The sequence below is a fragment of the Pecten maximus genome, chromosome 19, assembly GCF_902652985.1.
Source record: "Pecten maximus chromosome 19, xPecMax1.1, whole genome shotgun sequence".
In the NCBI taxonomy this organism is placed as follows: domain Eukaryota; kingdom Metazoa; phylum Mollusca; class Bivalvia; order Pectinida; family Pectinidae; genus Pecten; species Pecten maximus.
Genome location: NC_047033.1, coordinates 25,230,709 through 25,302,797, shown reverse-complemented (window position 1 = coordinate 25,302,797; position 72,089 = coordinate 25,230,709). Strand labels below are relative to the sequence as shown.

At 38.4% G+C, this 72,089-nt stretch overlaps 2 protein-coding genes and 2 long non-coding RNA genes across 4 annotated transcripts in view; 3 read left to right on the top strand and 1 right to left on the bottom strand.

Moving 5' to 3' along the window:
• The window catches only part of LOC117317483 (keratin-associated protein 16-1-like), a 2,631-nt gene extending 468 nt beyond the window's left edge, over nucleotides 1–2,163 (top strand). The window contains exon 1 of the mRNA XM_033872294.1: nucleotides 1–2,163. This exon is cut by the window's left edge and continues 468 nt beyond it. Coding sequence (XP_033728185.1) covers nucleotides 1–2,163 — 2,163 coding nt within the window.
• A 15,526-nt stretch (nucleotides 2,164–17,689) lies between these two features.
• On the top strand, nucleotides 17,690–58,044 carry LOC117317691. The gene is made up of 3 exons (XM_033872566.1): nucleotides 17,690–17,809; nucleotides 52,338–52,388; nucleotides 53,184–58,044. The coding sequence occupies exon 3, from the start codon at nucleotides 53,229–53,231 to the stop codon at nucleotides 56,109–56,111; it is 2,883 nt and encodes a 960-aa protein (XP_033728457.1). The 5' UTR covers nucleotides 17,690–17,809; nucleotides 52,338–52,388; nucleotides 53,184–53,228; the 3' UTR covers nucleotides 56,112–58,044.
• Nucleotides 58,045–58,817: 773 nt separating this feature from the next.
• On the top strand, nucleotides 58,818–69,902 carry LOC117317401. Its single transcript, XR_004530193.1, has 2 exons — nucleotides 58,818–60,018; nucleotides 60,055–69,902. It is a non-coding gene; the product is annotated as an uncharacterized LOC117317401 (long non-coding RNA).
• On the bottom strand, nucleotides 65,317–67,230 carry LOC117317402. The gene is made up of 2 exons (XR_004530194.1): nucleotides 66,988–67,230; nucleotides 65,317–66,947 (listed from the first exon to the last, which is right to left on the bottom strand). It is a non-coding gene; the product is annotated as an uncharacterized LOC117317402 (long non-coding RNA).
• Nucleotides 69,903–72,089: the final 2,187 nt, after the last annotated feature.

The following is a 72,089-nucleotide window of genomic DNA, read 5'->3' as shown; positions in this document are numbered from 1 at the left end:
CACGGCCAGTGTGTCACAACCAGTGTGTCACAACCAGTGTGTCACAACCAGTATGTCACAACCGGTGTGTCACGGCCAGTGTGTCACAACCAGTGTGTCACAACCAATGTGTCACAACCAGTGTGTCATGGCCAGTGTGTCACAACCAGTGTGTCACAACCGGTGTGTCACGGCCAGTTTGTCACGGCCAGTGTGTCACAACCGGTGTGTCACGGCCAGTGTGTCACAACCGGTGTGTCATGGCCAGTGTGTCACAACAGGTATGTCACAACTGGTGTGTCACAACCGGTGTGTCACAGCCAGTGTGTCACGGCCAGTGTGTCACAACCAGTATGTCACGGCCAGTGTGTCACAACCAGTGTGTCACAACCGGTGTGTCACAGCCAGTGTGTCACAACCAGTGTGTCACAACCAGTGTGTCACGGCCAGTGTGTCACAACCGGTGTGTCACGGCCAGTGTGTCACAACCGGTGTGTCACGGCCAGTGTGTCACAACCGGTGTGTCACGGCCAGTGTGTCACAACCGGTGTGTCATGGCCAGTGTGTCACAACCAGTGTGTCACAACGGTGTGTCACGGCCAGTGTGTCACAACCGGTATGTCACAACTGGTGTGTCACAGCCAGTGTGTCACAGCCAGTGTGTCACGGCCAGTGTGTCACAACCAGCATGTCACAACCAGTATGTCACGGCCAGTGTGTCACAACCAGTATGTCACAACCGCTGTGTCACAGCCAGTGTGTCACAACCAGTGTGTCACAACCAGTGTGTCACGGCCAGTGTGTCACAACCGGTGTGTCATGGCCAGTGTGTCACAACCGGTGTGTCACGGCCAGTGTGTCACAACCGGTATGTCACAACTGGTGTGTCACAGCCAGTGTGTCACAGCCAGTGTGTCACAGCCAGTGTGTCACGGCCAGTTTGTCACAACCAGTATGTCACGGCCAGTGTGTCACAACCAGTATGTCACAACCGGTGTGTCACGGCCAGTGTGTCACAACCAGTATGTCACAACCGGTGTGTCACGGCCAGTGTGTCACGGCCTGTGTGTCACAACCAGTGTGTCACAAACAATGTGTCACAACCGGTGTGTCATGGCCAGTGTGTCACAACCGGTATGTCACAACTGGTGTGTCACAGCCAGTGTGTCACGGCCAGTGTGTCACGGCCAGTGTGTCACAACCAGTATGTCACAACCAGTATGTCACGGCCAGTGTGTCACAACCAGTATGTCACAACCGGTGTGTCACAGCCGGTGTGTCACAACCGGTGTGTCACGGCCAGTGTGTCACAACCGGTGTGTCACGGCCAGTGTGTCACAACCAGTGTGTCACAACCGGTGTGTCACGGCCAGTGTGTCACAACCGGTATGTCACAACTGGTGTGTCACAACCGGTATGTCACAACTGGTGTGTCACAGCCAGTGTGTCACAGCCAGTGTGTCACGGCCAGTGTGTCACAACCAGTATGTCACAACCAGTATGTCACGGCCAGTGTGTCACAACCAGTATGTCACAACCGGTGTGTCACAGCCAGTGTGTCACAACCAGTGTGTCACAACCAGTGTGTCACGGCCAGTGTGTCACAACCGGTGTGTCACGGCCAGTGTGTCACAACCGGTGTGTCACGGCCAGTGTGTCACAACCGGTGTGTCACGGCCAGTGTGTCACAACCGGTGTGTCACGGCCAGTGTGTCACAACCGGTGTGTCACGGCCAGTGTGTCACAACCGGTGTGTCACGGCCAGTGTGTCACAACCAGTGTGTCACAACCGGTGTGTCACGGCCAGTGTGTCACAACCGGTATGTCACAACTGGTGTGTCACAGCCAGTGTGTCACAGCCAGTGTGTCACGGCCAGTTTGTCACAACCAGTATGTCACAACCAGTATGTCACGGCCAGTGTGTCACAACCAGTATGTCACAACCGGTGTGTCACGGCCAGTGTGTCGCAACCAGTATGTCACAACCGGTGTGTCACGGCCAGTGTGTCACGGCCTGTGTGTCACAACCAGTGTGTCACAAACAATGTGCCACAACCATTGTGTCACAAACAGTGTGCCACAACCAATGTGTCACAACATATTGTGTCACAAACAGTGTGTGACGGCCAGTTTGTCACGGCCAGTGTGTCACAACCAGTATGTCACAACCAGTGTGTCATATAACCAATGTGTCACAACCAGTGTGTCATTATAGCCAATGTGTCACGGCCAATGTGTCACAACCAGTGTGTCACAACCGGTGTGTCACGGCCAGTGTGTCACAACCAGTATGTCACAACCAGTGTGTCATATAACCAATGTGTCACAACCAGTGTGTCATTATAGCCAATGTGTCACGGCCAATGTGTCACAACCAGTGTGTCACAACCGGTGTGTCACGGCCAGTGTGTCTCAACCAGTTTGTCACAACCGGTGTGTCCCGGCCAGTGGGTCACGGCCAGTATGTCAGTGTGTCACAACCAGTGTACGTATCACAACAAATCATGACAAAAGTGTTAAAGTCACAGCTGGTAAATTTAAGTTATTGAAGCACAGCATTAATTGATCTTCACTGTTGTATAAGTTGTAGTCTGGAGTAATAGCCAATCTTACAAGAATATTACCGATTTATTGTAAATACTGCCCATCTGTTACAACTGTGTTCAGACATCTTACTGTGAACGGCAAAATTACTTATAAAGGCTAGCTGTTCATACTACTTCATATTAAACTAAACTACAAATATAATGGGTATTCAATTGCCTGATACACAAGGAAGTAATTATGAAATGGCAGCTGAAAAATGAGTACTACGTATTGACTCAGGTAGGTGGTGACTCAAGTGGGTGGTGACTCAAGTGGGTGGTGACTCAAGTGGGTGGTGACTTCTGGCTGGATATTGTAATGAAGACTGTGAATGCAATCAGACTTACCATCAGATTATGTACAGTTGATGACCATGATGTTCAGAGTATATCTAATGGAGTCTAACTCTACAATTATACATCTTGATATATTAACATTAAATTTACACTCGGGATATCAACACAGAGTCCCCAACAACAGAATTAACATTGATGTTTATACTCGGGATATCAACACAGAGTCCCCAACAACAGAATTAACATTGATGTTTATACTCGGGATATCAACACAGAGTCCCCAACAACAGAATTAACATTGATGTTTATACTCGGGATATCAACACACAGTCCCCAACAACAGAATTAACATTGATGTTTACACTCGGGATATCAACACAGAGTCCCCAACAACAGTAACATTGATGTTTACACTCGGGATATCAACACACAGTCCCCAACAACAGAATTAACATTGATGTTTTCACTCGGGATATCAACACACAGTCCCCAACAACAGAATTAACATTGATGCTTACACTCGGGATATCAACACAGAGTCCCCAACAACAGAATTAACATTGATGTTTACACTCGGGATATCAACACAGAGTCCCCAACAACAGAATTAACATTGATGTTTACACTCAGGATGTCAACACAGAGTCGCCAACAACAGAATTAACATTGATGTTTACACTCGGGATATCAACAGAGAGTCCCCAACAACAGAATTAACATTGATGTTTACACTCGGGATATCAACACAGAGTCCCCACCAACAGTAACATTGATGTTTACACTCGGGATATCAACACAGAGTCGCCAACAACAGAATTAACATTGATGTTTACACTCGGGATATCAACACAGAGTCCCCAACAACAGAATTAACATTGATGTTTACACTCGGGATATCAACACACAGTCCCGAACAACAGAATTAACATTGATGTTTACACTCGGGATATCAACACAGACCCCCAACAACAGAATTAACATTGATGTTTACACTCGGGATATCAACACACAGTCCCCAACAACAGAATTAACATTGATGTTTACTCTCGGGATATCAACACACAGTCCCCAACAACAGAATTAACATTGATGTTTACACTCAAGATATCAACACAGAGTCCCCAACAACAGAATTAACATTGATGTTTACACTCGGGATATCAACACAGATCGAGTCCCCAACAACAGAATTAACATTGATGTTTACACTCGGGATATCAACACAGAGTCGCCAACAACAGAATTAACATTGATGTTTACACTCGGGATATCAACACAGAGTCGCCAACAACAGAATTAACATTGATGTTTACACTCGGGATATCAACACAGAGTCCCCACCAACAGAATTAACATTGATGTTTACACTCGGGATATCAACACACAGTCCCGAACAACAGAATTAACATTGATGTTTACACTCGGGATATCAACACAGACCCCCAACAACAGAATTAACATTGATGTTTACACTCGGGATATCAACACACAGTCCCCAACAACAGAATTAACATTGATGTTTACACTTGGGATATCAACACAGAGTCGCCAACAACAGAATTAACATTGATGTTTACACTTGGGATATCAACACAGAGTCCCCACCAACAGTAACATTGATGTTTACACTCGGGATATCAACACACAGTCCCCAACAACAGAATTAACATTGATGTTTACTCTCGGGATATCAACACACAGTCCCCAACAACAGAATTAACATTGATGTTTACACTCGGGATATCAACACAGAGTCCCCAACAACAGAATTAACATTGATGTTTACACTCGGGATATCAACAGAGAGTCCCCAACAACAGAATTTACATTGATGTTTACACTCGGGATATCAACACACAGTCCCCAACAACAGAATTAACATTGATGTTTACACTCAGGATATCAACCCAGTCCCCAACAACAGAATTAACATTGATGTTTACACTCGGGATATCAACACAGAGTCTCCAACAACAGAATTAACATTGATGTTTACACTCGGGATATCAACAGAGAGTCTCCAACAACAGAATTGACATTGATGTTTACACTCGGGATATCAACACAGAGTCTCCAACAACAGAATTAACATTGATGTTTACACTCGGGATATCAACACAGACCCCCAACAACAGAATTAACATTGATGTTTACACTCGGGATATCAACACAGAGTCTCCAACAACAGAATTAACATTGCTGTTTACACTCAGGATATCAACACAGAGTCCCCAACAACAGAATTAACATTGATGTTTACACTCGGGATATCAACACACAGTCCCCAACAACAGAATTAACATTGATGTTTACACTCGGGATATCAACACACAGTCCCCAACAACAGAATTAACATTGATGTTTACACTCGGGATATCAACAAAGACTCCCCAACAACAGAATTAACATTGATGTTTACACTCGGGATATCAACACAGACTCCCCAACAACAGAATTAACATTGATGTTTACACTCGGGATATCAACACAGACCCCCAACAACAGAATTAACATTGATGTTTACACTCGGGATATCAACACAGACTCCCCAACAACAGAATTAACATTGATGTTTACACTCGGGATATCAACACAGACTCCCCAACAACAGAATTAACATTGATGTTTACACTCGGGATATCAACACAGACCCCCAACAACAGAATTAACATTGATGTTTACACTCGGGATATCAACACAGACTCCCCAACAACAGAATTAACATTGATGTTTACACTCGGGATATCAACACAGAGTCCCCAACAACAGAATTAACATTGATGTTTACACTCGGGATATCAACAGAGAGTCCCCAACAACAGAATTAACATTGATGTTTACACTCGGGATATCAACACAGAGTCCCCAACAACAGAATTAACATTGATGTTTACACTCGGGATATCAACACAGAGTCCCCAACAACAGAATTATCATTGATGTTTACATTCGGGATATCAACACACAGTCCCCAACAACAGAATTAACATTGATGTTTACACTCGGGATATCAACACAGAGTCCCCAACAACAGTAACATTGATGTTTTCACTCGGGATATCAACACAGACCCCCAACAACATAATTAACATTGATGTTTATACTCGGGATATCAACACAGAGTCCCCAACAACAGAATTAACATTGATGTTTATACTCGGGATATCAACACAGATCGAGTCCCCAACAGAGTCCCCAACAACAGAATTAACATTGATGTTTACACTCGGGATATCAACAAAGAGTCCCCAACAACAGAATTATCATTGATGTTTACACTCAAGATATCAACACAGAGTCCCCAACAACAGAATTAACATTGATGTTTACACTCGGGATATCAACACAGATCGAGTCCCCAACAACAGAATTAACATTGATGTTTACACTCGGGATATCAACACAGAGTCCCCAACAACAGAATTAACATTGATGTTTACACTCGGGATATCAACACAGAGTCCCCAACAACAGAATTAACATTGATGTTTACACTCGGGATATCAACACGGAGTCCCCAATAACAGAATTAACATTGATGTTTACACTCAGGATATCAACACAGAGTCCCCAACAACAGAATTAACATTGATGTTTACACTCGGGATATCAACACAGAGTCCCCAACAACAGAATTAACATTGATGTTTACACTCGGGATATCAACAAGGAGTCCCCAACAACAGAATTAACATTGATGTTTACACTCGGGATATCAACACAGAGTCCCCAACAACAGAATTAACATTGATGTTTACACTCGGGATATCAACAAGGAGTCCCCAACAACAGAATTAACATTGATGTTTACACTCGGGATATCAACACACAGTCCCCAACAACAGAATTAACATTGATGTTTACACTTGGGATATCAACACAGAGTCGCCAACAACAGAATTAACATTGATGTTTACACTTGGGATATCAACACAGAGTCCCCACCAACAGTAACATTGATGTTTACACTCGGGATATCAACACACAGTCCCCAACAACAGAATTAACATTGATGTTTACTCTCGGGATATCAACACACAGTCCCCAACAACAGAATTAACATTGATGTTTATACTCGGGATATCAACACACAGTCCCGAACAACAGAATTAACATTGATGTTTACACTCGGGATATCAACACAGACCCCCAACAACAGAATTAACATTGATGTTTACACTCGGGATATCAACACAGAGTCCCCAACAACAGAATTAACATTGATGTTTACACTCGGGATATCAACACAGAGTCCCCAACAACAGAATTAACATTGATGTTTACACTCGGGATATCAACACAGTCCCCAACAACAGAATTAACATTGATGTTTACACTCGGGATATAAACACAGAGTCCCCAACAACAGAATTAATATTGATGTTTACACTCGAGATATCAACACAGAGTCCCCAACAACAGAATTAACATTGATGTTTACACTCAGGATATCAACCCAGTCCCCAACAACAGAATTAACATTGATGTTTACACTCGGGATATCAACACAGAGTCTCCAACAACAGAATTAACATTGATGTTTACACTCGGGATATCAACAGAGAGTCTCCAACAACAGAATTAACATTGATGTTTACACTCGGGATATCAACACAGAGTCTCCAACAACAGAATTAACATTGATGTTTACACTCGGGATATCAACACAGACCCCCAACAACAGAATTAACATTGATGTTTACACTCGGGATATCAACACAGAGTCTCCAACAACAGAATTAACATTGATGTTTACACTCAGGATATCAACACAGAGTCCCCGACAACAGAATTAACATTGATGTTTACACTCGGGATATCAACACACAGTCCCCAACAACAGAATTAACATTGATGTTTACACTCGGGATATCAACACACAGTCCCCAACAACAGAATTAACATTGATGTTTACACTCGGGATATCAACAAAGACTCCCCAACAACAGAATTAACATTGATGTTTACACTCGGGATATCAACACAGACTCCCCAACAACAGAATTAACATTGATGTTTACACTCGGGATATCAACACAGACCCCCAACAACAGAATTAACATTGATGTTTACACTCGGGATATCAACACAGACTCCCCAACAACAGAATTAACATTGATGTTTACACTCGGGATATCAACACAGACTCCCCAACAACAGAATTAACATTGATGTTTACACTCGGGATATCAACACAGAGTCCCCAACAACAGAATTAACATTGATGTTTACACTCGGGATATCAACACAGAGTCCCCAACAACAGAATTATCATTGATGTTTACATTCGGGATATCAACACACAGTCCCCAACAACAGAATTAACATTGATGTTTACACTCAGGATATCAACACAGAGTCCCCAACAACAGTAACATTGATGTTTTCACTCGGGATATCAACACAGACCCCCAACAACATAATTAACATTGATGTTTATACTCGGGATATCAACACAGAGTCCCCAACAACAGAATTAACATTGATGTTTATACTCGGGATATCAACACAGATCGAGTCCCCAACAGAGTCCCCAACAACAGAATTAACATTGATGTTTACACTCGGGATATCAACAAAGAGTCCCCAACAACAGAATTATCATTGATGTTTACACTCAAGATATCAACACAGAGTCCCCAACAACAGAATTAACATTGATGTTTACACTCGGGATATCAACACAGATCGAGTCCCCAACAACAGAATTAACATTGATGTTTACACTCGGGATATCAACACAGAGTCCCCAACAACAGAATTAACATTGATGTTTACACTCGGGATATCAACACAGAGTCCCCAACAACAGAATTAACATTGATGTTTACACTCGGGATATCAACACGGAGTCCCCAATAACAGAATTAACATTGATGTTTACACTCAGGATATCAACACAGAGTCCCCAACAACAGAATTAACATTGATGTTTACACTCGGGATATCAACACAGAGTCCCCAACAACAGAATTAACATTGATGTTTACACTCGGGATATCAACAAGGAGTCCCCAACAACAGAATTAACATTGATGTTTACACTCGGGATATCAACACAGAGTCCCCAACAACAGAATTAACATTGATGTTTACACTCGGGATATCAACACAGAGTCCCCAACAACAGAATTAACATTGATGTTTACACTCGGGATATCAACAAGGAGTCCCCAACAACAGAATTAACATTGATGTTTACACACTTGTTTACATATCAAGACAGGTATTAACCCTTAGGGCTGAGATTCCTACATCATACTTTTGACACTAAAGAACATATATTGCTTTTGAATAAATGTATGGATGAAGAGTTCAATAAACAGAAAATTTAATGATTTCTTATTAATATGAATGAAAATTGATTTGTTTTGACCTTCTCAATTATTTTGCCTCTCGTTAAAATGCTTGTTGATCATAACAACGTTAATTGTTATTCAGGGTATAGTGTATGTGTATACATGTAATTAGTGAGGAGTTACCAAAGTAAGTAGATTGATCAGCTAAACCATGTCTTATGTCACTGGAAGGTTTAATTTCAACTGTTTGTAGATCCATTGTGTTTTTATCAGCATGTTGTACTGCTTGGAGAGTCAGCTGTGTACAATATAATCAATGAGTAGCAGATCTGTTGTACTAAAATGTGCAGGCAATGTTTGTTTTTCAACCTGTTTTTGTTGAGTGGGCTGATTGAGTTGGAGGACGTTGGTGAACCAAGCAGTTTACCTCTGATCAATAGTACATTGACCCTCATGAATATTCATTAGGTACACCCATATATAGGTATATAATACCTAGGTCAACTGTATCCTGCCTTGTTTGGCTAAGATCAAAGTGTAGGTCAATTGTTAATGGTATTGACAGCGAACGGGACATTTGTACATATAAATGGAGGTTAACCAGTGTACACTCATCATTATCTCCATGTGTTGGGTCAGGTAGTGTTGTTTGTTAGGTGGTGTAGGTGGGTCAGTAATTAATGATATATACACCTTGTTGTTTGTTAGGTGGTGTATATATGTAGTTGGTCAGTAATTAATGATATACACCTTGTTGTTTGTTAGGTGGTGTAGATGGGTCAGTAATTAATGATATACACCTTGTTGTTTGTTAGGTGGGTCAGTAATTAACGATATATACACCTTGTTGTTTGTTAGGTGGGTCAGTAATTAATGATATACACCTTGTTGTTTGTTAGGTGGTGTAGGTGGGTCAGTAATTAATGATATACACCTTGTTGTTTGTTAGGTGGTGTAGGTGGGTCAGTAATTAATGATATACACCTTGTTGTTTGTTAGGTGGGTCAGTAATTAATGATATACACCTTGTTGTTTGTTAGGTGGGTCAGTAATTAATGATATACACCTTGTTGTTTGTTAGGTGGTGTAGGTAGGTCAGTAATTAATGATATACACCTTGTTGTTTGTTAGGTGGGTCAGTAATTAATGATATACACCTTGTTGTTTGTTAGGTGGTGTAGGTAGGTCAGTAATTAATGATATACACCTTGTTGTTTGTTAGGTGGGTCAGTAATTAATGATATACACCTTGTTGTTTGTAAGGTGGTGTAGGTGGGTCAGTAATTAATGATATACACCTTGTTGTTTGTTAGGTGGTGTAGGTGGGTCAGTAATTAATGATATACACCTTGTTGTTTGTTAGGTGGTGTAGGTGGGTCAGTAATTAATGATATACACCTTGTTGTTTGTTAGGTGGTGTAGGTGGGTCAGTAATTAATGATATACACCTTGTTGTTTGTTAGGTGGTGTAGGTGGGTCAGTAATTAATGATATACACCTTGTTGTTTGTTAGGTTGGTCAGTAATTAATGATATACACCTTGTTGTTTGTTAGGTGGGTCAGTAATTAATGATATACACCTTGTTGTTTGTTAGGTCGGTCAGTAATTAACGATATACACCTACCGTAGTTGTTTGTTAGGTGGTGTAGGTGGGTCAGTAATTAATGATATACACCTTGTTGTTTGTTAGGTGGGTCAGTAATTAATGATATACACCTTGTTGTTTGTTAGGTGGGTCAGTAATTAATGATATACACCTTGTTGTTTGTTAGGTGGGTCAGTAATTAATGATATACACCTTGTTGTTTGTTAGGTCGGTCAGTAATTAACGATATACACCTACCGTAGTTGTTTGTTAGGTGGTGTAGGTGGGTCAGTAATTAATGATATACACCTTGTTGTTTGTTAGGTGGGTCAGTAATTAATGATATACACCTTGTTGTTTGTTAGGTGGGTCAGTAATTAATGATATACACCTTGTTGTTTGTTAGGTGGGTCAGTAATTAATGATATACACCTTGTTGTTTGTTAGGTGGGTCAGTAATTAATGATATACACCTTGTTGTTTGTTAGGTGGGTCAGTAATTAACGATATACACCTTGTTGTTTGTTAGGTGGGTCAGTAATTAATGATATACACCTTGTTGTTTGTTAGGTGGTGTAGGTGGGTCAGTAATTAATGATATACACCTTGTTGTTTGTTAGGTGGTGTAGGTGGGTCAGTAATTAATGATATACACCTTGTTGTTTGTTAGGTGGTGTAGGTAGGTCAGTAATTAATGATATACACCTTGTTGTTTGTTAGGTGGGTCAGTAATTAATGATATACACCTTGTTGTTTGTTAGGTCGGTCAGTAATTAACGATATACACCTACCGTAGTTGTTTGTTAGGTGGTGTAGGTGGGTCAGTAATTAATGATATACACCTTGTTGTTTGTTAGGTGGGTCAGTAATTAATGATATACACCTTGTTGTTTGTTAGGTGGGTCAGTAATTAATGATATACACCTGGTTGTTTGTTAGGTGGGTCAGTAATTAATGATATACACCTTGTTGTTTGTTAGGTGGGTCAGTAATTAATGATATACACCTTGTTGTTTGTTAGGTGGGTCAGTAATTAATGATATACACCTTGTTGTTTGTTAGGTGGGTCAGTAATTAATGATATACACCTTGTTGTTTGTTAGGTGGGTCAGTAATTAATGATATACACCTTGTTGTTTGTTAGGTGGTGTAGGTGGGTCAGTAATTAATGATATACACCTTGTTGTTTGTTAGGTGGTGTAGGTGGGTCAGTAATTAATGATATACACCTTGTTGTTTGTTAGGTGGTGTAGGTAGGTCAGTAATTAATGATATACACCTTGTTGTTTGTTAGGTGGTGTAGGTGGGTCAGTATTTAATGATATACACCTTGTTGTTTGTTAGGTGGTGTAGGTGGGTCAGTAATTAATGATATACACCTTGTTGTTTGTTAGGTGGTGTAGGTGGGTCAGTAATTAATGATATACACCTTGTTGTTTGTTAGGTGGTGTAGGTGGGTCAGTAATTAATGATATACACCTTGTTGTTTGTTAGGTGGTGTAGGTGGGTCAGTAATTAATGATATACACCTTGTTGTTTGTTAGGTGGTGTAGGTGGGTCAGTAATTAATGATATACACCTTGTTGTTTGTTAGGTGGGTCAGTAATTAATGATATACACCTTGTTGTTTGTTAGGTGGGTCAGTAATTAATGATATACACCTTGTTGTTTGTTAGGTGGGTCAGTAATTAATGATATACACCTTGTTGTTTGTTAGGTGGGTCAGTAATTAATGATATACACCTTGTTGTTTGTTAGGTGGTGTAGGTGGGTCAGTAATTAATGATATACACCTTGTTGTTTGTTAGGTGGTGTAGGTGGGTCAGTAATTAATGATATACACCTTGTTGTTTGTTAGGTGGTGTAGGTAGGTCAGTAATTAATGATATACACCTTGTTGTTTGTTAGGTGGTGTAGGTGGGTCAGTATTTAATGATATACACCTTGTTGTTTGTTAGGTGGTGTAGGTGGGTCAGTAATTAATGATATACACCTTGTTGTTTGTTAGGTGGTGTAGGTGGGTCAGTAATTAATGATATACACCTTGTTGTTTGTTAGGTGGTGTAGGTGGGTCAGTAATTAATGATATACACCTTGTTGTTTGTTAGGTGGTGTAGGTGGGTCAGTAATTAATGATATACACCTTGTTGTTTGTTAGGTGGTGTAGGTGGGTCAGTAATTAATGATATACACCTTGTTGTTTGTTAGGTGGGTCAGTAATTAATGATATACACCTTGTTGTTTGTTAGGTGGGTCAGTAATTAACGATATACACCTACCGTAGTTGTTTGTTAGGTGTTAGGTAGTGGTGTATCTTCAGGGTTGTTACGTCAACTTCATTGTTACAAAAATCGTATGTTATAAAGTGTTCTTTAGCACACTTCTTTTGTGAGCTGTAGAAAAATAAAAGCACATATTTTTTGATAAATTTGATATACAAAATGTACTTAAGGTGAAGGTCACAAAGTTATATTAGTAATAGGTAACAATAATGGCCCAATGGACCTTTTGTTAAATACCCCACGCCCCTGCAATGATGTTTAGGGGAGATTACTGGAATCGAGGTGTCAAGTTAAGTCTGTCTGATGGGTACCTAATATAATGTTGTTTTGGGGATACATCTAGAAATATATATGATTTATAATGTTTTAAGACTGAAATCTGTATTAACAAGGTCAGCTTAAGACTGGAGTAGTAATACTGTAGCTGTGGTATCCTAATTCCTTTGATGTGTGTGGCAGGCCATACCAATAAAATGGTAGAAGTAGCAATTATTTAGTGCAGCTACCTAAACTGCAGCAAAGATTACAGAACTCAGGGCTAACGAGGTAGTATAGGAATATGGGTGGGGCATGTTTAATTTGTATTTCTGTATTCGTTCCCATTGTGTACGGCCTGTACCATATAAACTCTGGAAAATTTGGTCAAAGGTCAACCTCATTTGTGTTCACGCAGAGAAATTAAAGTAGATTCCTGTAATTGATTGTTTCAACACCGGTCTTAATTGTTTTATTTCCTAAAAATGTTCCTCAGATATACATAATTGATATATGATACATCTCCAGCTAATGGTTTATGTATAGGATAAGTAGTTACATAAAGTTGCATACTTCTAGTTACATGCTTCTAGTTATATATAGTTACATGCTTCTGTAGTTACATATAGTAACATAATTCTAGTAACATGCTTCTAGTTATGTATAGTTATTTTACATACTTATCGTTACATAAAGTTACATTTAATTACATGATTCAGGGTTACATACTTCTAGTTACATACTTCTAGTTACATAAAGTTAAATATAATTACATGATTCTAGTTACATAATTCTGGTAACATGCTTCTAACATATATATATATATAGTTACATACTTCTAGTAACATATTACATAATTCTAGTTACATAAAGTTACATAATTCTGGTTACATATAGTTACATACTTCTAGTTACATAAAGTTACCTAATTCTGGTTATATATAGTTACATAATTCTAGTTACATAAAGTTACATAATTCTAGTTACATAAAGTTACATAATTCTGGTTATATATAGTTACATAAGTTACATAATTCTAGTTACATATAGTTACATAATTCTAGTTACATATAGTTACATATTTCTAGTTACATATAGTTACATATTTCTAGTTACATATAGTTACCAACTTATAGTACTGAATATCTTCGGGGGAGGGGGGAATAAGGTAACGTAATAAAAATCACTGTATATTAACCCTTCTCATGCCCCTGCGATTTCTCCAACAGATCTATGCTAATAAATGTCATTTCTGACGGAAGTTAGCTGGGTTTATTGAACTGAATAAGTTCTGTTCCCACTGGGTTATTATTGGACTGAATAAGTTCTGTTCCCACTGGGTTATTATTGGACTGAGTAAGTTCTGTTCCCACTGGGTTATTATTGGACTGAATAAGTTCTGTTCCCACTGGGTTATTATTGGACTGAATAAGTTCTGTCCCCACTGGGTTTATTGGACTGAATAAGTTCTGTCCCCACTGGGTTATAATTGGACTGAATAAGTTCTGTTCCCACTGGGTTATAATTGGACTGAATAAGTTCTGTTCCCACTGGGTTATTATTGGACTGAATAAGTTCTGTTCCCACTGGGTTATTATTGGACTGAATAAGTTCTGTTCCCACTGGGTTATTATTGGACTGAATAAGTTCTGTCCCCACTGGGTTTATTGGACTGAATAAGTTCTGTCCCCACTGGGTTATAATTGGACTGAGTAAGTTCTGTTCCCACTGGGTTATAATTGGACTGAATAAGTTCTGTTCCCACTGGGTTATTATTGGACTGAATAAGTTCTGTTCCCACTGGGTTATTATTGGACTGAATAAGTTCTGTTCCCACTGGGTTATTATTGGACTGAATAAGTTCTGTCCCCACTGGGTTTATTGGACTGAATAAGTTCTGTCCCCACTTTGTTATAATTGGACTGAATAAGTTCTGTCCCAACTGGGTTATTATTGGACTAAATAAGTTCTGTTCCCACTGGGTTATTATTGGACTGAATAAGTTCTGTCCCCACTGGGTTATAATTGGACTGAATAAGTTCTGTTCCCACTGGGTTATAATTGGACTGAATAAGTTCTGTCCCCACTGGGTTATTATTGGACTAAATAAGTTCTGTTCCCACTGGGTTATTATTGGACTGAATAAGTTCTGTTCCCACTGAGTTATAATTGGACAGAATAAGTTCTGTTCCCACTGGGTTATTATGGGACTGAATAAGTTCTGTTCCCACTGGGTTATTATTGGAATAAGTTCTGTTCCCACTGGGTTATAATTGGACTGAATAAGTTCTGTTCCCACTGGGTTATAATTGGACTGAATAAGTTCTGTTCCCACTGGGTTATTATTGGACTGAATAAGTTCTGTCCCCACTCGGGTTGGGTTTTGATAATTTTAAAGTACATTTGATTTTTTTTTCGTTAATACCTCAAATTTCACAGCTCTATTATAGAACCTGTTGGAGCATGAATTCATATATGTATAGTATAATTTTATCTTGATTTCTTTCAATGATAGGGATGCTGGTATTGTATGCAATCTTCGCTTGATAAACCAATCTCTTTACACATTTTTTTTTAAACATTGCTACGCTACATTTGTCAACGTTAAAAACCTGTATTGAATTAACGTGGCGTTAAATAACTTGATAAGATGTATGTATGACAGTATAATACACATCTAGGCCTTCAGTGTGATCCTCCCTCTCCCAATAATTATATAAACACATCACTCCTTACTTAGGGACTGATATAGTTTCCTTGCACTGTCTATAAATAGCCCGTGTTGTAGGAGTATGTGTAGGCAGGTGCCCTAGGGTCAGCTGATAACTGTGTACTCTAGCATGGCAGGTCTGTGTACTGCCAGTCCAGGTAGTCTATTGTGTACAACTCCAGGTATTTGGGGCACTGGGACAGGGCATGCTGGAAAATATGGTTGGTATTACATTCAATTTAAAAAGATATGTGTTTAGTGTACATGTTCTTTGCCTTTGTTAAATTTATGCACACATCCAAGTTTTATTGTTTTATATTTACGTATATACATTTCAGGCATATCTATATATATACATTTATACAAATGCACAAAACGTATATATATATACACATATATATATGTGTCTACTGGCTTGACAGCAAGTACTTAAGTGACATATTTATGATACATGGAAATAAAAAAAAGGAAGTATTTGAGAATTTACACATCAGTACAACAGTGATCATATCAAGTAATAAAGAATTGTCTAAAGTTACCGTAAATGTGAGAGGAATAATAAATGTTTTTTTTAACTTAAGAATTTCCACAAGATGTTCTAAATTAATTGATATGGGAGTGGTATTAGTTGTTTCAGATCACAGAATGTACAGTATTTAGGTAGAGCCTGGTTGAATTCATTGATATTAGTAGTAGATACATCTTTGTGAATCAGAAAAGCGTTATTCGGACAAAACCCAACCTGAAATCTGCAGGTAATTTTCTTCCCTTTGCCGATCAAGGCAGCAATTCTTCAGACGTGAATTATTGTGGGGCTGATCTAGGCATTAGAATTGTATTGTGTCTATATGACTAAGCCTCTCAGAATGTACACCAATGTTAACACGTAGTCTAATTATGTGGCTTTTATTTGAACACCGTTTTATTTTACATAATAAGATATATACCTACATGTATATGGTTTTATGTGAGGATATTAACACAGGTTACAGTTTACTCTGTATGGATTGGATATTTTCTTACCAACTTTGCAAGTCAAACTTCGTACAGTAGATAGATAGACGACATTGGTATATATGTAATTTATTTCACAGTTTTATTAAACAAAGGCGATATTATAGTCAGTTAACATGACAGATTCCTATATGTATATCTGACTTATCGCGATTGATTAGAGAATTTCAGCCTACGTATGACATTCGAATGTTCAAAAGCGACTAACGGCTATTTATTCTTGGACAATTCATGGGAATTACTTAGAATCGTGAAGCTTTGCTGACATTATTATTGGTGTATAGCGACATCAACAAAGGTCGAGAACATCGATATAGACAAAATGTTTACTCGTTACGTATTTCACAAGCGAATCTGTCATGTGATGTCATTTATTAAAGACATCACAATACTGATTAACCTCCTAACATCAGAGTCTGTCAAATATGTTGAATCATGATTTTATTCAGTGTTATGAGATCAACTTAAATAGACTAAATTTCTGCATAACCTATTGGTTGTGATCGCCTGTTTGCCCCTTCTCAATCAAAGATGGTGTTTGGTAACATGATTGAGTCACCTTGACCTTTGCACCTACAAACTCTGTGTGAATTAATGGAGCTATATATTTATTGACACATGTTTACTATTTTGACCTCTGATGACCCTTGGTGACCTCTGTTGACCTTTGTATTTCCAGATGGGAAGGACCTACTGATGTTGGTTGCAGAGCTGGATTATGTAGCCTCACCTAGATAATGTGCCTTTTTGTCATCACATGCAATATCCATATTCACCACCAACTGCCTTCTGCTGTATTTTCGTAAGTTGAACATGTAAATATCTCTACAGATGGGGTCAACAAGTAGATACGTCCATAGCTGGGGTCAACATGTAGATACGTCCATAGCAGAGGTTAAACTGTAGATACATCCATAACTGGGGTCAACATGTATAGCTAGGGTCAACATGTAGGTACGTCCATAGCTGGGGTCAACCTGTAGATACGTCCATAGCTATGGTCAACATGTAGATACGTCCATAGCTGGGGTCAACCTGTAGATATATCCATAACTGGGGTCAACCTGTAGATACATCCAAAGCTGGGGTCAACCTGTAGGTACGTCCATAGCTAGGGTCAACATGTAGATACGTCCATAGCTGGGGTCAACCTGTAGATATGTCCATAGCTGGGGTCAACCTGTAGATACTTCCATAGCTGGGGTCAACCTGTAGATATGTCCATAGCTGGGGTCAACCTGTAGATACTTTCATAGCTAGGGTTGACCTGTAGATATGTCTATAGCTGGGGTCAACATGTAGATATGTCCATAGCTGGGGTCAACCTGTATATACATATATAGCTGGGGTCAACCTGTATATACATATATAGCTGGGGTCAACCTGCAGATACATACATTGTTGGTTCAACCTGCCAGGTACTGACCGTAGGCCGGTGGTTTTTCTCCGGGTACTCCGGCTTTCCTCCACTTCCAAAACCTGGCACATCCTTAAATGACCCTGGCTGTTAATACCCCTGCGAAACAATTATGAATAATTCATGAACATTCATGAATAGTTCATGAATTATTCATGAACAAAATTCATGAATATTCTTGATTTATTCATGAATATTTTCATGAAATTCATTAACTTAAAACTTCATGAACATTTTTTTCAAATTATGTTCATGAATATTCATGAATTATGTAAGAAAGTTTTTCATTCATGAAATCATCATAGTTCATGAATGTTCATGAACTTTTTCATTCATGAAATCATATTAGTTCATGAATGTTCATGAACTTTTTCATTCATGACAATTCATGATTAGTTCATGAATATTCATAAACTTAAAACTATGATGAATACTCATGAACTTTTTCATTCATGACAATTCATGATTAGTTCATGAATATTCATGAACTTAAAACTACTGAACATTCATTAATCCTGAAATCAAGATTTTCATTCATAAAATCGTCATTGTTCATGAATATTCATGATAATTCATGATTAATTCATGAGTTATGAACTTATTTAGAAAAATGAATTTGCATGCATTTTACCACTTAATTTCATCAAAGTTTGTCATGAACTGTATCACTATGCATGATTGACAATATCCTTGTAGTCCTTCCATTAAAGATTGCATTCGAATTGATCCATCACTTGTTGGTGATTGGTTTTAAGTTAATTCTTACCTATAAACAGGTTGACATATTTCCAGAGTTGAATATTTCATTTCCTGGTAGTCTTGTATTGATCAATAAGGACGTTAAACAAAAACAAACAAACAAAAAGCAGAAACGTATATAGATGGATCAGAGTCAACCTGCAGATACATACATTATAAACTAGTGTCAACCTGCAGATACGTCCATAGCTAGGATTATCTTGTAATTTAAGGTACATACTAATCTGTAGATACACATATAGCTGGGGTCAACCTGTAGATACTATTATATAGCTGGGGTCAACCTGTATGTACATATATAGCTGGGGTCAACCTGTATATACATATATAGCTGGGGTCAACCTGTAGATACATACATAGCTGGGGTCAACCTGTAGATACATATGTAGCTGGGGTCAACCTGTAGGTACATATATATAGCTGGGGTCAACCTGTAGGTCAACCTGTGTATACATACATAGCTAGGATTAACTTGTCATTTAAGGTACATACTAATCTGTAGATACACATATAGCTGGGGTCAACCTGTATATACTATTATATAGCTGGGGTCAACCTGTATATACATATATAGCTGGGGTCAACCTGTATATACATATATAGCTGGGGTCAACCTGTATATACATATATAGCTGGGGTCAACCTGTAGATACATATAAAGCTGGGGTCAACCTGTATATACATATAAAGCTGGGGTCAACCTGTAGATACATATAAAGCTGGGGTCAACCTGTAGATACATATAAAGCTGGGGTCAACCTGTAGATACTATTATATAGCTGGGGTCAACCTGTAGATACATATAAAGCTGGGGTCAACCTGTAGATACATATAAAGCTGGGGTCAACCTGTAGATACATACATAGCTGGGGTCAACATGTAGATACATATGTAGATGGGGTCAACCTGTATATACATATATAGCTGGGGTCAACCTGTAGGTCAACCTGTGTATACATACATAGCTAGGATCAACATGTAGATAAATATATAGCAAAGGTAAACCTGTAGATACATACATATATAACTAGGGTCAACTTGTATAGCTAAGGTCAACCTGTATAACTAGGGTCAACCTGTAGATACATACATAGCTTATTGGTGATTATTTGTGACCATCAGGGTTTATTGGTGATTATTTGTGACCATATGGGTTTATTGTGATTATTTGTGACCATCAGGGTTTATTGTGATTATTTGTGACCATTATGGTTTATTGTGATTATTTGTGACCATCAGGGATTATTGGTGATTATTTGTGACCATCAGGGATTATTGGTGATTATTTGTGACCATCAGGGATTATTGTGATTATTTGTGACCATCAGGGATTATTGTGATTATTTGTGACCATCATGGTTTATTGTGATTATTTGTGACCATCAGGGATTATTGGTGATTATTTGTGACCATCATGGTTTATTGTGATTATTTGTGACCATCAGGGATTATTGGTGATTATTTGTGACCATCAGGGATTATTGTTGATTATTTGTGACCATCAGGGATTATTGGTGATTATTTGTGACCATCAGGGATTATTGTGATTATTTGTGACTATCAGGGATTATTGGTGATTATTTGTGACCATCAGGGATTATTCAGGATTTTTTTTTTTTTTTTTTGTGACACTAAAATAGATTTGCCTGGTACAGGCAGTATATGTTGAAAGAGTTATTCCCCTTTCATACCATCATTTCAGCATCAAAAATTTCAGGACATCCACAGATTTATATTACTACACTTCAAATACTTAGTGTGACAGAAGGTATACAAGGAGAAAGTAGGGAGTTGATGAAATGACATTTCATTAAATAGGTGAGCCTTTCAATGTTAAGCCAACAAAAGAAAGAAAATGGAAACTTGATTGAGGTTGATGTTGATTGTTATATCGATACGAGTCCTAGTCCTGTATCAATAGTAGAAATGATGGGTGATCACTGATATACTAACTGGCAGTAACGACATTATGATATTAATGTGAATTTGTGGGGCGGGAAGACCTTTGTGATTGCCCGATTAACATTCAGTACATGTTAGCTGTTAAACCACAAGTCGGTGCTTGATTGACACACTGTCATAATATTTATTGTCAATCGTAAATTTATGGGTACTTTTCCATCTCAGAATATTTTTCACCATCAGATTTAGCATGCCTAAGATTTAACTAATTATATGTGATAAGCCCATCCTCAGTTATGATGGAATGATGAAATAGTTACGATGCACTGCTTTCCATCCGTCATCGTATATACAGTAGTTTGTGTACGCAGTAGAGATCACTGTCACACTTGAACAGGGAAAGTTTATTATACTGATTTAAATGTTTGCTTTGTCATAGAACCCAGAAGTGTGAAACCATTATTTTTTACCTACCTGGCCTAAAGGTTCGTTAGTGAGTTTATACTGTGCTGCGGCATCCATCAACTATTCCAGCTCACTTTCACTAATCCCGCGAGTCTTACATCGTCTAAAAGTGTCAACTTTTTTCCATTCAACAACTGCTTCTCAAAAGCTAAAGGGCCTAGAATAATGATATTTGGCAGGTAGGTTACTGGGATGGAATCCCAAAAAAATTGCGAAAATAAATGACCTTGACCCATATTTGAGGTCACAGGGGTCAAATTTTAAAAACATTTAAAAAGCTTTTCCTCATTAAACAAAAGACCTAATAGTCATGATATTTGACTCCCAGGTAGGTAGGTAGGTTCCCAGAATAGAGTCCCACAGACTACGTAGAAAGAAATGACCTAGACACATATTCAAAGTCACTGGGGTCAAATTTGTTAAAAACCAAAAGGTCCTAATTATATACATGGATGAAATTTTGCTGGTAGGTTCCCAGGAAGGAGCCCGCAGAGTTTGCAAATAAAAAAAAAAAAAAAAAAAAAACTTGACCCCATAACACAGGAATCAGATTCGTTAAAAGTTCAAATGACTATTTCTCATAAATCAAAAGGCCTAGAATCATGATATTTAGTTGGTAGGTTCCTGGAATGGAGCCCCACAAAGCTTGCAAAAATATATGACCTTGATCCATGTTCAAGGTCATAGGATTTTTACAAACCCTCAAATATCTTACTGAAAGGCCATGCAGTATATACAAGTTCCTTTGATTAGCGTTGGGTCAGAAGTCATCCCTAGAGTGCCGAGATATGGGGCCAAAAATGTTCACATTCTTGAAAACTTTTCTTCTCAATTTTTATACACCCTTCAGAATTTGATGTGAGTAGAATAGTATGACTTTGTCCACTGATGTACACTTTTGCTTGACCAAAGATCTTTTCCTTATTTTTCAACAGATCTCTTTGAAACTTTGAAGGCTTTATCATCATGTTTTGTAGATGACCTTAACCCTGAATTGTGCTTTGATTCGACTGTTTGCAAAGTTTAAAATACCCATTTGTACATTTCTTTATTTGGATTTTGTCCGTAGATATCTCTGTGAAAACTTTACATGCTTAATAACATTACATGATTGATATTTGGTTTGACTGCATGGTATTACGAAAAGTTATTGCCCTGATAAATTTGATCTTTGTTGATCATGACCACCCTCAGTTTAAAACTTTTGAATTGCTAAATGAAATAAACATTGACATTCTTCTCAATGATGAAGAGGCCCTGAGACCTTAGATTGGGCTTGTAGCATTCTGGGGCGAAGCGATACCTAGTTTGTTAAAAGGAATGACATTGAAAACATTCAGGGTCACAGGGGTCAAATTAATGTCATTAACCAGCATTCAAGGTCACAGGGGTCAAAAATACAAATATCTTTTGAACAACTTCTCAGTAACAAAGACATCCAGAGACCTGATATTGAGCATATAGCTCGTTGGGGCGATTTTAAGAGCTACCAAGTTGGTTAAAATGAATGACCTTGACCTATATTGAAGATCATGGGGTCCAGTTGGTTTATCATATGGGTCAGGAGCATGCTGGAATGAAATGCTTCACTTTGTCAAAATGAATAACACACTTCCCCTACTGTCACATTGAAATGAGAAGGTGTATTTATTAACTAGCAAGTGAGCAATACAGGCTCAATGGGCCTCTTGTGTAAGAGATGTTTTTGCACAATCATTCAAACTGATCTTAATTACGTTGTCCGCTTCATATCAATCACAACAAACCTGGAATAACTTTACAATTAAGATTTAATTTGTGTGATTCTCTTGGATTTCATTTTCATGCCTGTTCTCGTAATTTTATATTTATAAAAATAATAACAAAAATGTAAGCTAATTAACAAACTACAAATTTAGTTTCATTAAAGATATTAAAATTATGTTTATCAGATATTGGTGAAGTTTTCATTTCAATAAATTTTATTGACATTTGATGGTATTATAGTCAAAAGGATTAAATAACAGGCCAAGCCTATATAAATTTTCTCCTGTAGGGTGTAGTTTTGCATGTATAGTTACATATGTATGTATAGTGTACAGAGAGGAGTTATATATGTCACAATGGTAATTATATGTCTCATTCTACTATATATATCCAGCTACTTTCGGGTGGTAATGGAGATATCTTAGGATTTTAACGAGACTCAACTGTTTGGAGAGAAAAACAAAAACATCAGGACTTCCCTATATCTATAAGTAACTGTTCCCAAAAACAGCTTCATTTTTTACATAAATTTTCAAAACATAAGCAACTAGCTGTCTGCCTAAATGGCTTGCTACTATCAAATTCCAACATTAGTAGTCAGTGTCCATCAGTCCATTATTGAGTGTACCAGTACGGAGATGATAATCAGCTGGCGACGTGATGAGAGAGGTGTGATGAAGGTGTGCCCGTAATTGTAGGTTGGTGACACTGAGTGGGTGTTTTATACCTGAGGAGATGTGTACTCCGACAGCAGGTAATAAAATGGTCAGACCCCATTACACACATTACTCGCATGCCTGACCAGTCATTCAAGGGCATATCGCTTGACCTCTGGTCATTGACAGAGCCTCTGGGCTATTGTTTCCTGGCCAAATGAGATGGTCACTTGTTAGGGAGGCCTGGGGCTACCAGTCCCTGACAGAAGGATGCCAGTGTTGGTGAAGCCAGGGGAGGCCAGGCCAAGGCAGGCAGACAGCTTTATGGCCTCGCACATGAATGACAAATCGAGCTCCCCTCGTTAAGTGAGTTCTGCTACCTTTTGCTTGTCTCTGACTATTAAAGCCTGACAATAAAACAAAAGGAAGGTGATGATAGGAGGAGGACTAGTCTTTACTGTAGGTGTTAATTGTATCTAAATAGCTTGGCACAGGTAAAAAAAACTTGTATCGGGATTTAATAGGTATATATCTTACCTGTACACAGCGATGTCGTGAGGGATTCTCGCTGGACGGCCATATCTGATGAGGTAAATGTATCGATATGTACACAAATAGGAAAAACTCAACAAATTTGGCAACTTTAGCAAAGTTTACACAACAGAAGTTTGAAAGGGTTTGGAAATTGTGTTTAAAATTGTAAAATCTTACTGATATTAATAGTGTTAGTTAATGGCTTAGAGGCACCGGATATGGTGTCATTATTTATAGATTAACCTTTGATCTGAGATTAATAGGATGAGACAAAAAGACTTTCTAGGAAAACAACAATATGTGTGATATTGGAAACTTTGAAGACATCTTGCGGATTATGACAAGATCAAGGATTACATGAAAATATTTTTGGGAATAATTGAAAATCTGGCAGTGACCATGGATTTTATTACACATTGTTGCTTATTACTTCAGTTGTGGTGATATTTTACTTCATATTTTGGATTATTGCTATTATTTCAAATTTTGACAATTAAGGCTTTTAATTCCTGGACTGGAACTTTTGCTGTGTGACTTACACATACAGGTATAGTATTGGCACAACTTTACTGTGTTCTAATTATTGTGTGAAATAGTATTGTGAACATATGTATATAAGTCTAACCACTTTATCATTGATCACAGATCAAGGATTGATTAAACTTTCAGGGTTATATATAATCTGGAGACCCACTTGCAAGTGAAATTCGATCTTAGATAATGAATATACAAATTTCTGAGAAACGATCCATGATAATGTTAAGTCTGAATCAGATTTGTGTGGGTGTATATGGGGGCGTACAAAAAAGTAAATCTCCATATTTGTGCCTGATAGCCCAGTCGGTTAATTAGAGCGTTGCATGGCCAGGTTTTCTCAGGTGAAGATCTGAGGTGGGTGGTTCGACTCTTCCAACCGGTGTCGGTTTGTGTTTCTTAGAAAGCTGAGAAATGGGCTGGCTTGTACTGCTGTCATGGTTTTGTCCTTGGGCAAGACATTTTACCCTAATTTCACTGGATGCTATGTTACAGGCCTCCTGTATGTTATTCAGTGAGGTAGTCACCAACTACTACAAGGAGACCCTGCCTGAAAATGACCATGGCTGTCCATAGGGCAATAAACCCAACAAACAAACAAACAAATTATTAACAGAACATCATTTGACATTTAACATGAAGTCACTTAAAAAATTTTTTATTAAAATTTTGTAGCTTGATGTTGGTATTGTTTTATCATGACACAAACTGTTGTTTACATGAAAATATAATTTTTCTTACAATCTTAATTTTTAGGCTTCCTCTAATAATATTTATCAAGGAGAGAGTTGTCTCCCTTCAGATATCCAGAACATTTAATATCCAAAATGTTTTGCAGAGAAGGCAAAATCAATATATCTTAATTAAGATTATATTACTGTATTAGGAAGCAGTACCAAGTAAAATTGTACCTTTAAAGACACTTGTAGGTTTGCATTCAGTTATAATTTTACCTCTTCTTAGAGTTATATACTGCTCTTAAGCTATTATTAGTACATGTGTGAAAATTTAATCCTTTGGCGCGTAGCATTCTCCACCGAAGAAACAGTTACAACTCATTAATGATGTACATGTAAGTTATCCAACACACATCTACATATCCTTAAAGTTGTCAAACAGACCTATGATTTGATGCGGCTGAAGTTGAGAGTATTGAAATATATTCTTCAGAATATTGCATCCATATGCCTAGTAAATTATGAGTTGATCATTATGAATAAAATTTCAATTAGAGACAAATGTTAACAAATGCTGACAAAATTCCTGAGTCTACAACTCCTCTTTGTATTGTTGCTATTGTAGCCGCTGTGTGACAATAGAAATGTAAAAATGTCTTTCTGAAATTTATTATCAGGTGTAACATGTACTGGCATATATTGATTTGGAAAAATATCTATAAAAAAATTAACACTTTTATTAAATTATGTTTGATAGTTAACTATATAGAGAGCATAGTTCAAATTTATCTTTGGATGTTTCAGGAGTATATATAGAGGGCAAAGTTTGAATTTATCTTTGGATATTTCAGGGGTATATGCAGAGGGCAAAGTTTGAATTCTGATTATTCTTTGGATGTTTCAGGGGTATATAGAGGGCATTGTCTGAAGTTTCAATGCGTCTTTGGATGTGGGATATATATATATATATATCGAGGCCAAATTTAAGTTTGAATTCATCTTTGTATGTTTCAAGAGTTATATAGAGGGCAAAGTTTGAATTCGTCTTTGGATGTTTCTGGGGTTAACAGAGAGCAAAGTTTTAATCCATCTCGTTAAGAAGGCAATCAAAACATTCAAGTTTGGATTTTATAATTAAGCACTTGACCTTAACCTGTGAAGATATCATTTCGCATTAAAGGAATGATTTATGTGATGTGGTATAAAATACTCATTCATCAGTTAAACCAGTACAAACAAAAGTGGTTAAAGATTGTGATGGATTCTGACACTATACTGTGTCACCTTAACTAAAGGTAGAGTAAAAATATCGTCTAACGACCACACAAAATGTTAATGGTCAAATTCAAAAGGTCATGAAGTTCATTTTTGTCTCCGAGGCAAAGTTCCGTGTAACGCGAGAAGGATGTACATTTTACAATACTGTAGGTAAAGACTGTCCTACTGATGTGACCTGGCTAAAGAAAATACAATTAAACGGAAACAAGATTGCAGCCTTGTCTCGATCAGGATTACCTTCCTTAGTCCTTATCAGGTCACTAAGGTTACTGGGTTGTTCTGACGTGTTATACAGCCATTTAGAATTGTACCAAACCTTTATACCAAGTTATACTACATATGGCAATCTGGTACAGCCATTTAATGGTCATCAGACAATGGATTCTACCTTATAGTAACTTATATGAATATATATATTCAAATTTTTTCTGACAAAATTTCAACTGTAATTATATAATCAAAAAGGTGATTACCTTTCATTCTGCCAGTCTTGTTCATTGTTATTTTGTTCTTAAGTAAAAAAAAAATGAAAATTTGTAAAATTTCAAACCTTTGTCATGTTTTGAATTTTAACTGTTATATTGATGATTTGAGTCCAATTTCCAAGTTTCAGAATCCTTTTCTAGTTTTCTTGTCAACAGGCTAGGGCTGTATATCATATAATAAACTGCTAGCTTTAATTATTTGATGATAAGTGTGAAAAAAGTTAAATCAATTTATATTAATCATGCGTGTTAATTAGCCCAGATAGAAGAGTGTAAAGGGGTCGTGCTGTCGGAGGATATCGGAGTACCAGCTGGGGAAAATCCTATTGATGACTATTGATGTGTCAGTCTGAGGTGGGAAAATGGTGATACTTCAACATTTGATCGGTGTTAATCTGTAGTGTGTTGATCACGTAATGTTGTAGGTGTATATCATGATAGGTTTTATATAAGTACTAACATCAGGTAAGCGCTTCAGTCTGACATATATATGATACTGATCTGTATCGGCAATCACTACATCTAGGCTGGCTCACCCAGGTAAGCTGATTTGTTGACTGCAGTTAGTCCTGAGCTGTTGACATTTTCATCTATGGCAGTAAACATAATTGGCCTCTGAGTTGATAGCATCATTATCGAATGATGAGCTTGATCTTAATTCACCTTAAAATAGGATACACCATTAATGTCTGAGTTCATCAATTCTTAGGAACCCGAGTCTTATCCTCTTTATTGCCATGGTTGGTAATTTTGGAATTAAAGCGTGTCAATTTTAAAAATGTTTTCAAGGGTGGTTTTGATTCTACATAGTGTTGCGCAGCGGATGGCACATACTACCTGTGACATAGATAAATAAAATCAACATTCAAATGGCCATAAAATGTATGGAACATATATATTATTGGGATCATTTTGCTGATATTTTAGAACAATTCAAAGTCAGGCACTAGAATTCCTAATACACCTTGGCAAAAATATTCTAAGTCCCATTTCAAAATGGACTTAAAATATTCCTTATTGTCCAAGTTATTTCCAAGGTGACTAATATAATGATTTTGATTGGCCGAGTGATTTCCGAGGTGACTTGTATTAATTTTGATTGGCCGAGTGATTTCTTAGGTGACTTGTATTAATTTTGATTGGCTGAGTTATTTCCGAGGTGACTTGTATGGTTAGCTGAGGTATTCCAAGGTGATGTCCAAGGTAACATCTGAAGATTTTTAACATCTTTCTGAGGTATTTCCAAGGAAAAGTTTGGATATTTATGTTTAGCCGAGGTTTTCCAAGGTGATGTCCATGGTAACATCCGAGGAATGTTTCCATTTTTTCTGAAGTATTTCCAAGGAAAAGTTAAAGATTTTTATGGTTAGCCGAGGTTTTCGAAGGTGATGTCCATGGTAACATCCGAGGAATGTTTCCGTTTTTCTGAGGTATTTCCAAGGAAAAGTTTGGATTTTTATGGTTAGCGGAGGCTTTCGAAGGTGATGTCCATGGTAACATCCGAGGAATGTTTCCGTTTTTCTGAGGTATTTCCAAGGAAAAGTTTAAGATTTTTATGGTTAGCCGAGGTTTTCGAAGGTGATGTCCATGGTAGCATCCAAGGAATTGTCCATTTGCATTTTCCAAGGTTTTTCTGAGGTGTTTTCAAGGAAAACCTTGGATTTCAGTAATGACCTCGGAAAAGGTACAGCTTGGAGGGTTCACTGGTTTCTGTCCATATAAAGAGCCACATACATCGGGTACAACAGTTGTGATGTCATATATATCATCATTGAAGAATACTGCCATATTACACAAACTGGTAGAACTGTTTACTAGTGTTAATTATACCCCCGCAACGAAGTTAGGGGGGTATACTGGAATCAGGGTTGTCTGTCCGTCCGTCTGTCTGTAGACACATTTTTTTCCAGACAACTCCTCCTAAACCGATTGGCCAATTCCAATGAAACTTCACACAAATATTAATGATCATGTGTAGATGTGCATACCGCTTTATTTTTCTAAAAATTATGGTTGCTATGGCAACTGGTCACTATAAACAGGTTTTCCGATAAGAACCATAACTTTGTTTGTCCGGACAACTCCTCCTAAACCAAAGGGCCAATTTCAATAAAACTTCACACAAATATAGAGGACCACATGTGTAGATGACATGCCACTTTTTTTCCTCAAAATTATGGTTGCTATGGCAACTGGTCATTATAAACAAGTTTTCTGATAAGAATCATAACTTTATGCTTGTCCGGACAACTCCTCTAAACCGAAGGGCCGATTTCAATGAAACTTCACACAAATATAGAGGACCATGGGTAGATGTGCATTCCATTTTCTTTTTCTCAAAATTATGGTTGTTATGGCAACTGGTCACTATATTACTGGGTTATCTTAGTTAGCCTCTAATTAACAGTTCCAATTCATCATTGACTCGTGCAGATTGCGGGGGGTATTAGTCAGCCATCCTGGCAACAGTTCTAGTTAATTTTGATCACTCAAACCATAATTACATTCCTCGAACATTTAGTGTTACCACATCCTATATTTTTGACCCAGGAGCGTTGTTTTTCATCTTGCTCATCACACACAACAATGTTTGTACCTGTACTGGTGGTGCATTAATTAATTATTAATTATAATTCGTGGATTAACGGTGGTTACATGTATAAAAACATATCTTAACTGTCGTCTGCTGCATAATAATGATATATTTTTTGACACACCTGTGGAAGGTTTGAAGACATCCAGTATCAATCTCTTTTGAAGTTTTGTTTTTGTGTAAAACCTTCAGAATGGCATTATCAAGCTGAAGTTGATAGCAGATTAGGTGTTATTTGAAAGTGCATCACATGTTAATAAGCCTCTCCCCCTTCCACTGAGTAAATTGGGGGAGGGGGGGGGGGGGGGGGGGGGGGATGTTGAATAATAATCGCTTTGTCTGTGCACCTGCATAATTTCATGCATCCATCAAAGTGTGCATCTCATAGACACCTGGGCAGTTTTTGTTCATATTCACAACATAACATCACTCCATCAAGTTCTAAAACTTAGTAGATTGGGATGTCAGGATTACACCATTCACAGTGTCTTATTGCTGAAAATTTAATCAAAATTATGTGACATTTCTGTATGATCCACGACAGGGGGATTATACCTATATCTGTATTAATGGATCAAGAAAGAAATGTACAGGAATTTACAGAATCTCTCATCCTCAATGAGGTAAATAATGATTTTTCTCTTTCTTCACTAACCATCTTATGTAGACATTACCTTGTTGAATGGCATTGTTGATGTTGAGATGACTCAATTGAACCATTGAGGTGACTCAGTTGAACTAATTATTGAGGTGACTCAATTGAATTGTTGACATGGCTCAATTGAATTGAGATGACTCTATCGAATGTTTGAAAGTGACTCAGTTTTATTAATGGCATATATGACTCAATTGAATTGTTAACGTGACTCAATTTAAATGTTGAGATGACTTAATTTGATTGTTGAGATGACTCAGTTTAATTGTTCGGATGACTCAGTTTAATTGTTGAGATGACTCAATTGAATTGTTGAGATGACTCAGTTTAATTGTTGAGATGACTCAATTGAATTGTTGACATGACTTAATTGAATTGTTCGGATGACTCGATTGAATTGTTCGGATGACTCAGTTTAATTGTTGAGATGACTCGATTTAATTGTTGAGATGACTCAGTTTAATTGTTGAGATGACTCGATTTAATTGTTGAGATGACTCTATTTAATTGTTGTCACGACTCTATTTAATTGTTGACATGACTCTATTTAATTGTTGTCATGACTCTATTTAATTGTTGAGCTAGGTGACTCCATTGAATTGAAGACGTGACCTAATTGAATAGTTGACATGACTTAATTGAATTGTTGACATGACTCTATTTAATTGTTGTCATGACTCTATTTAATTGTTGACATGACTCTATTTAATTGTTGACATGACTCTATTTAATTGTTGAGCTAGGTGACTCCATTGAATTGAAGACGTGACCTAATTGAATTGTTCATGAATCTAATTGTAACAGTCATTAATATTGAGATCCCCACATCTTCACTCTAGGGTAATACAATAAAACATATCGTATATAAAAATATTGATACACCTGTCCAAGGTAAGAAACCTTCCATCACGGAGATGTTAACTTCATCAGATTTTTTGCCTTCTTAATCAAGAGTTGTGCAATATTCATAAAAAGTTAATGCACGTAAATTAATGAAATAAATTGCTCACAAAAAAAAATGTCTATTGTTACATTCAGGTAAGCACTAGTATGGTATACGTGAATCAAACTTACTGATAAAAACTGTTAAGGTTTCGACATCCTGTTCTGTCATAACACATCAATCACATCAGAATTGTTTGTGTTAATCGTTTATTTACTGTCATCAGTGTGTAATTAATTACGTAAGCTATACCACGCAGTATACACATCATACACTTAAAAATTCAACTCTTTGATTTCTTCTTAATGCAATTTGAATAATTTTACCGATTGTTTGCAACATTTTGTCTGAACTCTTATATTTTTGTGGTATTCTTTTTTTTCCCACATTTGATTGACTTTTTAAATTTTTGTTTTATTCTTAGACATTTAAATTTTGATTTATTTATTGGAATAAGTGTGCAGCTCCATTATAATATAGCTCACAGTTCCATTTATCATTGTGGCAGATATTGAGGAATATTGACTTTGACACACGAGGAGGTCACTCTGACCTCTATTTTGTGCGGGGCCGTAGTGGCGGAGTGGTTAAGGTGTCCCGACACTTTAACACTAGCCCTCCACCTCTGGGTTGCGAGTTCGAAACCTACGTGGGGCTGTTGCCAGGTACTGACTGTTGGCCGGTGGTTTTTCTCCGGGTACTCCAGCTTTCCTCCACCTCCAAAACCAGGCACGTCCTTAGATGATCCTGGCTGTTAATAGGACGTTAAGCAAAAACAAACCAAAATTTATTTTGTGCTTAACCTATCTGTAGCTTTGTGTTTAACTTCATTTTCATCAGTAGTACTAGAGGAGGCACATTTAAAAAAAAAATGTGTTTTCCCCGAAATGTCCCAATTAGCCAGATTGATATTCATGACAACCACATTCTTACTTTATAGAGCTTCGTTATAGCCGGTAATAATCGCAGGGGATTTACTTTCGCTATATAACTTATAGCTGGTCATAATCACTGGAGATTTAATTTTGAGATACATAGCTTATAACTGGTCATTATCACAGGGGATTCAATTTTGCGATATAGCTGGTAATAATCGCAAGGGATTTAATTTTCGCTATATTCATTAGATATAGAGTGAATATATAAATACTCTATGAACATAACATTATGTACCAACACATGTGTTGAAGTATTTAATGCAGGATGTTAACAAGGTGTCAGTCGCACGAAATTTAATACCTATGAACTTATATCCAGCTGTGACATTGTAGAAATATTAACCCCGTGAAATTTAACAGCTATACAGCATAAGGCTCATACATTTTACCCAGAAATTACACACAAATTATCAATACAGCTTCTTTTATTGTTCATAATTTCAATAGTCCAGTTCGTCCAACCGAAGGAACAGCTTGAAATATATTGTTATACATATGTCCTTGTCAATATAATGGCTGTAGAAATATATATATATATTATAACTGAGGCTTTTAAGCACATGCATCATTCCATCCGTGAAAGTTCTAAAAAGATGATAAGCATGATATTCCCGCTTCAAATATTCCATGGTAGCCGAGTGGTTAAGGTGTCCCGACACTTTATTATTTTTAACTATTAGCCCTCCACCTCTGTTGCAAGTTCGAAACCCATGTGGGGCAGTTGCCTGGTACTGACTGTAGGCCGGTGGTTTTTTCTCCGGGTACTCCGGCTTTCCTTCACCTCCAAAACCTAGCATGTCCTTAAATGACCCTGGCTTAAAATTTAAAAGAACGCTAAAAAGAATTAACCAAACCAAATTCTAATTTTGAACTCTATAGTATATAAACTGTGTCGATTGTGGGGTGTGTATATGGATGGTCATACAGATGTTGTAATAGCAAGGGAAGACAACGATAGTTGTTTCGTGAGGTACTGACATACCTTTGACAAATCAAACCCTCCGTAGGTAACTGATCAAACGGGGGAAAGTGTGGGAAACACAGGCTTGGTCGCTCAGTTAAAACTGTCTGAATTGCTCCTGTAAAAAAAAACGTCAGAGTAATCTGTTTATATGCGTGGCATGTCCTGTAGTCCATTGATTTGCTGGAAATTGATAATTTGTTTTCAAACATCTGAAAGTGTACTCCGGGGCTAAACATGAAGGAAAGTCATTCATCTTGTCTGGGAAGTCGCCACACTCGGAGGGATAGTGGGTGGGAAATTTGATGTATAGTCTTAACATAGCATAATTTGCTGGTGTAGCCATTCGTCACTGTCACCGAGGTGACCAGTGTAGTTAGGGGGCTTGTAATAATTACATTAAGACATTTCCTTCCCTTATATAGGATATCCTTAATGTTTAATAGCAGTTAGCTGTGAAGTTCTTAAAACATTCCCTGAAGTATTCACAATCAATTGTCTGGATTTTTATAATAAAAAAAAATCTTCAGAAAAATCAGGATACCGTTATATATACATTTATATATTAATTTAAAAGTTTCCATCCAATATGTCAGATATTCCTAAAATTTCCAGCATATTTAAATGTTTGTGTTCAGGTCGACATGTCCATGGTTTTGATCATCAGGTATTTTCTCAATAGAGAAATATAAGTTACAGGAAAATTTACAGTAAGGAGTTACAAGAAGTGATGTTTTGTGGGGCTGTAACTTGTGGAACAGAAAATTGAGTGGAATTACCTGTACACTGCAATATATATCCCAAGTTAACACAAGAGTAAGGTTTTAATTAAAGTATTAATAAAAATAACTTCTTCTTCTGAACCAAAAAGCCCTTTAATCATGTGACATCCACTTACATGCCCAGGAATATATATCATAAAAACTTTTTGATTGGAATATTTACCTTTACATATATGAGTTTTTAACACAAAAGACCAGATTGATATTTATAAGCCAGTGGTTTGCTGAAATGCCGTGCTAGAAAAGATTTTGAAATGAATATTTAATGATTATCTATAGGGCTACTTACTCAATTAGGATCCAATTATGATTATTGAAGAATAGTAAACAGATTTGAGTGTAAAATGTGTGTCTTTCATGTGATCATCAGGGGGGCTTACCTGCTGACATCATACAGGGTAAAACGTAACATTGATCAACATCATCGTCCAGAAAAATGTTGTAGGTGTGTTTACCTAGTTTGGTTTACTATCGATTCTGATAGACCTGTCTGTCACAGTATGTTACACCAAACACGCTGTTGTAACTCGCTACTATAAATAACTCTGATGACTGGCGGTGGGATTTTCAGTACGTGGGTGGGGGATTTATATGTAGCTGTGTTGCTATGATTGAGTGAACACAGGTAAGAAGACTTGTAGTGTTTAGAGGTAAGATGACAGGCGACACAAATATAGGTCTGATATAACGGCAGTGCATTTTTAAAATGACGTGCATTTATGAAATCATTTTATGTTTACATACTTAAGCTGTAGGGTGTGGTCATATGGATTTGTTTTTAACGAGTGAAGTTATTAGGAGCTTACCTCAGGTGAGACATAGGAAAAACCAGTGTTTTATATATGTCCTTCCCTGTTTTGGAGGGAGATGATTTGTCAACTTCGTTTTCTGTCCAAATCACCTTTTAATCTAAGCTCTGTGGTCACTGTTATCACGATCTCTTAAAAAGCACAGAAGAATATTTCTTAAATTGGATGTGTAGGCTCGTTATGATCCCTAGTTGTGCCCATTTATTTTTGAGTCAGATCAGAAAAACAAACGGCCGACTGGTGGCCATCTTGGATTCTGATAATTGAAGTTTGTTATTTGTCATTTCTTGGGAAATTAACTTGAATGATATATATTCCACAAATTTGATGGGTCCTCTTGGCCCTTAGTTATGTGCTCCTTGAATTTTATGTTTAAAATCAGAAAAATTAAATGGCCGACAGGTGGCCATCTTGGATTTTGACATTTAAAATCTGTTATCACTATTTCTCGAAAAGTGCTGGAAGGATATTTCTCAAACTTGTGTATGTTCCCCTTGGTAAGTAGTTATGTCTATTCAATATTCGATAGGGAAATTTTCACAAATGTTATGAACTCATGATTAATATGCTAACTGGTTGAAAGGTTATTGATCGTTTTTTTATTCAGCATTTTGATCTTGTTGGGGGATCTTCTGTTTAAACTGATATCTATAGAATTTATACCTGTTGGGATTAACTCATGATATATACAGTTCCTTATAAAACAGGATATATATATACAGTCAAACCTGTCATATGTGACCTTCCAAGGGAGGCAATGAAAAAGGTCACATATGACAGGTGGTCTCTTAATCCAGGTTCAAACAAAATGACCCAAAAAGGAAAGTTCATAATTATTCTGCCACATATGTAAAATTTATCAGCTGCAAGTATTAGTAAATATATGAAAAGGAATTACCTCAGTCATCAATTAAGATTGTAAATATAATAAAATCTGTAAGAGACCTCTTGAGGAAAACGAAAGAAAAAAAAATCAAAAAAAATCACTTTTCTCTTAATTAAATTAAATGCTTATGATAATGGACAATATATAAAAATATCCCCATTTATACATTTGTAGTACAATATTTATTTAAAAAAAATAATTTAATTCAGTTTCTTTTATTTTCATTAACATATACATTTAAATTCTTTTAGCATGTTACAATAATTTTTTTAAATTTTAAAATACAAAAAATAATCAAAGAGTTTGAATGGCTAATTTAAATTTTCCAGTGCCAGATTACATTTACAAACATTTTTTTTTTTTTTTTTGTTCGCATTCCTGAATTCCTGGTCCGGACTTCCGTCCGAATTATTAGTCACATAACTGCATTTCCTTCATAACGATGGAGACGTTTTTAACTGGCAAATATCTGTCCTAATGTCTCAAAAAGAACATAAATTTCAGTTAAACAGTAAGTTGACTGTTTATTCACTCTTTTTCATACTTCCCAAGCAAATGTTTGTATTTTTATCTGTCAAAATTTTGTGAAAATCGTCTGAATGGCGAGGATGTTTTTTCGCCATATCCCATCTCCTTCTTTCATTCTTAAGAAGTAAAGTACAGTTTCGTTCGTTTTTGGGTGTTATCAGGGCAAAGATAATAAATCCAATACATTTTTTTGAGACAGAATAAGACATTTCATGCATTTCTGAAGTATTTTTTAATCTTTAAAGCAGACAAGTTCGTCCGGTTTCTTCTTGATTATGACTTCTGCTTCCGTTTTAAAACTTGGAAAGTCGCTGAAAAAAGTCGCTTTTCAGCATTTGGGACACGGAAATGATGGTCGTTAGTCGCGTCTGACAGGTAGTCGCTTAGTTCAGGTCACTAGTATAGTAAATAACGTTGGGAGGAACAAATACGGTCGCATATGAAAGGAAGTCGTTTAATTCAGGTGGTCGCTAAGGCAGGTTTGACTGTACTGTGCTTTATAATGTACGTCGATAAAAGGGTCTCTGTCTCCGCCTCTTAGTTCTATACTCCTAACTGTTGATATTGTTTTCCATTATGATATCATCTATACATATATTAGACCCTGGTGATATAAGGCTAATATGTATATGTCTGGATTTCATACAAACAGCTAGATGCTGGGGATAATGCTGCATTTACCAAACGACTGTCAAGTCCATTCACAGTAAACATCATATATAGTATCTCAAGGATAATGATTCATAAAAACATTTATAGGTGGAGTCTATATTTTTAGGTATGACCTTTTGAAAATGAACAACAACTGGTCAGAGGATCCGGAGGTCTTTTAAAACAGGATGTTCACTCCTATATTAGCAGTAATTGTCAGTTATAATATTAATATAAACTGGTGTAAATTCTTTTATCACACCTAGTGATACAAACACATTGTTTTGAACAAAATTAAAAATTAAAGTGGTTAGGATTCATAGTGATCAGCTCACCTCCGTCCAGGCTGTATTTGCCTCTCCATCACCAAGAGCATATACTATGGTTACGGGTAAGGAGATGGTATTTGTTGGGTATAAAACACTGGGGTACTTTACAGCTATCAAGAACCACCTCTTACCACTTCCAAGCAGTCAAAACTCAAAATTAGATTGAAATTGTTAATGCTAAATTTTTCTTTTTTTTTTCAAAAGTGAAAAAATATGATAGAAATTAGATATGGAGATGAAGTGGGTGTTACAGGCCCCTTGGGTAGATATGAAGATGTAGAGATTGTTACAGGCCCCTTGGGTAGATATGAAGATGTAGTGAGTGTTACAGGCCCCTTGGGTAGATATGAAGATGAAGTGAGTGTTACACGCCCCTTGGGTAGATATGAAGATGTAGTGAGTGTTACAGGCCCCTTGGGTAGATATGAAGATGTATTGGGTGTTACAGTCCCCTTGGGTAGATATGAAGATGTAGTGAGGGTATCAGGCCCCTTGGGTAGATATGAAGATGTAGTGAGTGTTACAGGCCCCTTGGGTAGATATGAAGATGTAGTGAATGTTACATGCCCCTTGGGTAGATATGAAGATGAAGTGAGTGTTACAGGCCCCTTGGGTAGATATGAAGATGAAGTGAGTGTTACAGGCCCCTTGGGTAGATATGAAGATGTAGTGAGTGTTACAGGTCCCTTGGGTAGATATGAAGATGTAGTGGGTGTTACAGGCCCCTTGGGTAGATATGAAGATGTAGTGGGTGTTACAGGCCCCTTGGGTAGATATGAAGATGTAGTGGGTGTTACAGGCCCCTTGGGTAGATATGAAGATGTAGTGGGTGTTACAGGCCCCTTGGGTAGATATGAAGATGAAGTGAGTGTTACAGGCCCCTTGGGTAGATATGAAGATGTAGTGGGTGTTACAGGTCTCTTGGGTAGATATGAAGATGAAGTGAGTGTTACAGGCCCCTTGGGTAGATATGAAGATGTAGTGAATGTTACATGCCCCTTGGGTAGATATGAAGATGAAGTGAGTGTTACACGCCCCTTGGGTAGATATGAAGATGAAGTGAGTGTTACAGGTCCCTTGGGTAGATATGAAGATGTAGTGAGTGTTACAGTCCCCTTGGGTAGATATGAAGATGTAGTGAGTGTTACAGGCCCCTTGGGTAGATATGAAGATGTAGTGAGGGCAACAGGCCCCTTGGGTAGATATAAAGATGTAGTGAGTGTTACAGTCCCCTTGGGTAGATATGAAGATGAAGTGAGTGTTACAGGTCCCTTGGGTAGATATGAAGATGTAATGAGTGTTACAGGCCCCTTGGGTAGATATGAAGATTTAGTGAGGGCAACAGGCCCCTTGGGTAGATATGAAGATGTAGTGAGGGCAACAGGCCCCTTGGGTAGATATGAAGATGAAGTGAGTGTTACAGGCCCCTTGGGTAGATATGAAGATGTAGTGAGTGTTACAGGCCCCTTGGGTAGATATGAAGATGAAGTGAGTGTTACAGGCCCCTTGGGTAGATATGAAGATGTAATGAGTGTTACAGGCCCCTTGGGTAGATATGAAGATGTAGTGGGTGTTACAGTCCCCTTGGGTAGATATGAAGATGTAATGAGTGTTACAGGCCCCTTTGGTAGATATGAAGATGAAGTGAGTGTTACAGGCCCCTTGGGTAGATATGAAGATGTAGTGAGTGTTACAGGCCCCTTGGGTAGATATGAAGATGTAGTGAGTGTTACAGGCCCCTTGGGTAGATATGAAGATGTAGTGAGTGTTACAGGCCCCTTGGGTAGATATGAAGATGTAGTGAGTGTTACAGGTCTCTTGGGTAGATATGAAGATGTAGTGAGGGCAACAGGCCCCTTGGGTAGATATGAAGATGAAGTGAGTGTTACAGGCCCCTTGGATAGATATGAAGATGTAGTGAGTGTTACATGCCCCTTGGGTAGATATGAAGATGTAGTGAGTGTTACAGGCCCCTTGGGTAGATATGAAGATGTAGTGAGGGTAACAGGCCCCTTGGGTAGATATGAAGATGTAGTGGGTGTTACAGTCCCCTTGGGTAGATATGAAGATGAAGTGGGTGTTACAGGCCCCTTGGGTAGATATGAAGATGAAGTGAGTGTTACAGGCCCCTTGGGTAGATATGAAGATGTAGTGAGTGTTACAGGCCCCTTGGGTAGATATGAAGATGTAGTGGGTGTTACAGTCCCCTTGGGTAGATATGAAGATGAAGTGGGTGTTACAGGCCCCTTGGGTAGATATGAAGATGTAGTGAGTGTTACAGGCCCCTTGGGTAGATATGAAGATGTAGTGAGTGTTACAGTCCCCTTGAGTAGATATGAAGATGAAGTGAGTGTTACAGGCCCCTTGGGTAGATATGAAGATGAAGTGAGTGTTACAGCTAGGCCCCTTGGGTAGATATGAAGATGTAGTGGGTGTTACAGGCCCCTTGGGTAGATATGAAGATGAAGTGAGTGTTACAGCTAGGCCCCTTGGGTAGATATGAAGATGTAGTGAGTGTTACAGGCCCCTTGGGTAGATATGAAGATGTAGTGAGTGTTACAGGCCCCTTGGGTAGATATGAAGATGTAGTGAGTGTTACAGCTAGGCCCCTTGGGTAGATATGAAGATGTAGTGGGTGTTACAGGCCCCTAGGGTAGATATGAAGATGAAGTGAGTGCTACAGGCCCCTTGGGTAGATATGAAGATGTAGTGGGTGTTACAGTCCCCTTGGGTAGATATGAAGATGTAGTGAGTGTTACAGGCCCCGTGGGTAGATATGAAGATGTAGTGAGTGCTACAGGCCCCTTGGGTAGATATGAAGATGTAGTGAGTGTTACAGGCCCCTTGGGTAGATATGAAGATGTAGTGAGTGTTACAGGCCCCTTGGGTAGATATGAAGATGTAGTGAGTGTTACAGCTAGGCCCCTTGGGTAGATATGAAGATGTAGTGGGTGTTACAGGCCCCTAGGGTAGATATGAAGATGAAGTGAGTGTTACAGGCCCCTTGGGTAGATATGAAGATGTAGTGGGTGTTACAGTCCCCTTGGGTAGATATGAAGATGTAGTGAGTGTTACAGGCCCCGTGGGTAGATATGAAGATGTAGTGAGTGCTACAGGCCCCTTGGGTAGATATGAAGATGTAGTGAGTGTTACAGGCCCCTTGGGTAGATATGAAGATGTAGTGAGTGTTACGTATACAGTAAAACCCCGTTATATTGCCACCCGTTATACCGCCAAACTCGCTTATCGCCATGAATTCATTCAGAACGGATTTCTTACCACGCTATTACACCCGTTTTACCGCCAAACTCGCATACCGCCATTCGCCATCATATTTCCAGAACAAACGGTAAAAATAATATCATATTGACCTCGTTAATATCGCCAAATTGAGTCCAGAAGGACGTGTGTTTATATGTTATTGTTACGTGACTGACTGTCGACTGACAGATAATTAGCTGTATACACTGTGAGCGCGTGAACACACATGAAATCAATGAACCGTGACTAGTGCTTTGTGGTATTTCTTTAGGAAAGTTTCGTAAGTTATGATGAATAAAACTCACTTTTGTTATACCGCTTCACTCTTTGTTAAAATGTCATAGGACTCTGTTACCCCAGAGACAACAGTAAGATGTCGGGTACACAGAGCTATCGTACCACGTGATGACGCAACGTTAACAGTAACCGGAAACTCCAGACAAACATCTAAAAACATTACTCGCGCGAGCTAATGATGAAACGTTGTCAACACAAGCATTCTAGAGCTGAATCAGAAATTGAGAAATGTTTATCTCTTCAACAGTTTGTTTTGTCAGTTTGTCGGTTGAAGGCAAAACAGACGACAATTGAACGTTTTTCAGCGCCGGGTAGAACATGCACACAGTTAAACGAGGTAACGGTGAAAATCATGTTACGACTACTAGATCATGTGATGCAAATTACGATGACATTCTCGGGAAAATAATTGAAATTAATATTTATTTCTTATCAAGCATATACATGTATGTGTAAAATTCGATGCAATATTTTGATATGAATAAATTGTTTTTGATTTTCACAGTGTACAGTTGTTAGGGAAACACTATTTATAGTGTTTGGACAGGAAACTTGGGTTTGAGCAACAAACCCGATATATCGCCAAACTCGTTATATCGCCAAAATCGCGGAGAACAGAAGGTGGCGATATAACGAGGTTTTACTGTACAGGCCCCTTGGGTAGATATGGAGATGAAGTGAGTGTTACAGGCCCCTTGGGTAGTATGTAGATGTAGTGAGTGTTACAGCTAGATCCCTTGGGTAGATATGAAGATGTAGTGGGTGTTACAGGCCCCTTGGGTAGATATGAAGATGAAGTGGGTGTTACAGTCCCCTTGGGTAGATATGAAGATGTAGTGAGTGTTACAGCCCCCTTGGGTAGATATGAAGATGAAGTGAGTGTTACAGGCCCCTTGGGTAGATATGAAGATGAAGTGAGTGTAACGCGCCCCTTGGGAAGATATGAAGATGTAGTGGGTGTTACAGGCCCCTTGGGTAGATATGAAGATGTAGTGGGTGTTACAGGCCCCTTGGGTAGATATGAAGATGTAGTGAGTGTTACAGGCCCCTTGGGTAGATATGAAGATGTAGTGAGCGTTACAGTCCCCTTGGGTAGATATGAAGATGTAGTGAGTGTTACAGGCCCCTTGGGTAGATATGAAGATGTAGTGAGTGTTACAGGCCCCTTGGGTAGATATGAAGATGTAGTGAGGGTAACAGGCCCCTTGGGTAGATATGAAGATGTAGTGAGTGTTACAGGCCCCTTGGGTAGATATGAAGATGAAGTGAGTGTTACAGGCCCCTTGGGTAGATATGAAGATGAAGTGAGTGTTACAGGCCCCTTGGGTAGATATGAAGATGAAGTGAGTGTTACAGTCCCCTTGGGTAGATATGAAGATGTAGTGAGGGTAACAGGCCCCTTGGGTAGATATGAAGATGTAGTGAGTGTTACACGCCCCTTGGGTAGATATGAAGATGAAGTGGGTGTTACACGCCCCGTGGGTAGATATGAAGATGAAGTGAGTGTTACAGTCCCCTTGGGTAGATATGAAGATGAAGTGAGTGTTACAGGCCCCTTGGGTAGATGTGAAGATATAGTGAGTGTTACAGGCCCCTTGGGTAGATATGAAGATGTAGTGAGTGTTACAGTCCCCTTGGGTAGATATGAAGATGTAGAGAGTGTTACAGGCCCCTTGGATAGATATGAAGATGAAGTGAGTGTTACGTATACAGGCCCCTTGGGTAGATATGAAGATGTAGTGAGTGTTACAGGCCCATTGGGTAGATATGAAGATGTAGTGAGTGTTACAGTCCCCTTGGGTAGATATGAAGATGTAGTGGGTGTTACACGCCCCTTGGGTAGATATGAAGATGTAGTGAGTGTTACAGGCCCCTTGGGTAGATATGAAGATGTAGTGAGGGTAACAGGCCCCTTGGGTAGATATGAAGATGTAGTGGGTGTTACAGGCCCCTTGGGTAGATATGAAGATGAAGTGGGTGTTACAGTCCCCTTGGGTAGATATGAAGATGTAGTGAGTAGTACAGCCCCCTTGGGTAGATATGAAGATGAAGTGAGTGTTACAGGCCCCTTGGGGTAGATATGAAGATGAAGTGAGTGTTACACGCCCCTTGGGAAGATATGAAGATGTAGTGGGTGTTACAGGCCCCTTGGGTAGATATGAAGATGTAGTGGGTGTTACAGGCCCCTTGGGTAGATATGAAGATGTAGTGAGTGTGACAGGCCCCTTGGGTAGATATGAAGATGTAGTGGGTGTTACAGTCCCCTTGGGTAGATATGAAGATGTAGTGAATGTTACAGGTCCCCTTGGGTAGATATGAAGATGTAGCGAGTGTTACAGGCCCCTTGGGTAGATATGAAGACGTAGTGAGTGCTACAGTCCCCTTGGGTAGATATGAAGATGTAGTGGGTGTTACAGGCCCCTTGGGTAGATATGAAGATGTAGTGAGTGTTACAGCTAGGCCCCTTGGGTAGATATGAAGATGTAGTGGTTGTTACAGGCCCCTTGGGTAGATATGAAGATGTAGAGAGTGTTACAGTCCACTTGGGTAGATATGAAGATGTAGTGAGTGTTACAGCTAGGCCCCTTGGGTAGATATGAAGATGTAGTTGTTGTTACAGGCCCCTTGGGTAGATATGAAGATGTAGAGAGTGTTACAGGCCCCTTGGGTAGATATGAAGATGTAGTGAGTGTTACAGGCCCCTTGGGTAGATATGAAGATGAAGTGAGTGTTACAGGCCCATTGGGTAGATATGAAGATGTTGTGAGTGTTACAGGCCCCTTGGGTAGATATGAAGATGTAGAGAGTGTTACAGGCCCCTTGGGTAGATATGAAGATGTAGTGAGTGTTACAGGCCCCTTGGGTAGATATGAAGATGTAGTGAGTGTTACAGTCCCCTTGGGTAGATATGAAGATGAAGTGAGTGTTACAGTCCCCTTGGGTAGATATGAAGATGAAGTGAGTGTAACAGGCCCCTTGGGTAGATATGAAGATGTAGAGAGTGTTACAGTCCCCTTGGGTAGATATGAAGATGTAGTGAGTGTTACAGACCCCTTGGGTAGATATGAAGATGTAGTGAGTGTTACAGGCCCCTTGGGTAGATATGAAGATGTAGTGAGTGTTACAGGCCACTTGGGTAGATATGAAAATGAAGTGAGTGTTACAGGCCCCTTGGGTAGATATGAAGATGAAGTGAGTGTTACAGGCCCCTTGGGTAGATATGAAGATGTAGTGAATGTTACAGGCCCCTTGGGTAGATATGAAGATGTAATGAGTGTTACAGTCCCCTTGGGTAGATATGAAGATGTAGTGAATGTTACAGGCCCCTTGGGTAGATATGAAGATGTAGTCGGTGTTACAGGCCACTTGGGTAGATATGAAGATGAAGTGAGGGTAACAGGCCCCTTGGGTAGATATGAAGATGTAGTGGGTGTTACAGGCCCCTTGGGTAGATATGAAGATGTAGTGAGTGTTACAGGCCCCTTGGGTAGATATGAAGATGTAGTGAGTGTTACAGGTCCCTTGGGTAGATATGAAGATGTAGTGAGTGTTACAGTCCCCTTGGGTAGATATGAAGATGTAGTGGGTGTTACAGGCCCCTTGGGTAGATATGAAGATGTAGTGAGTGTTACAGTCCCCTTGGGTAGATATGAAGATGTAGTGGGTGTTACAGGCCCCTTGGGTAGATATGCAGATGTAGTGAGTGTTTCAGCCCCCTTGGGTAGATATGAAGATGAAGTGAATGTTACAGGCCCCTTGGGTAGATATGAAGATGAAGTGAGTGTTGCAGGCCCCTTGGGTAGATATGAAGATGTAGTGGTTGTTACAGGCCACTTGGGTAGATATGAAGATGAAGTGAGGGTAACAAGCCCCTTGGGTAGATATGAAGATGTAATGAGTGTTACAGTCCCCTTGGGTAGATATGAAGATGTAGTGAGTGTTACAGTCCCCTTGGGTAGATATGAAGATGTAGTGAGTGTTACAGTCCCCTTGGGTAGATATGAAGATGTAGTGAGTGTTACAGTCCCCTTGGGTAGATATGAAGATGTAGTGAGTGTTACAGCTAGGCCCCTTGGGTAGATATGAAGATGAAGTGAGTGTTACAGGCCCCTTGGGTAGATATGAAGATGTAGTGGGTGTTACAGTCCCCTTGGGTAGATATGAAGATGTAGTGAGTGTTACAGTCCCCTTGGGTAGATATGAAGATGTAGTGGGTGTTACAGGCCCCTTGGGTAGATATGAAGATGTAGTGAGTGTTACAGGCCCCTTGGGTAGATATGAAGATGTAGTGAGTGTTACAGTCCCCTTGGGTAGATATGAAGATGTAGTGAGTGTTACAGGCCCCTTGGGTAGATATGAAGATGTAGTGAGTGTTACAGGCCCCTTGGGTAGATATGAAGATGTAGTGAGTGTTACAGGCCCCTTGGGTAGATATGAAGATGAAGTGAGTGTTACAGCTAGGCCCCTGGGGTAGATATGAAGATGTAGTGGGTGTTACAGGCCCCTTGGGTAGATATGCAGATGTAGTGAGTGTTACAGGCCCCTTGGGTAGATATGAAGATGTAGTGGGTGTTACAGTCCCCTTGGGTAGATATGAAGATGAAGTGGGTGTTACAGGCCCCTTCGGTAGATATGAAGTTGTAGTGGGTGTTACAGTCCTCTTGGGTAGATATGAAGATGAAGTGGGTGTTACAGGCCCCTTGGGTAGATATGAAGATGTAGTGAGTGTTACAGGCCCCTTGGGTAGATATGAAGATGAAGTGAGTGTTACAGTCCCCTTGGGTAGATATGAAGATGTAGTGGGTGTTACAGTCCCCTTGGGTAGATATGAAGATGTAGTGAGTGTTACAGGCCCCTTGGGTAGATATGAAGATGTAGTGAGTGTTACAGGTCCCTTGGGTAGATATGCAGATGTAGTGAGTGTTACAGGCCCCTTGGGTAGATATGAAGATGTAGTGAGTGTTACAGGCCCCTTGGGTAGATATGAAGATGTAGTGAGTGTTACAGGCCCCTTAGGTAGATATGAAGATGTAGTGAGTGTTACAGGCCCCTTGGGTAGATATGAAGATGTAGTGAGGGTAACAGGCCCCTTGGGTAGATATGAAGATGTAGTGGGTGTTACAGGCCCCTTGGGTAGATATGAAGATGAAGTGGGTGTTACAGTCCCCTTGGGTAGATATGAAGATGTAGTGAGTAGTACAGCCCCCTTGGGTAGATATGAAGATGAAGTGAGTGTTACAGGCCCCTTGGGGTAGATATGAAGATGAAGTGAGTGTTACACGCCCCTTGGGAAGATATGAAGATGTAGTGGGTGTTACAGGCCCCTTGGGTAGATATGAAGATGTAGTGGGTGTTACAGGCCCCTTGGGTAGATATGAAGATGTAGTGAGTGTGACAGGCCCCTTGGGTAGATATGAAGATGTAGTGGGTGTTACAGTCCCCTTGGGTAGATATGAAGATGTAGTGAATGTTACAGGTCCCCTTGGGTAGATATGAAGATGTAGCGAGTGTTACAGGCCCCTTGGGTAGATATGAAGACGTAGTGAGTGCTACAGACCCCTTGGGTAGATATGAAGATGTAGTGGGTGTTACAGGCCCCTTGGGTAGATATGAAGATGTAGTGAGTGTTACAGCTAGGCCCCTTGGGTAGATATGAAGATGTAGTGGTTGTTACAGGCCCCTTGGGTAGATATGAAGATGTAGTGAATGTTACAGGTCCCCTTGGGTAGATATGAAGATGTAGTGGGTGTTACAGGCCCCTTGGGTAGATATGAAGATGTAGTGAGTGTGACAGGCCCCTTGGGTAGATATGAAGATGTAGTGGGTGTTACAGTCCCCTTGGGTAGATATGAAGATGTAGTGAATGTTACAGGTCCCCTTGGGTAGATATGAAGATGTAGCGAGTGTTACAGGCCCCTTGGGTAGATATGAAGACGTAGTGAGTGCTACAGTCCCCTTGGGTAGATATGAAGATGTAGTGGGTGTTACAGGCCCCTTGGGTAGATATGAAGATGTAGTGAGTGTTACAGCTAGGCCCCTTGGGTAGATATGAAGATGTAGTGGTTGTTACAGGCCCCTTGGGTAGATATGAAGATGTAGAGAGTGTTACAGCTAGGCCCCTTGGGTAGATATGAAGATGTAGTTGTTGTTACAGGCCCCTTGGGTAGATATGAAGATGTAGAGAGTGTTACAGTCCACTTGGGTAGATATGAAGATGTAGTGAGTGTTACAGCTAGGCCCCTTGGGTAGATATGAAGATGTAGTTGTTGTTACAGGCCCCTTGGGTAGATATGAAGATGTAGAGAGTGTTACAGGCCCCTTGGGTAGATATGAAGATGTAGTGAGTGTTACAGGCCCCTTGGGTAGATATGAAGATGAAGTGAGTGTTACAGGCCCATTGGGTAGATATGAAGATGTTGTGAGTGTTACAGGCCCCTTGGGTAGATATGAAGATGTAGAGAGTGTTACAGGCCCCTTGGGTAGATATGAAGATGTAGTGAGTGTAACAGGCCCCTTGGGTAGATATGAAGATGTAGTGAGTGTTACAGTCCCCTTGGGTAGATATGAAGATGAAGTGAGTGTTACAGTCCCCTTGGGTAGATATGAAGATGAAGTGAGTGTAACAGGCCCCTTGGGTAGATATGAAGATGTAGAGAGTGTTACAGTCCCCTTGGGTAGATATGAAGATGTAGTGAGTGTTACAGACCCCTTGGGTAGATATGAAGATGTAGTGAGTGTTACAGGCCCCTTGGGTAGATATGAAGATGTAGTGAGTGTTACAGGCCACTTGGGTAGATATGAAAATGAAGTGAGTGTTACAGGCCCCTTGGGTAGATATGAAGATGAAGTGAGTGTTACAGGCCCCTTGGGTAGATATGAAGATGTAGTGAATGTTACAGGCCCCTTGGGTAGATATGAAGATGTAATGAGTGTTACAGTCCCCTTGGGTAGATATGAAGATGTAGTGAATGTTACAGGCCCCTTGGGTAGATATGAAGATGTAGTGGGTGTTACAGGCCACTTGGGTAGATATGAAGATGAAGTGAGGGTAACAGGCCCCTTGGGTAGATATGAAGATGTAGTGGGTGTTACAGGCCCCTTGGGTAGATATGAAGATGTAGTGAGTGTTACAGGCCCCTTGGGTAGATATGAAGATGTAGTGAGTGTTACAGGTCCCTTGGGTAGATATGAAGATGTAGTGAGTGTTACAGTCCCCTTGGGTAGATATGAAGATGTAGTGGGTGTTACAGGCCCCTTGGGTAGATATGAAGATGTAGTGAGTGTTACAGTCCCCTTGGGTAGATATGAAGATGTAGTGGGTGTTACAGGCCCCTTGGGTAGATATGCAGATGTAGTGAGTGTTTCAGCCCCCTTGGGTAGATATGAAGATGAAGTGAATGTTACAGGCCCCTTGGGTAGATATGAAGATGAAGTGAGTGTTGCAGGCCCCTTGGGTAGATATGAAGATGTAGTGGTTGTTACAGGCCACTTGGGTAGATATGAAGATGAAGTGAGGGTAACAAGCCCCTTGGGTAGATATGAAGATGTAATGAGTGTTACAGTCCCCTTGGGTAGATATGAAGATGTAGTGAGTGTTACAGTCCCCTTGGGTAGATATGAAGATGTAGTGAGTGTTACAGTCCCCTTGGGTAGATATGAAGATGTAGTGAGTGTTACAGTCCCCTTGGGTAGATATGAAGATGTAGTGAGTGTTACAGCTAGGCCCCTTGGGTAGATATGAAGATGAAGTGAGTGTTACAGGCCCCTTGGGTAGATATGAAGATGTAGTGGGTGTTACAGTCCCCTTGGGTAGATATGAAGATGTAGTGAGTGTTACAGTCCCCTTGGGTAGATATGAAGATGTAGTGGGTGTTACAGGCCCCTTGGGTAGATATGAAGATGTAGTGAGTGTTACAGGCCCCTTGGGTAGATATGAAGATGTAGTGAGTGTTACAGTCCCCTTGGGTAGATATGAAGATGTAGTGAGTGTTACAGGCCCCTTGGGTAGATATGAAGATGTAGTGAGTGTTACAGGCCCCTTGGGTAGATATGAAGATGTAGTGAGTGTTACAGGCCCCTTGGGTAGATATGAAGATGAAGTGAGTGTTACAGCTAGGCCCCTGGGGTAGATATGAAGATGTAGTGGGTGTTACAGGCCCCTTGGGTAGATATGCAGATGTAGTGAGTGTTACAGGCCCCTTGGGTAGATATGCAGATGTAGTGAGTGTTACAGGCCCCTTGGGTAGATATGAAGATGTAGAGAGTGTTACAGCTAGGCCCCTTGGGTAGATATGAAGATGTAGTGAGTGTTACAGGCCCCTTGGGTAGATATGAAGATGTAGAGAGTGTTACAGTCCCCTTGGGTAGATATGAAGATGTAGTGGTTGTTACAGGCCACTTGGGTAGATATGAAGATGTAGAGAGTGTTACAGGCCCCTTGGGTAGATATGAAGATGTAGTGGGTGTTACAGGGCCCTTGGGTAGATATGAAGATGTAGTGATGGTAACAGGCCCCTTGGGTAGATATGAAGATGTAGTGGGTGTTACAGGCCCCTTGGGTAGATATGAAGATGTAGTGAGTGTTACAGGCCCCTTGGGTAGATATGAAGATGTAGTGGGTGTTACAGGCCCCTTGGGTAGATATGAAGATGTAGTGAATGTTACAGGCCCCTTGGGTAGATATGAAGGTGTAGTGGGTGTAACAGACCCCTTGGGTAGATATGAAGATGTAGTGAGTGTTACAGTCCCCTTGGGTAGATATGAAGATGTAGTGAATGTTACAGGCCCCTTGGGTAGATATGAAGATGTAGTGTGGGTAACAGGCCCCTTGGGTATATATGAAGATGTAGTGGGTGTAACAGGCCCCTTGGGTAGATATGAAGATGTAGTGGGTGTTACAGGCCCCTTGGGTAGATATGAAGATGTCGTGATTGTTATTGCTAGGCCCCTTGGGTAGATATGAAGATGTAGTGAGTGTTACAGGCCCCTTGGGTAGATATGCAGATGAAGTGGGTGTTACAGGCCCCTTGGGTAGATATGAAGATGAAGTGGGTGTTACAGGCCCCTTGGGTAGATATGAAGATGTAGTGAGTGTTACAGGCCCCTTGGGTAGATATGAAGATGTAGTGAGTGTTACAGGCCCTTGGGTAGATATGAAGATGAAGTGAGTGTTACAGGCCCCTTGGGTAGATATGAAGATGTAGTGGGTGTTACAGTCCCTTGGGTAGATATGAAGATGTAGTGAGTGTTACAGGCCCCTTGGGTAGATATGAAGATGTAGAGAGTGTTACACGCCCCTTGGGTAGATATGAAGATGTAGTGAGTGTTACTGTCCCCTTGGGTAGATATGAAGATGTAGTGAATGTTACAGGCCCCTTGGGTAGATATGAAGATGTAGTGAGTGTTACAGGCCCCTTGGGTAGATATGAAGATGTAGTGAGGGTAACAGGCCCCTTGGGTAGATATGAAGATGTAGAGAGTGTTACAGGCTCCTTGGGTAGATATGAAGATGAAGTGGGTGTTACAGGCCCCTTGGGTAGATATGAAGATGTAGTGAGTGTTACAGGCCCCTTGGGTAGATATGAAGATGTAGTGAGTGTTACAGGCTCCTTGGGTAGATATGAAGATGTAGTGAGTGTTACAGGCCCCTTGGGTAGATATGAAGATGTAGTGAGTGTTACAGGCCCCTTGGGTAGATATGAAGATGTAGTGAGTGTTACAGGCCCCTTGGGTAGATATGAAGATGTAGTGGGTGTTACAGTCCCCTTGGGTAGATATGAAGATGTAGTGAGTGTTACAGGCCCCTTTGGTAGATATGAAGATGTAGTGAGGGTAACAGGCCCCTTGGGTAGATATGAAGATGTAGTGAGGGTAACAGGCCCCTTGGGTAGATATGAAGATGTAGAGAGTGTGGCACGCCCCTTGGGTAGATATGAAGATGTAGTGAGTGTTACAGGCCCCTTGGGTAGATATGAAGATGTAGTGAGTGTTACAGGCCCCTTGGGTAGATATGCAGATGAAGTGGGTGTTACAGGCCCATTGGGTAGATATGAAGATGTAGTGGGTGTTACAGGCCCCTTGGGTAGATATGAAGATGTAGTGAGTGTTACAGGCCCCTTGGGTAGATATGAAGATGTAGTGAGTGTTACAGGACCCTTGGGTAGATATGAAGATGTAGTGAGGGTAACAGGCCCCTTGGGTAGATATGAAGATGTAGTGAGGGTAAAAGGCCCCTTGGGTAGATATGAAGATGTAGAGAGTGTTACAGGCCCCTTGGGTAGATATGAAGATGTAGTGGTTGTTACAGTCCCCTTGGGTAGATATGAAGATGTAGTGGGTGTTACAGTCCCCTTGGGTAGATATGAAGATGAAGTGGGTGTAACAGGCCCCTTGGGTAGATATGAAGATGAAGTGGGTGTAACAGGCCCCTTGGGTAGATATAAAGATGTAGTGAGTGTTACATGCCCCTTGGGTAGATATGAAGATGTAGTGGGTGTAACAGGCCCCTTGGGTAGATATGAAGATGTAGTGAGTGTTACAGGCCCCTTGGGTAGATATAAAGATGTAGTGAGTGTTACAGGCCCCTTGGGTAGATATGAAGATGTAGTGAGTGTTACAGTCCCCTTGGTAGATATGAAGATGTAGTGAGTGTTACAGTCCCCTTGGGTAGATATGAAGATGTAGTGAGTGTTACAGGCCCCTTGGGTAGATATGAAGATGAAGTGGCTGTTACAGGCCCCTTGGGTAGATATGAAGATGTAGTGAGTGTTACAGGCCCCTTGGGTAGATATGAAGATGAAGTGGGTGTAACAGGCCCCTTGGGTAGATATGAAGATGAAGTGGGTGTTACAGGCCCCTTGGGTAGATATGAAGATGTAGTGAGTGTTACAGGCCCCTTGGGTAGATATGAAGATGTAGTGAGTGTTACAGGCCCCTTGGGTAGATATGAAGATGTAAGTGAGTGTTACAGGCCCCTTGGGTAGATATGAAGATGTAGTGGGTGTAACAGGCCCCTTGGGTAGATATGAAGATGTAGTGAGTGTTGCAGGCTCCTTGGGTAGATATGAAGATGTAGAGAGTGTTACAGCTAGGCCCCTTGGGTAGATATGAAGATGTAGTGAGTGTTACAGGTCCCCTTGGGTCTCTTTTAGAAGTATGTTATTAAGTATAGCTACCAGATGTAGATAGTTCACTCAATGCTTTTTGCTTTGTCCTCCCTAAACATTATTTTCTGTTTTGTTTCAGGTATAGGTGTGTTAATCGTTGTGTGGAATTCATGCCCACGCCGGGGAGCAGGTAATTACACCCATAGCATATTTCCTGTACTAAATCCGGTTCAGATGCTGGCAAGAGGCATCGAAAGGTGATTTAGTCCTTCCAGGTATAACTAAAACTATGTAAAACAGAAGACATAGCTGTGGGCAATAGTGATACCCTCAGATGACCTTTAGCACTGTCTAATGATAAGTTATACCCTTTGCAGACCTTTGGCACTTTCGCCCTCTATTGATAAGAGATACCCTTTTGGTGACCTTTGGCTCTGTCACCCTCTAATGATAAGTGATACCCTTGAATTTTGAAATGAGCCTATTTCATGTAATATCTTATTGTCCAATTATGTTTTAAGGTCACCTGAGACAAAGTCTCAGTTGACCTATTGTGATCACCTTTTGTCCGTTGTTGTCTGTCGTGCGTTTTAAAACAATTTACATTTTCAACTTCTTCTCAATTACCAACAGGCCTAGAGACCCAATATAAGTTCTGTAGCATGCTGGGATGAAGGACTACCAAGTTTGTTTAAATGGATGACCCTGACCTTCATTCAAGGTCACAACGGTCTAATATGCTAAAATCTTTAAACAACTTCTTGATAACCAAAAGGCCCAGAGATCCAGTATTTGGTCTGTAACATGCTTGGATGAAGGGCTACCATGTTTGTTTAAATGGATGACCCTGACCTTCATTCAAGGTCACAGGGGCCAAATATGCAAAAATATATCAGAACTCGGGTGACCGTTAAAGCCCATGGGCCTCTTGTATTATTTTGTTAACATTTGTTGAAGCATTGATATAACACATTATTACTTGTAGGAGAACCATGGCGGCCCCATGTAATTTACTAGTGGTGGGGGCAGCATGAGAAGTTTGAACGACCATGACGAGATGACCGTTGGAAATCCAGTGCCTCCCTCTACTATAGCCACACTGGACAAAGTCAGCATGATGATTGGTGGTACTGGCCCTAACAACGGGGACGAGCCTCGACGACCACTCATCAAACAGGAGGCGGTGGATGTGGAGGACAACTCCGGGCAATACCTCGGTATCAACCCCATCAGCGGGGAGCTTCCAAAACAGCACAGTGATCCCGGCCTGCGGACAACTAGGGAAGGCAGTTTTGAGGCAGAGACTTCACACTGGAGTTATTTCCAACGGAAAGAGTATGAAAAATTTCGGGAACAAAAGTCAGTGATAGAACGTTACAATGTAGAGACATATTCGTCACAGTGGGAAGCTAATGTAGAGCACAAGACTGTACTTAGGATGCCCCATAATGTAAGTGCACCCAGCTTACTGCTTCAGACGCAGGAAGAACGGAGGTACGAGTATCGTAAGAAAATGTTTGAGAAAGAAACTTCACATGTTGGTCATCCTGTTTTCTCCCAGTTACAGACACTGCACAGTGATGACAGTTTCCGTGGTCACTACTCGGACATCAGCGGGTCTGAGGACAGTCCAAGTAGTCGTGAGGCCTCCCCCTATACCAAGGACTATGCCACTCATTCCGCACAGGGTGACACTGGCTCGTATGATGAGGTCCCGCGGGAAGAGAAGAGGATCATCCACCAACCAACCAGCATTGTCATCACAAGTGACGACGATTGTGTGACGACTGTCAAAAGTGATACAGACTTGTCGCCCTTGACAGAGGAGGGCAGAGCCCGAAGTAGACACTTATATCCTGGTAACTTCAAAAAGTTTTTACATGCAAGGTACTTAAAGAGTCAGAAACATAGCGGATCATCCTCATCAACAGATACATCCTTGGATCATTCCCAGGACAAATCTGACACCTCTCTCGGGACAGCCTCACCAGATCTCCAGTCTTGTGAGACCAGCCTTGAGGTACCAGAATCAGCAGTGTCTCCTTCACTGTCTTTTGAGGCCAAATCACCGGAAGTGACTTCGGAAACTAGTGATGACGGAGATGTATTCATGGGGCCTTCAGGTAATCAGCCTTCAACTCAGAAACGCACAAAACCCCCATCACTACCTCAGGGTGGTAGTGGTGAACCTCTTGATCTCACAAACACTCCGTCTTTCCGAGGACCAATTCCCACGCCTCGAATATTTCCCCCTGACTCAGGTTTGTCTACAAGTGATCCTGATCTCATGAGCCCATCAGCCGCCAAGCAGCAATTTTCTCCATATGTGCACCGCTCGCCAGGGGTGCTGACACCTCACTACATATCGTCTGCTCAATCCTCCCCGCTGTGTTCTGTTCCAGAGGGAGGCCATGTGTTTAACTTCAACCTGCCCAGTCCTTTTGAGGGATTCTATTCGGATCCTGAACTCCTCTCCCCTAGTCCCATGTCACCTGGACTTCACTTTGCATTCCCGCCCCGTGCTACAATGGTTACGTCTATGTCGGAACTCAATCGCCTTGCCGTATCTCCGCGTGCCTATTATCCCAATCAGCCATTGAAAGTACCAAGCCAAAAACTATCCACCAGTCCTGTTGGCAAAATGGAAGTTAATGAATCTCAGATTGTGGAAGGAGGGAGGCGGACTTTATCTGATTCCGACGCCTATTTGTGTCCCGTTTGCACACAAGTATTTCCATCATATGATAATCTAGCTAAGCACATGGCCAAGCATCTGCCTACCGAGACAGTCCGTCAGGGTGACAACAATAAAGTGCATTACTGTAAGGTGTGCAATCGCTGCTTTTCGCGCAGTGATATGCTCACACGTCACATGCGGCTTCACACGGGGCTCAAGCCCTACGAATGTACGGACTGTGGCCAGGTTTTCAGTCGTAGTGACCACTTGAACACACATAAACGTACACATACGGGGGAGAAACCCTACCGGTGTCCTCAGTGTCCGTACGCAGCATGTCGACGCGACATGATCACCAGGCACATGCGCACACATGCTAAAAGATCTGCAAAGAGAGGAGGAAAATATCTGTCAGTACCAGAACGTGAAGGTGATGTACGTAAGAGTTCGGTTTCAAGTACCGACACGACAGATTCCCAGGAGCATTCGATGAGGACATATTCAGCCTCTAGTGCAGACAGTCTAGATTTGGATAGTACTGGTTCAAAGTTGTCTGTTAGTCGTGGGGACAGTGGTGAACGATTCTCAGTTAGTAGAGGAGACAGCGGAGAATGGTCTCCGTATCCAGTTAGTCGAGGAGACAGTGGCGAACGCTTCCCCATCAGTCGCGGTGATAGTGGTGACCGTCAGCTTCCCATTAGTCGTGGAGACAGCAGTGAGCGAGTGTTTTCGGGGTACAGTGAACGGTCATTCTCTATCGGGCAGGGTGAGGGCGGGGAAAAATCCTTCCCAGTGAGTCGTGGCGACAGTGGGGACTTGCAGTTCCCCATCAGTCGGGGGGACAGCGGGGATTTTGATTCCAAGGCTCGCCCATGGTCAAGTACAGATAGTACAGTGTTTGAGGATATAAGTCAGGGGCTGGAGAAAAGTCACAAGCTCAAACTCCTCCAGCTCCATCGTGAGTCGGCCAACGTTGACTCCAACTACGGCTATCGAAAGATGCGCAACTGGTCGACAGCAAGCTTTGAGAGTATAGATTCAGAGGATGGCAAGTCTCGACCAGAGTCGTTTGCAGAGGATACGATATTTGAGTATGAACATACGGGTGAGATCGGGAGATATGGGGACAGTCCCTCTGCGGCCATGGAGAGGCTACAAAAGTGTAGAATTAGTACAGACACTGGTGTGGACCAGCTAACAGAAGGAACTGGGGGCAGCAAAGATCAAGGGACGTAACTCATAGAATTTTTAAGATCTTTTTAATGCCTTTTTTATTGTACCCTGATATTGTCAACAGTAATTTCTGTTATTGCTGGTGATGAGATGTTGTTATTTATAGTTATGGACGATGTTTGTTGTATAATCAGTGTTTTATATCACAAATATTTTAAAACATGCACAATGAAAATTGATCTAATGTATATGTGGTTAGGACATTCCTTATGTATATGTGTAACAAGTCATGTGTGCCTAAATTGTGACAAAAGAAGGTCGCTTTACTGAACCGGTCTGTGTTAGCACTTCCATACATTGTCAAAGATACGAAACGTTGGACTTCAAATCTTGAGTCTTCACGGAAGACTTTTAAATACACATGTGCAAATGGTGCAGAACATGTTAGCTTAGCTTACAAGATAACTTTTCAATGGATATACTAACGAAACATAATTTTGTATTTGAATGTTGAAACTTACTACAAAGCTGTCAATATCTCAAGTTGTAAATGTGAAATTTTTATGACAATTTTAACCAGGAATAGTTTCAATATCTTGTTTCCATACAGTCAATAACATTAGTAAGAAGATATAAAGTTATTACTATGTCTGTGTGTCCGTGTGTGCATTTGTCCGTCTGTTCATCTCATGAACCCCTGGTCAGATATAGTTCGAATTCACACCATAGCATTACACCATCAAGGTCTACACCTAATTAGATTTTGGTGGTCATTGGTCAAGGTTAAAGGTCAAAGGTCACGCTTGACCACCCTTCAAAAAATCAGATATGCTACCAGAATATGGTCTACGGTTTGTCTGGTCGTATGATTGAAAGTGTTAATTATAGAAAACTTTTACATTGTCTTTAGACAAAGAGTTTTTGTTAATTTTCTTAGCAAGTATCAAGAATTACACCAACTAAATTTGATAATTATAACGTTTAATTTATTCATGGGACTAAAACAGCTAGTGCTAAATAGAGAGATTTGGAATACGAAAGTCCAATTTTCTTGTTGAAAATTCATATTTTCGATAGATTTTGAGAATCAGTGAGGAGTCATTCTATAATTTTTTTGGTAAAATTTCATATTCTTGATGGATTTTGAGAATCAGTGAGAAGTCATTCTATAATTTTCTTTGTGAAAATTCATATTTTCAATGGATTTTGAGAATCAGTGATAAGTCAATCTATAATTTTCAATGATTCCATATTTGTACACCATTTAGTTTTTCAAGTTACTTTGCGTTTTTGGATAAAGTGTAGATTTAGGATGTCGAGACACGTAATTTGACAGAATTAAAGTTTTCCATTTGGTATACATATATACCAAACACATAGGCATAGTTTTATATGGATTTCAAAAACATACAATACTGTACTTAAGTTTGTTTACAGATTTTGTTGATGGTCCAGGTAGATGTGATATTATTACCGGCTGTTTTGAGTAAATTTCTAGCTTTTATGCTTGCACAAGAGAAAATATCATTTGATCAAATCAGTGATCTGTTGTTGATGACTGGGAATGAGGGTCGCAGACATTTTGTTGAACTAAAGACCGATTCGTTGGCTAAGTTATACGACCGACACATCTAATCTTGTACCCAGTGAAAAGGTAGATTTTGTTAGAACTTGTAATAGTTTATATCCTTAATTCCACTCCAGGTCTGTTTCGATCTATGTTTGTTCATAGATACATAGCATAATGTACAAACAGCTTTTTGGATATTTGTTTTTTTCTGCATAAAGGAACAATTCCTCTCCTTGTGTGTTAGATATTTACAAACGGCGTAAAATGTCGGTATAGTATAAAATACAACAAAAATAGGTTGATCCTCCATCTCTCATTTTTTATAAAAAAAAATTTGTTAAGAAGGATTCTGATAAAATCTGAAACTTGTAAGCAATTTGTTTACAGGTGCTTTGTTAAAAATTTTATTTTTTTTTTTTTTTTTTTTATGAGATGAAGACAAATTGGTACATGTTGTCAGCCTTTTTTAAATACCTTAAATGCTGTTAAGAGTTTATTGTTTCTGGCCAAAATCTAACTTTATCAGTCCTTTCCTGATATGTATCCTTTTAAATGTAATGGAAATTAAAGCAGCCTTACGGAATTTTCAATTTCACAATTGAAATGTATTTTAAAAAATTCAAAAGCAATAATTTCCGAAAAGGTTTCTGAATTTTACAAAGTTAGTATATAATGTCTGATTGACTATATAATATAGTTAGTTTTATGTAATTTTACAAATTCACATGAATTTTTATTGATAACATGTAGAGGTTTTTTTTTGCATATTTGAAATACATTGTTTTGGTAATATGACCCAATAACTTGTTACTGACCTGTAGATTTTATAAATCCTTACATGTTTTTTTTTTTTTTAGATAAATATTGATAAGGTTTGTAAGATTGTGTTATTATGAATGACAATCCTTGTAAATCCATTTGTCATGTTTTGAACTGAGCAAACAGATAGCAGATATGCTAAATATATTCACTGAATATCCTTATATCTCCAGAAAATGTTTGTGATTCAGCAAACTGCAAACATTATAAGTTGTAAACTGTACTTGATATCAGAGTGGGGGCCGCGGTGGCCGAGTGGTTAAGGTGTCCCAACACTTTAACACTAGCCCTCCACCTCTGGGTTGCGAGTTCGAAACCTACGTGGGGCAGTTGCCAGGTACTGACCGTAGGCCGGTGGTTTTTCTCCGGGTACTCCGGCTTTCCTCCACCTCCAAACCTGGCACGTCCTTAAATGACCCTGGCTGTTAATAGGACGTTAAACAAAACCACAAACAATGATGTCAGAGTAGATGTTAATTTGAAGTGTTGAAGGAAGTACAGTTATTAATTTTCCTTCCATTAAACATTACACAAAAACAAAGAAAAATTTTAAAAGTCTTTGTTAAATAAGTAGTTATTCTAGTGAACAGGAATTTCATTGGATAAAATTTGAAGCAGATTTTAATCATAAATTTGATTTTTTAAGGTAAAGATTAATTAGTACATGTGGCAAATATGATTCCTAGTTGAGAAACCATCTGAAGGTATAATGGAATTTGTTTGTTAAGTGGTCCAACTCCAACATAATGGTTGGTAAATAATAGCTATTGTTCCACATTCACGTGCAACACTCAAGGGGAGAGCACTCTAGTTTGGACAATCTACTTCTGTCTATGTATGACACAGATATCTGACTAAACTAAGAAATAATCTTTATAAAATGCACTGCTTAGTGCATGGGTTTGCAGACTGGTGTTTATTTACAAACCTTGTTAGTCTGGGCCTAAACGGTGAATTGCTATGTTTTAATATATAGAAAATTCAGATTACTGTACAGACAATCAAAATATTTGATCCAAAAGTTTCAGTTTGGAAGTTTTATTAGGAAGCGTCAGACTGACAAGATTTCATGGTGTATTGTCTCTAACTTATTGTTGATCAGAAATCATATTTCTGAATTTGTTGCAACCTAATGGTCACCGAATGCCATTGTTTGCCTTTGATGATGTTACGATATTGAGCCTTGGTACAGTATATTGTTGAAACCACACATTTCACCTGTAGTTCATCAAATAATTTTTAGAACTTTTTTTTTCAAAATATGGATTCTCTTAGAGAGATGTTTATGTTCAAATAGTGGCAATAGTTTCTTACAAAATTATTTTGTTTTTTGTTGTTTGAGGTCGTTTCACCTGTGTAAGGGGGATAACTCTTATAGAACCTTGGTATGACCCGGTGAATCTTCATGCAAAGTAAATCGGATGCATTTCATTGACTTTATTTTTATATGTAGAAAAATATCCAAGATTTTTACTTAATATTTCCATCTTAATCAACCTGGGTTTCCTATACAGAGTCCTCTATAGTATTTATCAATGGAAAGCAATTAAATGAATACATCTTGACCATTTTATGTGACAGGTGGTGACAGATGTGCTTGACCATTTTATGTGACAGGTGGTGACAGATGTGCTTGACCATACAGTATTTAATGGCCTTGTATAGAAATTCACAATATGGACATTAAAAATGTATTTAACATGTAAATATTGTACATAGCACAACACCAGGAGCATAAAATCAAACAACGATGCTTGTATTCAATTTAATTTATTTGATTTCTTCAATTTCTGGCTTCAATGCTGTTCAACTCTATAATTTTTTTTTTCTCCCGCAATTTTATCCTTGAAATAATGTTGAAAATATTCATGCCAAGAAAGAAAAATGAAATTCAGCGTCTTTGATATAAACATATATACTATATATGTTAAGATAAATAATACCGCTTTTCTTACTCAATGGAAAATTTTGGATTATGTTCTAACATTGCTGATTAAGTTTTAAATATTATACCAAAGTTTACGTGAAATGGGGTGTGTATGACATGTACACACTTTGTCACAGTTCAGAAAGTGCTGTTCTATTTCGATAAGTGCTATGTGGTATCCTAGTGCATACACGTGTTAACACTAGAATTCCATAGAATCTATTAATACAGTTGTCAGTACGGCAAACAAAGTTCATTAATCGGTAACTTTGTTTGAGCTGAGGTACAGAAATCTATTAAGAACCTAGGTTTGATATATGTTAATGATTTGTTTGAGCCGAGGTGAAGAAATCTGTTGAGAATCTGGTTTTAGGATGATGTATGTTAACAATTTGCTTGATTTATGTTCATGAGCAGCTTTATTTTCCCCTAGACTATAGTTTGAACGTGTTATTCCACTCTTTGTTATTGTAGAACCTTATAGCTACGATCCTTTACCCGAAAACCTAGCAACATTCCATCAGGTTTACATAGACAATGCTTTCCCTGTTTAAACAAAACTACAGTGACGCACAATTTCTAGAAAACATTGCAGAAGGAATTCAAATCTTTAGAAAAGTAAAGTGAAGCCTTTCATTCCTACATCAGAATATGTAGATCACAGTTTAATTCAATATTTGATTGATTTTCGTATCTTCTAGAGAAATCCAGTTTGTTATATTGCACATACAGATTGGCGTATGTTTCGCTTCAGTGTGATATCGTAATATAACCAGATTTCAGCGACGTCGTCAGATGCTGAGGACGCTAGGAATTCCCGCCTTTCCCATAGAAAATTTTTGCGTGTTATTTTATGTGCCATGCAATGCAAGTACTGGGTGTGAGAAAGAACCTCTGGAATGGGGAGGACATCTTACCTTAAATTGGTCACAAAAGGGGGAGGGAGCTGCAAAAATCGAGTAAGAGAAACATCGTGTAGTAGGCAAATGTGTCCCAAGGCAGAGTGACCAGACTTGTATACACCTCTTGGCAAAGGTAGTTTTTGGCATGACCTTCATTCAGACAACTAGTAAAAGGTAGTGTATCTGTTTATCTGTTCTAAAAATTATTGAAATGGCGTGGAACAATTACAGAAATATGATGTAAGGTGATAAAAACTGTTTGCCTTCAGTGAAATCTATTTATATCTAATTACCAAACTTGGTCGAAATCAAATGGTTCTACGGTTTGAGATCCTTCTTTAATGTATTTTGGTACTACTTGTAGCTTTTGATTGGTTGATTCATATCCCTGCTATACAGCCCATAAATACTGTATTTCGGAACTCCTCTTAGCTTTTGATTGGTCGATTCATATCCCTTCTATACAGCCTCTAAATACTGTACTTCGGAACGCCTGGTAGCTTTTGATTGGTCGATTCATATCCCTGCTATACAGCATCTAAATACTGTACTTTCGGAACTCCTCATAGCTCTTGATTGGTTGATTCATATCCCTGCTGTACAGACCCTAAATGCTGTATTTCGGAACTCCTCGTAGTTTTCATTTGGTTGATTCACATTCTTGCTAATATATATAATCACTAAATATATTTTGGCTCCCCTTTAGAATACAATATTGAAACCCTTTCTTCCCATGGTCATATTGACCCCCCCCCCTATTATCTACTTTGATTTGAAAACCATGTTAGAATGTTATAATTACTTTACTGAGGATTAATAAAAAATGTTGAGGAATGCTAAACACTTTAATAAGATGCTAATTTTGAAAATGTTTGTAGCATTGAAAGCATGGCAGAATGGAAAGTTTTCAGAAAATTTTTTGAGGCAGACAAAATGATCATATTTTTTTTATGAAACAAAGATAACACTTTCCATGTGACAATGCTGTTCATGGCTACAATGGAAATGTTCAATGAGTAAAAAGGTATGATGAGGGCAGCTTTGTTTTTACTTTCCCTTTTCCAGACCCCATTTACTGCAGTATTTTATTTACGTTTGTTTTATCTGTTTTTCTGTGTTGTTTTCTGATTTGCGTACAACCGTTATGTTTGCAGGGATATAAAAGTTGCTTCCAATGTTGTCTGTATCAACAACAGTTCTCACCAACTTCTTACTTCTCTAGACCCAACAACTGTAAAATTTGTTAAAGTATTTAATTTTTGTTATTTGATTTTATTTCTTCTGCAAAGGATTTTTTAAAAAGAAATTTGTTGCTTAGAGATATTTTTGCTCTGGTTATATTTTCGTGTATTTAAGAAACTTCCAACTTGTTGAATTCGACCTCTATTTGGAGGTGGAAAATGATATAAAATCGTGAAGACTATTCACTAAATCCTAGGTCACACATGCCCAAGATAACGTAGCTTATCGTACATGATTAAAGTCTATTTCAGCTTAGTTTAATGTACTAATGTAGCAGTTTGCCAAAGTTTAACGTCTAATTAATTCACATGTTAAACGTTCGGAGATTAGTGAGGGGCGATTTATCTATGAACATGTTCAAAAGACCATTACAGCAAGCACACGATTTGGAACGTACTTTAGCATACTTCCCCTCTACCCGAGTCATCAGCCGTAAATTACATATACATATTTTCATTATTGACCTTAAATTTAACTTATTTACCGTTTTGGGAACGTTGGGCTATGTTATTGAACGTACGTGTGACCTAGGCTTTGCTCACGTACTGATCAGTGATATACGAATCTGGCTATCTTCGTTAATCATTTTGTCTTGAGAAACCACTTTTTGTTTTGATAGAACTACATGTACGTTTTCTGCATTCTTGTTGTTATAACGAAACGTTTGTGCAGTTGTTTGGATGTATATGTACAAGGCTGTAGAGACGAGACAATGATAGAACATATTAGATTATAAAAGAATTGTTGTCAGAATTCAGAATTTATGGATATGTACAAATATATATTATATATATTGATATACATTGTATTATATTGATGAATATTGTGACGTATAAAAATCAATTTTTAAATTCTTTATTTTAAAGAATCGTGCTTTTTGACCAATATGACATTTTCTTTTTATCAGGGTAGTTTTTCTCATGTTGGCCGATAGACGAGCTGTTATCTGTAATTACTGTCACATATCCCTCCTGTATGAGGTTGGAGTCATAAAACTGTGAACTAAAATGTATATATAATTTCATTAACCATTCTATGGGATTCTGCGGACCTTACTATCATTTAACATTAGACGTATTAGGATTCATTTGGCATTAGATGTATGAGGATTTACGATACGAGTTTGCTTACTTGATTTAATTTTGTTTTATTTGAGTTTGGGTTCTTTGACTAAAGTTTGGGGGTTTCTGATTCCAAAGTTTGGGGATTTTTTATTCGAAAGTTCAGGGATTTCTGTTTCGAAAGTCTGGGGATTTCTGATTCCAAATTTTGGGATTTCTGATTCGAATCTCTGGGGGTTTCTAAACCCCATAATTGATTTTAGACTGGGAAAAACTGATGTTCTGCGACTGGTCATAATAGTAACATCCCTGATTTATACATGACCTGACTTTGTCCCCTCCCCTTTCGCCGGCCCCTCCCCCTAAATCCTAACCTTCACTATGGAGACCCCATGTGACAGTAATAACAGGCTACACACGTCTATCCTTATTGGCTATGTGCTAAGCACACAAACGAACACTCATACGTAGATTAGCATAGAAACCAAAAATCATGTTTACCCACGGGTAATATTTACAACCCTGTGCGAAAGCTCCATGTTATAAAACACTTGCATTTAATTTCAAAACTTTATTTTTTATTGAAAAATTTGCAAGTGTACATCGCTTCATTAATCATCGCTACGATCATTGTGTACTAAGTTCGGTAGCATGTAGTGTTAAATAGAACTTCTATGTCAGTAATTGATATCAGAAGTATATAATTTGACACTCCCTATTTTTTAATTTTGTATGTAACATACAAATATATATTTCCATGCCAAATTTGTTTTTACCTTGTAGAATATTTATTTTTCGTTTTAGAAACTTGTACATGCCTAACAGAAATTGTTTTACGGGCAGAACTGTGTGACTGGTATATTAATACATAGATACTGGAATCCACTTACGCAATAGTGTTTGAGCTTTGATACAGTGTGAAATATGACGCCAAAACATGGTAAGCATTAAAGACACTTTAAAGTCATTTGTAGCGTTTAATTAGTGTGGTAATTAAGATCAAGGTAAATCCTTTCGGAAAAATTAGAAATAATTTCTTACTCCCCATCTCGATTACAAATACAGTCAAACCTGCTCTAACGGCCACCCCTCTTAAGCGGCCAGTCTGTGGTCTGCCCGATGGAAAACACTATATAATGAACCTTAAATAAGCGGTCACCTGTCTAACGTAGCCAGCGGCCACAAAAATTTGCCCCAAGTCGTTGTATCTTCCTGTATTAAGCGGCCATTTTGTCCGGAAGTAGACATCCGCGATGATCACATGACCAAATATTTTTATCAAATTCATCAAAACTTTTATCTTTGTTGGTTTTCATTTCAAAATACACTAAAGATGGTATATTGTTATCAATATCAATAAGTGCATTATGATATGATAAATTCAATAAACTGCATAAAAAAGAATTGGGCAACAGGCCGTTTCTGACCAACCTGGTTTAAGCAGCCACCTGTCTTAAGCAGCCAATATCTGTTGGTCCCTTGGGTGGCCGCTTAATACAGGTTTGACTGTAGTGTAATACCTGTTTGGGATGACAAAGTAAAGAATATTCTTGTTTAGGTAGTTAGGTAGATAAATTGCGCAGACCACGTTACTTTTATCACTAAACCAGAAATGATCTCGATCTGTATGCAAAGACAGGTTTCAATGATTAGATGGCTATTGATCACCGATTGACTTTCTCTCCACAATATGTCTGAAGAATACTGTTTAATAAAATGTTTGTATAGAAAAAAAACTATGTTTTTTAGTAACACACAAAAAAATACCTGGAAAAATCTTTTTTCACGAAATACTTGTATAGTAAGTAATTAGGGTTGAGATTTTCAGTTTCACACAAAAAGATCTGGAAAATATTTCCCAAAATATTTGTATAGTAAGAATTACGTTTTTTCAGTTACACAAAAAATATCTGGAAAATACCAATAAATATATGGAAAATATTTCACAAAATATTTGAATAGTACAAGAATTATGTTTTTTCAGTTACACACAAAATATATCTGGAAATACCACAAAAATATCTTGAAATATTTCAGAAAATCTTTGTATAGAAAAAAGCGATGGTTTTTAGTAACACACAAACATAAAAATAATGATAACGAGGTTAAAATCTTGGTGTATATAATTGTAAGTTATCGGTTAAGCAGTAAGAAGTCTAACAGAAATCAAATTATATCGCTCAACGCGGTGTGTGTGATGTTAAAGTTGTGGTATAATGTGAAATACTTCATGTTTAGAAGTTCACAGTGTTCTGAAGAATAGTGTTTTCTATAGCCCTAGTTCAGAATTATAGCTGACGCCAAAAATTAAAATGAAATCAAAATCACATTGTGTGTTGATGATAAAATTAGTCCAGTAATGTTGTATATTTTAGACGGATAAATATACCCTGGTATTAATTCTTAAGTTTAAAAAAGGAAAGAAAAATATACATAATCAAAATATTTGTTTTCGCATATGATCATCCGAATTATATTCTAACAGATGAAAGTAACAGACATGTATTCAGTTACACAGCTTAATATTTTTACTAATTATCATGTGCCAAGTGTATTTTAGAAGATTCAATTTTCCAACTAAATTTGCCAAGGAAAGTTGGAGGAAACTGCCGGATGCTTTCTTTAGAGGTACAAAATTTTTTGTTTGATGAAATTTTTTTCTTCTTTTTTTTCAGATGCTTCCAAGCAAATAATGATAATATTACAAGTTTTATTTGTATTAATGGATGTAGCTCAATTCATTTTGTACTTCTCCAGGTACATTTTGTGTATTATAAGTGGCGGGACCACCAATAAGATCAAAGGTACAAAAATACAGGCACACCCCAATGATCGTGTGTGGCAGGCCCACCAATGAGATCAAAGTATTAACTGCGAATATCTTACGTTATTATATCAATTTCCTTAAAAGTGAAACTATATTCAAATATATAGAAATAACCAGTAACAATGATAAGACCAGAATGGTTTAGTATTCAGTCAGGGAATCGTCATATTCTTAATCAAGATATCATTTCATGTTCATATTGAAATTCTTCTGACACAGAATCACTCTTTGTTAAGAGATTGTCAGCTGGCGAACCTATTTTCACCAGATTTCAATATTCTTACAATCTTTCACTAAGTTTACAGACAAACCTCATTAATTTTAAAATGATCTCTACCTCATTTCCCCTAACGCACATTAGTCTTTTTGTATATGTCCTGATTGCATAATAATATCTGTGTGTAGTCAAATAGTGATCGTTTGATTAAATGTTGTGTAACCACGCGCCACATGACGGTAGTTAATCTTTGATTCTAGTGGTCTGATGTTATCAGTGTTAATGTAAAGAAAATGTTTGAAAGAAGCTGCGTACATGTGTTAGATAACTAGATCTTAATAAACTCAGACTTCATGGTCTTAAGATAACTAGACCTTAATAAACTCGGACGTCATGGTCTTAAGATAACTAGATCTTAATAAACTCGGACGTCATGGTCTTAAGATAACTAGATCTTAATAAACTAAGACGTCATTGTCTATGTAAGAGGCCTTTAGATAACTAGATCTTAATAAACTCGGACGTCATGGTCTTAAGATAACTAGATCTTAATAAACTCGGACGTCATTGTTTATGTAAGAGGGCTGTAGATAAGGGCTGTAGATAACTAGATCTTAATAAACTCGGACGTCATTGTCTTAAGATAACTAGATCTTAATAAACTCAGACTTCATGGTCTTAAGATAATTAGATCTTAATAAACTAAGACGTCATTGTCTATGTAAGAGGGCTGTAGATAACTAGATCTTAATAAACTAAGACGTCATTGTCTATGTAAGAGGACCTTAAAACTAGATCTTAATAAACTCGGACGTCATTGTTTATGTAAGAGGACCTTAAAACTATATCTTAATAAATTAAGACGTCATTGTCTATGTAACAGGGCCTAAGATAACTAGATCTTAATAAACTCTGATGTCATTGTCTGTGTAAGAGGCCTAAGATAACTAGATCTTAATAAACTCTGACTTCATGGTCTATGTAAGAGGACCTTAAAACTAGATCTTAATAAATTAAGACGTCATTGTCTATGTAACAGGGCCTAAGATAACTAGATCTTAATAAACTAAGACATCATTGTCTATGTAAGAGGGACTTAGATAACTAGATCTTAATAAACACAGACGTCATGGTCTATTTAATGGGTGTTAAGATAACTAGATCTTAATAAACTCTGATGTCATTGTCTGTGTAAGAGGCCTAAGATAACTAGATCTTAATAAACTCTGACTTCATGGTCTATGTAAGAGGACCTTAAAACTAGATCTTAATAAATTAAGACGTCATTGTCTATGTAACAGGGCCTAAGATAACTAGATCTTAATAAACTCGGACTTCATGGTCTATGTAAGAGGGCCTTAGATAACTAGATCTTAATGAAGTAAGACTTCACTGTCTATGTAAGAGGGCCTAAGATAATTAGATCTTAACGAAGTAAGACGTCATTGTCTATGTAACAGGGCCTAAGATAACTAGATCTTAATAAACTCGGACTTCATGGTCTATGTAAGAGGGCCTTAGATAACTAGATCTTAATGAAGTAAGACTTCACTGTCTATGTAAGAGGGCCTAAGATAATTAGATCTTAACGAAGTAAGACGTCAATGTCTATGTAAAAGGACCTAAGATAACTAGATCTTAATAAACTCAGACTTCATGGTCTATGTAAGGGGACCTAAGATAACAAGATCTTAATAAACTTTTGGATTATATGGTAGTTTCGCTTGGCCTTTTATCAATTTTTGTCAAAGCTTAATATAATATCCTGATGGAAAAATTGTTAATCTAGATGACTCTTTATAGCTTTAAATTGATTCTATCGTGAAACTTGTGACGTCCTTTTACTGGCAAACCATTTTCCTGAATTCCTGGCGGTATAAGGCAAATATTAAGTACATGATTGTACAGTACGAACATTTTAAACGACGGGTAAGAATTTTTAGCTGCTGCTTTTCTTGACTTCTCCTTCCTTTATTGGAGATTCAAGATGTGAGGTCTGATATTGGAGATCGGGAAACACATGTATTAATGAAATGCTGTTCTTAGGGATGTGATGATTAATTAGTCGAGGCTGTTTTCTGTAGCGCACAATTATTTTTTGTTAGTAGTGAAGACACTTTAACTCGTTCATTGTGAGAGAAGATGTGTGTATATTGGAATTGTCAGTAAGACTGACTGTTACAAGCAGAACGCTATTTATCTTTCGTGTAGAAACAATGACATATTGTCATCTATAGTAACTATATGAAATAGACACGTTATTATATATTTTAGTCCCTGGTCCAATTTTTTTCACAAAAAACTTTTTTCGGCAGATTTCCCATAATTACTTTTTTTAACAATAGTACTTTCAATAATTGCCATTTTAAATAAAAAGATACTTTGTTTATATTTTATAATGTTGTGATGTTGAAAGCATGTTATTCATTTTTAATGTTCATTCAATATCATATTGAAAGTACAGACAATTTGGCAATACTTTATTTATAAACATGTTTTTAAGAAAAAAATTAACCTTTAAAATGAAGGTTTTTTTTGTGTTAAAAAAATCTGGGCAAGGACGTTCGGCAACTGGCTTTAATCCTTGTTTTTGTGATATCTGTTACTGATCGTAATTCTGTTATTCTATACAGATGCCATATCTCGCCCTGGGAGTCCCGTGTGGCCCCACGGGCGGGGAAGTTTGGCCTCTTCGTTGTTGTGTTTTAACGTGATATGATAATACAGGCCATAGCTTCAAATTAAGTGCTGCATATACATATGTCATTAGTTCATTCATGATATTCTTTCATTCCTTCATTATGTCATTGAACCATTCGACCATGACTTCGTCGCTGACGATGGCATGTCGTAATGAATGTAACCATGGGGATATAATTTTTTCCTCTATCGCTGAACGTAAATGATAAGAAATAATGTTTTAATGTAATCCAAAAAGAAAGTTCCGCTTTCCATTAAAAGAAAGAATTATTGTTGCAAAAGTTGAAAAAATTGCTCTGATATATTTCAATATTAAATGAAGATTTCCAGTATATCATTAGATATTTTCTAAACCAAAGGAAATGACCTTCTATAAAATCTCTACACATTTGTTGTCATCTGCTGTCACCATGGTGACCATTGTTGCCTTGGTGAGGTAGTTGATGTATTGTCATGGTTACATTCTCCTCCATTGTTGTTTATTTTCATGTTTCCCACTGGTGCTAGTAAACCCGGTGGTTATTACCTCAGCGGATCATGTTGTCTATTACGTCATTATTACGTGGATTAAAGAAGCTTTAATACTGAATTTTAATGTGTTTTGTCATGTGTAAGATGTCTGTTTCTCTGAAACATAATCAGAGGGATACAATATAGGTTATACACTATACTCTGTACAATATACACTATACTCTATACAATATACTCTATACAATATACACTATACTCTGTACTCTATACAATATACTCTGTACTCTATACAATATACACTATACTCTATACAATATACACTATACTCTATACAATATACACTATACTCTGTACTCTATACAATATACTCTGTACTCTATACAATATACACTATACTCTATACAATATACACTATACTCTATACAATATACTCTGTACTCTATACAATATACTCTGTACTCTATACAATATACACTATACTCTATACACTATACAATATACTCTGTACTCTATACAATATACACTATACAATATACTCTGTACTCTATACAATATACACTATACTCTATACAATATACACTATACTCTGTACTCTATACAATATACTCTGTACACAGTACAATATACACTATACTCTATACAATATACACTATACTCTATACAATATACTCTGTACAATATACAATATACTCTACAATATACAATGTACTCTATACAATATACAATATACTCTGTACACAATACAATATACACTATACTCTATACAATATACACTATACTCTATACAATATACTCTATACAATATACAATGTACTCTACAATATACAATATACTCTGTACAATATACACTATAAAATATTTGTACAATATACAATATACTCTATACAATATACACTAAACTCTATACAATATACTCTGTACAATATACAATGTACTCTATACAATATGCAATATACTCTGTACAATATACACTATAAAATATTATCTGTACAATATACTCATACAATATACTCTATACAATATACTCTATACAATATACTCTGTACAATATACACAATACAATATTATCTGTACAATATACTCTATACAATATACTCTATGCAATATACTCTATACTATGTACAATATACTCTATGCAATATACTCTATACAATATACTATGTACAATATACTCTTCAATATACTCTATACCATATTCTCTACTGTATACTCTATGATATACTCTACAATTATAATTTATAGATATGTTTTTATGGAGGCGTTTACGCCTGCCATATTACAATCACCTACGAGTTGTGACGTCACAATCTCTCACTTTCATTTTCGTTATATTTCCTTTCACAGTTCATTTTGTAGTTTCTTTCGGTACATATATGATGTAGAACTATATATACATTTATGAAAACTATCAAGACTACAAATAAAGTGCTATTACATGAAAAAAGGTATATTCAGTATAAATTTCTCTTCGGCGGAAGCCCGGAATTTGAGACCTCTGGTGGTAATTTCTGTAACTAGGGGTAATGATTCGCTTATAATTAGTTCCAAGTATGAGGCACGACATTGTAGTCCGTCATTCAAAGTAGATGTGCACAGAAATGTATTAACTATGCTGATAATGTTTTGAACATTTCAGGAATTATTTTGAATAAACAATAAGAATAATGTCTTGTAAATATCTACACCTGCATCGATTTTTGCAAATCTATATTGAAAATACTGTTTGAAGGGAGATAACTGCGAGATTCTGACGTTACCTTACAGAGGACACTTGTTTAACTACTAGAAATAAGGATGGCATAACAACCAAGCGCAAACAAATTCCTGATTTTCATAATACCCTCCAGGTTTTGGCTAACAACATTTCTTTTGTTTACAACTTGGTAGTTTGTTCACGAGATTTTATGAGATTTAGTCCGATATTTAGCGATCACGTGTTCCGTCTGTTTACGTGAGCGAGCACTCTGTCAAAATGGAAGCACGTGGACACGGGCTTCACAAGAAGCATCAAAATGATGTTTGTCGCTAGAAATTAATATCTATCAACATGAATTAAAGGCAAGTTGCTTACAAAGTTTAAATCTGTTTGTTGACTCACTGAAATAAGTGTTTGTTTATTTAGGACGAAACTGTTTACGATAAGTTGTTCAAGCCTGGCCAGACCACAAAGTCACAATATCTACTGCGATTATAGTCCGAATTTTCTGACGATCTTGCTATATACTATATGCAAACTTTAATCAGCTTTAAGGCGATATCAACCCCAGAACCCTTCGGATTACTGCGATAACTGATCGAAGTCCCT

What these genes read in the sequence shown, in the direction of transcription:
- LOC117317691 (XM_033872566.1), top strand. Translation starts at nt 53,229, where the DNA reads ATGAGAAGTTTGAACGACCATGACGAGATGACCGTTGGAAATCCAGTG.